This window comes from Carcharodon carcharias, chromosome 14 (assembly GCF_017639515.1).
Source record: "Carcharodon carcharias isolate sCarCar2 chromosome 14, sCarCar2.pri, whole genome shotgun sequence".
In the NCBI taxonomy this organism is placed as follows: Eukaryota; Metazoa; Chordata; class Chondrichthyes; order Lamniformes; family Lamnidae; genus Carcharodon; species Carcharodon carcharias.
The window spans coordinates 105,447,749-105,519,837 of NC_054480.1; the positions used below are offsets into that span (position 1 = coordinate 105,447,749).

The 72,089-nt window shown below is 43.8% G+C and overlaps 1 protein-coding gene across 1 annotated transcript; it reads right to left on the reverse strand.

Moving 5' to 3' along the window:
- Nucleotides 1–8,689: 8,689 nt before the first annotated feature.
- Nucleotides 8,690–47,126, reverse strand: LOC121287572 (arrestin domain-containing protein 5-like). The gene is made up of 3 exons (XM_041205501.1): nt 46,850–47,126; nt 26,896–27,122; nt 8,690–9,271 (listed from the first exon to the last, which is right to left on the reverse strand). The coding sequence occupies exons 1-3, from the start codon at nt 47,124–47,126 to the stop codon at nt 8,690–8,692; spliced, it is 1,086 nt and encodes a 361-aa protein (XP_041061435.1).
- Between the last annotated feature and the right edge of the window lie 24,963 nt (nt 47,127–72,089).

A 72,089-nucleotide genomic window follows, 5' to 3' on the forward strand; every position in this document is an offset into this window, starting at 1 on the left:
TCCGGGACACCCTGGTCCACTCCTCCATCACCCCCTACTCCTCAACCCCCTCCTATGGCACCACCCCATGCCCATGCAAAAAATGCAACACCTGCCCCTTCACTTCCTCTCTCCTCACCGTCCAAGGACCCAAACACTCCTTTCAAGTGAAGCAGCATTTCACTTGCATTTCCCCCAACTTAGTCTACTGCATCCATTGCTCCCAATGTGGTCTCCTCTACATTGGAGAGACCAAACGTAAACTGGGTGACCGCTTTGCAGAACACCTGCGGTCTGTCCGCAAGAATGACCCAAACCTCCCTGTCGCTTGCCATTTCAACACTCCACCCTGCTCTCTTGCCCACATGTCTGTCCTTGGCTTGCTGCATTGTTCCAGTCAAGCCCAATGCAAACTGGAGGAACAACAACTCATCTTCTGACTAGGGACTTTACAGCCTTCTGGACTGAATATTGAATTCAACAACTTTAGGTCGTAAGCTCCCTCCCCCATCCCCACCCCCTTTCTGTTTCCCCCTTCCCTTTTTTTTCCAATAAATTATAAAGATTTTCCTTTTCCCACCTATTTCCATTATATAAAAAAAAAACCACTAGAGCTATACCTTGAGTGCCCTACCATCCATTCTTAATTAGCACATTCGTTTAGATAATATCACCAACTTTAATTTTAACACCTATGTGTTCTATTGTACTATTGTCGTTGACATCTTTTGATGATCTGCTTCTATCACTGCTTGTTTGTCCCTACAACCACTCCCCCCCACCCCCCCTCCACCTCTTTGTCTCTCTATCTCTCCGCCCCCCACACACACACCTTAAACCAGCTTATATTTCAACTCTTTCTTGGACTCGAACGCAAGTTCTGTCGAAGGGTCATGAGGACTCGAAATGTCAACTCTTTTCTTCTCCGCCGATGCTGCCAGACCTGCTGAGTTTTTCCAGGTAATTCTGTTTTTGTTTAGGAGAAAAAGCATCTCTGGGTCTGCGTGGCTGTGGGGCATAGATGGGAAATGCGACCTGACAGATACATAGGCAAGAGTCAAGGCCACTGTCTGGACTCGCTTTCCGTGCACAGGGATTCGATTACGGTTTGTTTACTTAAACAGGGTTTCGCCTCCTGAATTGTCTCCCCAGAAAGAATTCAACTTCGTAGAAAGAATTTGCATTTCTATAGCGCCTTTCGCGTATTAGTGATATTTGTTAAACGGAGAATATTGCCTAGGAGACCCATGAGAACTTTCTTGCTCTTTGGATCGTCTTGACTATGATGCTTTCCTTGGTCCTTTAGCCTGGTGACATTCAAGAAAGTGGCTCAAGCTGAAATTGTGGAACCCATGGAGCTGCATTCCAACAGGAGTCTTCGCCTTCAGAAGAGGAACACGGGAAAAGGGAAAATGCTAACAAATCATCCGAGCTCTGGCATGTGGTGAAGTGAAGAGGCAGGGAAGGGAATTTTTCCACAATGTCTCACATTCCAGTCTCTTCTTGTGCAACTCTTACCACTAGCATAGTAGGAGGAAAATATAACAATAGAAAATGCTTGACCAGGTCATGTAGGCAAGGCCCTTTCTCCCAGGGAGGAGAATCTGAACTCAATTTTATACACTTCCTGACATCGACTGAGAGACCAGTAAGGCAGAAGCCAAAGGCGAATTCCTGATGCCCTCCTATTCAAGCACTGCACTGTTGGTTGATCAAAGGTGTTTTTATTTTAGGTGAATGCAGTTAGCTGGATGAGAACTCTGTCATCAGCATTCTGTAATATAAAGTGGCAAAACTATTTTAAAATGTATTCTCAGGACATAGGCATTTGCTGCCAAGGTAACATTAATTTCCAATCCTTCTGAGCCCTTGAGAATGTGGTGGGCTTCATCTTGCAGCACTGCAATCAGAATGGTGAAGGTGGTCCCACAGTGCTGTTAGGGAGTTTTAGTGATTTGAGCTAGGAACAATGAAGGAAAGGCGATATATTTCCAGTCAGAATGGTGTACGACTAAAAGGAGATTTGGAGATGTTGCCTGTTGCCTTTGTCCTTCTAGATAATGTAGTTCTGGGAGGTGCTGTTGAAAAAGTCTTGGTGATTTACCACAGTGCATCCTGCAGAGAATACACAGCTGTCACAGTGCATTGAGAGAGTACACATTTAATCTAGTAAATATAGTGTTGATGAAGCACACTGTTCTGTCCTGGATAGTATAAAGCTTCTTGAATATTAATGGACCTGCGCTCCAGACAAGTGAACAATATTCCATCACACTCCTGATTTGTGTCTGATAGAGAAGCTTTCAAGGGTCAGGAGGTGAGTCACCTTGTAGAACCACACACTCTAGAATACCCAGCCTCTGACCTGCTGCAGTAGCCATGGCATTTATGTGGCTAGTCCAGTTGAGCAGTTGTGCTTCTGGTCAATGATGATCCCACAGGAAGTTGATGGTTGGGGATTCCGTGATGAATGTCAAGAAGAGATTTGCTTTTGTTGGAGGTTGCATTGCCTTACATTTCTGTGGGGCAAATGTTACTTGCTACTCATCAGTCCAAGCTTGGATATCATCTATGGAGACCTGATAGCTTTGAAGTCCCACGTTTTTTGTGGGTTTCAAGGGCGACTGCCAGCATAACATGTACGCATAAAACTGGAGTTGGATTGCAATGGGATGTCTGAGTCTCCATCTTCTTAATTTGACTGGAACTGCAGCATCATGTAAGCAGGGGAGAGTGGCACACCAGGTCACAAGCTTCTGTTTGATCATTGAGCTGCTGGAGATATTGTTAAACCTCAACACGAAAGAGGAACAGGAGATAATTAACTTGACAAAGAGGAAGTCTGACCTGAAAAAAGAGACAAAAATAAAAAATGCCTCGCTTTCTGCATCCCAGCTGTCATATCTGATTGGAATCTGTGGAGAAAATCAAGTGGTTCTCCAAATAATAACCTCATAATTTTCACCACAGCTCTCTATCTCAGCTTCTTCCAACTATTTTCATTTGCCTTTTGTGAGTTCTTTCCTATTTTCTTCCTTTTTCCCCCAGGCTGTTATGAAGCCACAAAGTGCTTCTGGCTGAAAGGATAGTCAAGCAGGTCAGCAAGGCTGTCTTGCCTCGATTCTCTCTCAATTATTCCTCCTCCCCCTGTATGGAATAGCTCTGCTTATGCCTGCTACTTTCCACAGTGTGACTAGGGACTTACTGTGATGAGGACTGGACCAAATTCATTTCCATCATTGTGCAGGACTGAGATTGGGGCTCCTCGTGTATTTGGATGATCCTAGGATGACATTTCCATCTATCATTTACTGATGGAGGTAGGAACACCTTTAAAGGCGCAGTCTTGTGGTGTTTTAAAAGACAAGTTACCAGTTTAGTAAACACACCAAGAGTAAATCTGTCAGCTTTGCCTCATGGCAGCACTCTCACCTTTAAGTCAGAAGATTATGGGCTCAAGTCCCACCCCAGAGACTTGAGCACATAATCCAGACTCCCTTTTCATTACAGCACTAAGTGAGTTCAGCACTGTTGGAGCTGCCATCTTTCACATGAAATGTTAACCTAAAGCTCTGTTTGCCCCCTTGGGTGGATGTTAAAAAATCCTATGACACTATTTGGAGAAGGGCTGGTGGGGATGCAGTAGTGTCCTAACCAATATTCATCCCTCTACCTAAAACATATTATCTGGTCATCAGTGTCTGTAGCATTGGCTGTTGTGTTTCCTAAATTACACCAGTCATACTTCAAAAGTACTTCATTGTCTGAATATCCTGTTTAAGGTTTACAATCTCTGCTGCTAAATATCTTACTTACCTTCACATTGCTTCTCCTGGCTAAAAGACCACTTCTTTTTCACTTGTCCTCATTGTTTTGATCTTTAATGACCACAATTTACACTGGTGCCAGATCCACATGATAGTCCCATAGAGTGGAATTTTTCCAGCCCCAGCTTGGTGGACTGGAGAACACTGGGGGTCCAAAAAATAGCAGGGAACCACACAAGGATGGAAGTTTCCCCATGGTGGTCCAGCAGACGGATTGGTTTCCCACTGAACAAAGACAGGCAGCTAATAGAAATCATTGAGATCCTAATTAGGGGCAATCTTCCGTGTGTCTGAGCAGCATCCCCACTATGGAGGCTGCTTTCGTGCAGCAGTCTGGAGGACCACCAGAGCCAAAGGCTCCATTCCTCAAAGACGGGGCTAGTGGCAGGATATGCCACTCCCAAGGTCTCAGTGCTGCCTCCAATCGGAGATGCTGCTTGCGTGGCCCCTCTGAACTGTTTAATTATTTGTGTGCCTTCAAAGGAGCCTCCATTTTGAGGGGCCCTCTTGACCTCAGATCTCCCTCAGCTGCAGCCACCTCTCCCAGTAGGGCTGTCAAGGTTCCAGAGCCGCTGACCCCGCTTGGGGTGCTTAGCCACCACCCTTAATTGGACCAGCAGCTCAGTGGCAGCCAATTAGGTGTTTGCCTCCAGTGATATCCCTGTGTGTGTCTCGCTCCCAGCATGTGTCACATTAGCTTCTGAGTACTGGGTCCCAAAGCCTGAGGGAAAATTCAGCCCATTGTTCCATGAGCTATGTAGTTGGCCTACCATTTAAATATTTAAATAATCTGACGTCACATTATTATTTGGATATGATAACAATTTGTTGGCTTTAACAAACACTTATAAGCCTGTAAAACCTCTTTAATACACCATACAATCTATATTAATATTTTACCATTTTAAAATTATTTCTACAATTTTTTTCAATGCACCTTGTAATTACAGTAGATTGCACAATGTGTTATATTTCTTTTAAATGTGGTCTGCAAGATACCTTCACAAATTCGTACTAAATAAGTTGATCAGAGGTGAATTAGAAAGGATTGGCAGGTAAATTACTTGAAACTCTGCACATTGTCAATATTTACTGAAAGGGAAATTAACCCAAGATTCGCTGCAACTTCCTGTTCTCACTTGTTCATTCTCAGAACCTCAAAAGTGTGGAACCTCTTTCCTCCTTCAGTTTTCACTTCCTTCTCGAATTGACAGGACTTAAACTGCAAGAACAAAAACAAAAATTGCTGGAAAAATTCAGCAGGTCTGACAGCATCTGTGGAGTGAAAGACAGAGTTAACGTTTCGAATCCGTATGACTCTTCCTCAGAACTAAAGAGAAGTGGAAATGTAGTAAAAATATATACTGTTTAAGGGGATGGGACAGATGAAGCTAGATAGAATGCAAGTGATAGGTGGAGGCAAAGGAGAGATTGCAAAAGATGTCATAACAAAAGGTCGAAGGGGTGTTGTATGGTGGTGATACTGGCTAAAGGAGGTACTAATGGTGACATTAAGAGTAGAAAGCAGGATGAGCAGGTGACAGATGCCCTAGTAGGGGAGGGGTGGGGTGGGGGAGGGGATGGTATGGGAGAAAAGATCAAAATAGGCCATAAGGTGGGGATAAAACAATGAACACCTTCAGTCTGTCCACAAGCATGACCCAGACCTTCTGGTCACTTGCCATTTCAAAACAACACCTTGCTCTCATGCCCACATGCCTGTCCTTGGCCTGCTGCATTGTTCCAGTGAAGCTCAACGCAAACTGGAGGAACAGCACCTCATCTTCTGATTAGACACTTTACAGTCTTCCGGACTTAACATTGAGTTCAACAACTTCAGACCATGAACTCTCTTCTCCATCCTCACCCCTTTTTGATCCCCTTTTTTCAAATATTTATTTTTTAATTTTTATATGTACATTTTTCCCCACCTATATCTATTATTTTTTTTCAATTTATTTCCATTCATTGTTTTATCCCCACCTTTTAGTCTATTTTTGATCTTTTCTCCCACACCATCCCCTCCCCCTACCCCTCCCCTACTAGGGCCACCTGTCACTTGCTCATCCTGCTTTCTACTCTTAATGTCGCCATTAGCACTTCCTTTATCCAGTATCACCACCATCAACACCCCTTCGACCTTTTGTTTATGACACCTTTTGCAATCTCTCCTTTGCCTCCACCTATCATTGGCCTTCTATCCAGCTTCATCTGTCCCACCCCCCTTAAACATTATATATTTCGCCACATTTCTACTTCTCTTTAGTTCTGAGGAAGAGTCGTACGGACTTGAAACATTAACCCTATCTTTCTCTCCACAGATGCTGTCAGACCTGCTGAGCTTTTCCGGCAATTTTTGTTTTTGTTTCAGATTTCCAGCATCTCCAGTATTTTGCTTTTATCTTAAACTGAAAGCGTGGAGTCACAGAATGACTACTTCACAATCTAATTTTTTTCCCTGCTTTTCTCAATATTGGTGGTGTCTAGCACTACAAACTTTCATCTAGGTTTCTCAATGTAAGAATAGGCTCTTTAGAAACCTTTCCCTTCTGGATTTAGGAATAACTCCACTCACAGTATCTTGCTCTTTCTCTCTCTTTTGGCTTTTCCCATGTTACATGGAGTTGCCACAATGCTCATTGATCACCCTTCTCCATCTCCATTCTTATCAACCATCATTTGTGTTGGATTTGGTGGGTGATTTTACAGCCAAATGCCCTTGGCATTCATGGAAACTAGTACTTGCAACACACAACAGCAACTCATTGCAGGATTGATTACATGAAGGCACTGGTTACACGAAAGCTGCTAGATCCTTTAAAAATTCCTCTGGTTCACTATTGTCCTTCAGAGCATGGACCTGCTACTCCTACCCAGTCTGGCCTACACGTGAATCCAGTCCCACACTATGTAGTTGACTCTTGATACACTCAGGGCAATGAGGGATGAGCAATAAATAGTTCCTTGCCAGTGTTGCTTACATCCCAAGAACAAATTAAGTTATCTCCATCTTTGGCCTGCTTTGGTTCTTCTGCTCTTCATTTCCCTGACCAGGAGATTAATAAACAGATTATTCACCACAACAAGAAGAACGATCTGTGTAACTTCATCTCCCTGTGCTATTTCTGTAACTATATCTGTGAATAGAACATTGGGAAAGGACATGAAATAAAAAGACAAAATGTTGGAAATGCACAGCGAGTCGTTCAAAACCTGAAAGAGAAAGGTGGATTAACATTTCTGCTATGACCCATCATCACAGCTGGACAATTCCTCTTCATGTTTTAGTATTTATTTCCTTCTTAAAATCCCTGCCATCACCCCACCATACCCCCACCCCACCATACCCCACCCCACAATGGTATTACCTCAGGACAGGGCGCCATTCCCCAGGAAACGTTCACCCTCAATTATCTCGACAGAATATGAAAGGTGGGCCAGTGATTGACGGGCTATGATTTTCATTTACAACATATCTCCATGGTTTCAGTGGGTCATCTGTCAAAATCACAGCAGTCAGGAGGACCACCACAAAAATTCAGCCTCTGAGGGTCTGCGAGCTATCTGACCAGGCAACAGGTCACAGCCAAGCCTGACCCTGCCCGTACCTGATGATCTTACGGGGTAACCGAGCAGTAATCGAAATAAGATCTAGGGCTGATTTTTCTCCTCCCTATACCAAGGGCTTAAAGGGGTGGCATCAGGACCATAAAATCCATCCAATTACACAGGTCCTGACTGAACCCATTCATCCTGATTATCTTGTCAACTATTTGCATGTATTAACTATTGCAAGCATACCCCTTGCTATTCAGACATGTGGATTTGACACCAAATTAAGTCAGCAGCATTTAGCATCACTATCTAGTAAAATGTTGGGATACAAACTGAACTTTTGCATGAAATCCCTGCAAGGCCAACACCAATCCCAGCCAAAATAGCTCCCCAGTTATCACCACAAGTATCAGCCAACTCAGACACTGATCAGTGGCGATGAAGGGTCATGCTTAAAACATGGATCTTGCACCTAAGCATTTCCTGCATTTTGTTTCTGACTTTCAAAATTCTCGGTTTTTCCTTGTGTGGAACGTGGAAGTTTTTATCCTTGATAAAGCTTGCAACTTGTTGACTTCTTCACAGTGTTGTTGGCTGGTACTGTGGTTGCTGACTCCCTGCTTGTTTTCAAGAGGGAGTTGAACTTCCTCTTAGCTGGAGCAAAGATCTTATTATATAGAAGGTAAGTGGTTTTACAGCTAACACTTGGCCCAAGTTCTTTCACTGTTGCTCGGTCAAGGTCATGGAACTCCCTTCCTAACAGCACCGTGGGTGTACCTACACCAGATGGACTGCAACAGCTCAAGATGGTGGCTCATCACCACCTTCTCAAGGGCAATTAGGGATGGGCAACAAATGTTGGCCTAGCCAGCGACTCTCAAATCCCATAAAAGAATTAAAAGAAGTGGTCTCCTGGTCTTGTTTCAACTGCATGAGAGAATTAAAGAGGAATTATCCAGAGTTTCCTCTCCTCTGGGTTTTCTCTAACTTTTAGTCCTTTCCAGGGCAATTTACTGCTGAGAGGGGGGATGGGGTGAAGCAGGGTTGAGTAGCGGTTAGGAAGTATCTTCTCACAATGCTCCAGCCTGTGGGCCCGGCTTGATGGACCAACTGGTCTTTTCCTGCCGGTCATTTTCTTATGCCACCTACATCCATCATATAACACGACGTAGCTGAAAATTGAAATAAAACATTTATTTAAAGAAAGATAGACATATTTGTTAGTTTGGATTTAGTAGTGTTTATATCTATCTAACACACAGTATAATGTTTCTGGTCCTGGGTTCTCCTATGAATTAAATTCAAGTTGGATATTCAAACTGCGAGTTCTAAAGAGAAATGTGCACTGGAGTTGTTCCAATCTTAATGGGAGCTGAGGCTGTTACTGAGATGTGATGTGCTGGGATGGGAATTGTCACTTGTAGCTGGTATGTGATTGATATAATCTTACACCTTGACATGTCGCTGATAAACATTGGTTTAGGCAGCTGTAAGGATCCAAGGATTTTTGTGACCTGTCTTGGCGGAGCCTCAATCATTGCCTCCATCTTTTTCAGTTCACTCTTCTCAATGAACTCTCGGTAATGGTCACACAATGCTTCCTGAACGAATGCCTTATACTTGATCTCAGTGCCAATGGAGTAAGAGATTAGCCGGAGAAACCTCACCGTTCGGTTGTCTATTTCAGATGTGATGATGATGTCTTCTCCAGGGACGAATCCGCTCTTGTCCACTGTCACATTCATAGAAATCCCTGGGACCTTCCAGCACCAGTATGAGATCTCTTTCTCAGCTGTGAGCAGCAGAGGGAGCTGGAGATAAAGGGAACAAATGGTATCACTGTCTCTTGGAAAATAGAAAGGTAAAGTTTCAAATATTGAAATGGAAAATGTTGGAGGAACAGTCAGCATCTGTTAGAGGGGAGCAACAGTTTAGATAGAGTTAGCTAAAGAGGGGTGGATAACACTCGTGTGGAGCATCAAACGGACTACAGGAGCCGAATTACCTGTTTCTGTGGCATATGGCCTATGTAGCTGTAAGATTAAATGCCCCAGATGTCACTTCTGCATCGGACTTCCTTTTATCTTTATCAATGTTGAATAGTCAGTCTTAGTTCAGTGACAGCAGGTTGTGGAGTCAAGGCCCATTCTAGAGACTTGAGCGCAAAATATAGACTCTTGAGTACAGACTAACCCCTAACTCTGCCATTACAATTATAAACCAGTAAGAGTAAACCCCTTCAGTGGATTGGAGGCAAAACTGGGAACCTTAGAAACATAGAATGGTTACAGTACAGAAGGAGGTAATTCAGCCCATTGTATCTGTGCTGGCCCTCTGAAAGAGCAATTCACCTATTGCCACTCTCATACCTTTTCCCCATAGCCCTGCATATCTTTCCTTTTCAGATAAAGGTCCAATTCCCTTTTGAAAGCCATGATTGAACCTGCCTCCACCACACTTTCAGGCAGTGTATCCCAGATCCTAACCACTCGCTGTGTAAAAAGGTTTTTCCTCATGAAACTCTTGCTTCTTTTGCTAATCAACTTAAACCTGTGCCCTCTGGTTCCTGATCCTTCCACCAATGGGAACAGTTTCTCCTTATCTACTCTGAATAACTCTATCAAATTTCCTCTCAACTTTCTCTTCTCCAAGAAGCACATCCCCAGCTTCTCCAATCTATCCATGTAACTGAGGTTCCTCATCCCCGAAACCAGTTTTGTGAGTCCTTTTACATTCTCTCTAAAACCTTTACATTCTTTCTAAAGTGTAGTGACCAGAACTTGATGCAATACTCTAGTTGAGGCTAACAAGTGTTTTATACAGTTTTAACTGAAAAGGTCATACAGACTCAAAACATTAACTCTGTTTCTCTCTCCACAGATGCTGTCAGACCTGCAGCATTTTATGTTTTTATTTCAGATTTCCAGCATCCGCAGTATTTTGTTTTTATTTTAACATAACTGCCTTGCTTTTGAACTCTAGGGCCATATTTATTAAGCCCAGTATTCCGTATGCTTTATTAACCGCTCTTACAACCTGTCCTGCCACCTTCAATGATTTGTGCACTTATACACCTAGGTCCCTCTGCTCCTGGGCCCTCTTTTGGAATTGTACCCTTCATTTTGTATTGTCTCTCTACATTCTTCCTACCAAAATGAATCACTTCACACTTTGCATTAAATTTCATCTGTCAATTGCCTGCCCATTCCACCAACCTATGTCCCTTTGAAGTTCTACACTATCTTCCTCACAAATCATAATATTCAAGTTTTGTGTCATCCCCAAATTTCTAATTTGTGCTCGGTATACCAAGGTCTACATCATTAATGTCTATCAGGAAGAGGAGGGGTCCTAACACAGTCCCCTGGAGAACTCCCCTATAAATCTTCCTCCAGTCTGTAAGTTCATTATTGCTCTCTGTTTCCTGTCACTCAGCCAATTTCGTATCCATGTTATTACTGTCCCTTTTATTTCATGAGCTCTAACTTTGCTCAAAAGTCGGTTGTGCCGGACTTTGTCAAATGCCTTTTGGAAATCCATGTACACCACATCAACCACATTACCCTCATCAACCTTCTCTGTTACCTCAACTGAAAAACTCAAGCAAGTTAGTTCTGAGCAAATCCTGGAGTCAGATGTGTATTGTCAGCTATGCTAGTAATAGTTTATGTTGGGGAAGGAAACAGTTAACTCACAAGGCATTCTATTGCTAATTATCAGTCATCAACCTAAGTACCCACTTGGATGCATAAAAAGGATGCTTTATTGACTCCTTGAATCACATTTTAATTTGATGTTGTAAGTTTCCTTTGAGATTAGTTTTTCCTTATGCAGTACCGCTTTAAGAAGGATTTGGACAGGTTAGGAGAATGGGCAAAGAAGTGGCAGATGGAATACAATGTGGGTATGTGTGAGGTCATGCACTTTGGTAGGAAGAATAAAGGCATAGACTATTTTCTAAATGGGGAGACAATTCAGAAATCTGAAGTGCAAAGGGACTTGGGAGTCCTAGTCCAGGATTCTCTTCAGGTTAACTTGCAGGTTGAGTCAGTAGTTAGGAAGGCAAATGCAATGTTGGCATTTATTTCAAGAGGACTAGAATATAAAAGCAGGGATGTGCTGCTGAATCTTTATAAGGCTCTGGTCAGACCACATTTAGAATATTGTGAGCAATCTCAGGAAGGATGTGCTGGCCCTGGAGAGGGTCCAGAGGAGGTTCACGAGAATGATCCCAGGAATGAAAGGCTTAACATATGAGGAACGTTTGAGGACTCTGGGTCTATACTCGATGGAGTTTAGAAGGATGAGGGGGGATCTGATTGAAACTTACAGAATACTGAAAGGCCTGGATAGAGTGGACGTGGGGAAGATGTTTCCATTAGTAGGAGAGACTAGGATCCGAGGGCACAGCCTCAGAGTAAAGGGAAGACCTTTTAGAACAGAAATGAGAAACTTCTTTAGCCAGAGAGTGGTGAATCTATGGAATTCATTGGCACAGAAGGCTGTGGAGGCCAGGTCATTGAGTGTTTTTAAGACGGAGATAGATAGGTTCTTGATTGGTAAGGGGATCAAAGGTTACGGGGAGAAGGCGGGAGAATGGGGTTGAGAAACTTATCAGCCATGATTGAATGGCGGAGCAGACTCGATGGCCGATGGGCCTAATTTCTGCTCCTATGTCTTATGGTCTTATGGCTGCTTCTTACTTTGTCCCTTGTTTTCTTTAATTTAGTTTATTTGGTTACTCAAAAGAGTAAAAGGGAAAACAGGTGAGACAAGTTCTCTCTGTAGAGTTTTATGCATTCAGGAAAGAAGTAAAACTCTGCTGTTGGTAGAAGTCTTTTTCTTTGCTGTCTGGAGAGAGAGAGAACTTTATGCACTCTAAAAAGAAGTAAAACTGTTAGAAGAAGTCTTTCTTTCTTTTGCTTCAAGATTCAAGAACTGCAAGCACAATAACAACTGGGAGCTGGGTACATCCTAGCAACTCCTTGAATTGCTAGGTGAAGCAATTCTGAAGTAACAGCTGGAATCCTAATTGCAGCCGCTGCTGCCTTCAGCCTCCTTGTTTTCCTGAACCTGCTCCCCAGCCCGCTGCCTTCACTGGGGTCCCAGGAGCCTGAGAGGCCTACGGGCCTAGGAGGTGGGAGAGGGGAGCCAGAGACAGGGAGACATGGAGAGGGACTACAGCATTTTCAAGGGGAAAAAACAGGACATTATCCTTAACATCAAGAGGTGGGTGCTTGAATATTTGGTGGATTGTGAGCATGGAGAAGAGAAGAAGAAAACACCATGCAAAGACTCAGGGAGGTGGCCTGTGATAGGATCCTGCCTCCCTCCACTTCTCTCCCGCCCACCCGGCCCCTTTGGTGCCTAAGTCTGGGTAGCTAGTGCTGCCCAGTGAAGAAAGAAGCTAAAACATCTGAACTCTGTGTGGAGGAATGTACCTGGCAGCATTAGCTGCCAGGAGAAAACATTCCCCACCCCACCCAGGGGGAAAGACCTTCCCACCTCCCCCCCCAATAACATTTTATTTATAAGAAAACTTTGGGGTGGGTGTAGCTCTAGGTAAAATGGTGTCACCATCTTCACCAGTGGCAGGGCCATCCAGGTCGTATGCAGGGGTAGCTGCCTGCTCATCCCCTGCACCTGCAACTCCTGTGGCCCCATCACCATTTAAATTACTAACCAAGAGCCTTGGAGTAAAGAGCTACATCCACCCCACCATGACAATAGAGGAGTGCAAAAAAGCCATGGCTGGGGTTGTTGGCCCCTCAGCCATCGTTGCCGCTTCCTGGATGTATGGCAAAGCAGTCTTCTTTCTGAGGACCAAGTGGGCGGTGAACCTGGTCCTGGCCAGGGGGCTCACCATGGGTGGGACATTCCTGCCTGTAGACCCTCTTGCAGCTGCCGTGCAGAGCATCATTCTTCCTCATGTCCCACCCTTTGTACCCAGTGAGCTCCTTCTCCCCTGCTTACATCATCTTGGGGAGGTTAGCTCTGGGGTTGTGCTGATCCGGCTTGGCCATGGGGAGGACATCCTGTGACGCATATACTCCTTCCGACATAAGGCATTTATAAACGTGGCCCGGGAGGAGGTACTGGAGCGCGGGTTCCTCGTGGAACATGAAGAGACCAATTACAAGGTCTTTTGGTTGGCGGATGGGGTGCGATGCCATGCCTGTAAGGAGGTGGGGCACGTGTGGAAGCATTGTCCTGTCTTCAAGGGTGTCAAAGTCACTGAGGTGGCCATGGCTGGCACCACCCCCACCTGTCTCTCCTTGGAGAACAACCCTAGGCCCCCACTGGAGGATCTGTAATGGTGGTCATGCCTTCTAAGACCACTGGTGGGGTTGGGGGGGGAGGGAGAGACCACCCATCCAAAGGGAAAAAAAGAGCCAGGAGAGCCCTCAGCCCCTGGAGTAACCCAAAATTAGCCCTCAGCCTGAGTTTGGAAAGGTTCCACCCCCTCCCGAGCCCAACCCTGGGCCCGACATACCAGTGTGGGGCCCACTCATATGCCCAGGACTCATCGCAACAGCATGGGAACATTCGTGTGTCCCTAAATCCTTTGTCCTCCTAGAGAAAATGGCTATACTGAAACCTCAGACGTCAAAGCAACAGGTCGGGGTCCCTGGTAGTGCAGACAGTTCCCCAGCCTCTTCCCAGGAAGAGGCACCACCCCTTGGAGGGGGAGGATCTTGTGTCTGGTGGGGTAAAGAGTGATTTCTCTTCTCCCCCAGCCCCCCATTTCCTGGGTAGTCCTCTCCCTGCCCTCTAAAATGGTCAGAGAGTATTGATATGCCCGTTGGGTTGGGAGTCAAGGTAGATGTGGCCCCTGTTTTGTTCTTCCTCAGACCTCTTGCTGCCCTTAGATGTTTGTCCCACCTGATGACTGCAGCAGCACCGCGCCCACTGGGTCATGGGTGGGGGGGGCAGGAGGAGGGTCCACTCATCTCGCCTCCATTGACTCAGTTGAGTGCATTGTCCTCGGGCGGGGTGGGGGTGGGGGGCAGGCGTGGATTTCAACTGTACCCTCGAGGCCAGGGACTGACTCGGTGCCGTGCTGCGCTTGCTAGGTGTGAGGAAGTTGAAGGACCTTACCGGGTCCTTCGACTTCGTGGACGTCTGGTGACATCTCCAGTACCTTCACTTTTGTGAGGCCTGGAGTCAGAGAGTCCAGACTCGACCTCCCTGTGTTTCTAAGGCATGTGTGTCCTGCGTTCCGTCGGCCTCTGTGCAGCAGGTGCTGTGTTTGGACCACCATCTGGTGTGGGCGGAACTTGTACAGTTTTGTGCTTGGATGTGGTACATGTACTAACACTTTAAAAACCTGCTGCTGGAGGATGAGCAGTTCCTGGACTCGTTCTGTCGATTCTGGGTCGGCTGGAGAAGGAAGCGGGGAGGCTCCCCCCTCCTTGAGGCTATGGTGGGACGTGGGCGAGGCTCATGTCCGCGTCTTCTGTCAGGAGTACATGAGGGAGTCAACAAAGGGGCGGAAATTCAGGATCAAGGAGTTGGAGAAGGAGGTGCTCCACCTGGAGGTGCATCTCTGTTAGCCTGACGGGGACCCGGCCCTGTGGCTGGCATATGAGGAGAAGAAGGGCGTGCTGCGGGACCTGCAACTCGCTGGGTCCTGTGGCGTGTACATGAGGTCACAGATCCAGTTCCTCCAGGACCTGGACCACGGCTCCCCCTTCTACTCACTGGAAAAAAGGCACGGGGTCCATCAGCAGCTCCTTGCGCTGCTGGCCAACGATGGATCCCTTGTCTCAGATCCAGAAGGCATAAGGGCTCACGTCTGTGACTATTGCACCACTCTGTCCTCTCCGGATCCGTCCAGCGAGGATGCTCGTAGAGTCCTGTGGGAGGACTTGCCCCAGGTTGTCCAGAGGGCACCGGAAAGCTTGACCCTCCTATCGGTCTGGGGGAGCTGACCGACACCCTCGACAGCCTCTCTAGGGGCAAATCCTCAAGGCTGGATGGGCTGACTGTGGAGTTCTTCAAGGCATCCTGGGGAACAGCTATGTAGTGTTCCTGGGGGAGAGCATCGTGACCGGGGGTGATGCCCCTCTTGTGTTGCAGGGCGGTCATTGCCCTGCTGCCTAAGAGGGGTGATCTCTGCCTCTATTAAGAACTGGCGCCCAGTCTCCCCTCTGTGCGGGAGCCCCGTACAACCAAAGGAAGTGTTGCTTCATGGACTGCCAAGATACCTGTGTTTTTGTGGTCTTGTGGAGTCTGTGGATCAAATGTATGCTAGGCTGCACTCCCTCTACAGTTACCTGAAAAAAACTTTTACTTCTGTTTTGTTTGCACTTCAGCCCCACGCGCCTGATGCAGAGGGGGGCAGGGAGGGAGCAGGACCTCCTCATGAACCTGTTCCTGGGCCTGGCCAAGTTGGCCATCAACAGGTCCAGGCAGCGGGTGACCGAGGGTGTTGTCCAGCCTGACTGTCTGCCCCTCTTCTGTGGCTGCATGTCCCTGGAGAGGGAGAAGGCAATGTCCGCTAGCACCATCGAGGCCTTCCGTACCCGTTGGGTACTGCAGGGACTGGGATGCTTTATTGACCCCCTTAATCTCATTTTAATTTGATGATGCAAGTTTCCTTTGGGATGAGTTTTTCCTTTTGTAATACTACTTTAAGGGGCTGCTTCCTACTTTGTCCTTTGTTTTCCTTAACTTAGTTTTTGATTACTCAAAGGAGTAAAAGGGAAAATCTGAAGGAGTGCGTTTTGGTCTCGGTCTTTATTGCCTAATAGCTATTGGAGCTTAACAATGGTAGCAAAGGATGGTTGCTACTTGTAAGTGAAAAGATTGGAAACTAAGCTTTCTTCAGACAAAAGACTGTATTTGGAGTTAACTTTAAGAGCAGAGTCACTCAAAAATGGCTCAATCAAAATGTAATTTCAGGTTATGATTACCTTCCGATGTTTTCTGAGCGTCAACCATATGACCAATGGAAGAATGAAGTAACCATGTGGATACGGATTACGTTCTTGCCAAGGAAAAACCAAGGAATGGCCTTGGCACTTTTACTACCGTATGAAAGCAAAATAAGCTGCAAAGTATTTTCAGAGTTGGAGATGAGCATTTGGACACAAATGAAGGTTTGGAAACATTAATAAATGAAGGTTTGGAAACATTATTAAATTTTATGGATAAGATCTATCAATAGGATGATTTATTATAGGCTTAAGAAGCGTGGTCAGATTTTGACAAATTTAGAAAGTTGGCAGATAGTTCCATGGAAGATTACATAATGGAATTTAGTAGACTATATGCAAGATTGGGGAATTTCCAGACGGAAATTTTGCAATCGGTGCTGGCATTTAAATTACTAGACAGTGCCAGAGTATCAAATATGGACAAGCTTCTAGTTTTGACAGGAGTTAAATTTGCAGAAAGATGCACAGATGTCAGAAGCTCTTAAAAAAAAAATTCCGGCAGCGTTCATGGCGCAAATGGATCATTTGGCGGTAAGACAGAAAATGGAGGATACAATGTTAACGGGATGCTGAGAACGTCTAGAAACAAGACACCGGCATCTGTACAAAAGGAGAATTTTAATTAGAAACGATGAGGATAGAAACACCTTTGACAGTCAAGGCAGGAGAAAAGAATTGGGGAATTGCAACAAAAGAATGAACCCGAGAAATGTTCAATCGGTGTTTTAGCTGTGATTCAAAATACAGTTATGCAATGAATTGTCCTAAACAATACAATGTGTTCGGAATTAAACATGAGATAGAAGGCTCAAGAAGAGGGAGATATTGACCAAAGATGGGGAATTGTATTAGTTACAAAAGGTTTCGGCCCGATGATGAATGTCTTGGTTGCAGAGTCCTTTGATTGTGCGGTGTTAGAAAGTGGACGTACATTTACTGTGTGTGGAATAGACTGGTTAAAATGCTACCTGGACTCTTTAAATGACAAGGATGGGAATAAGGGTAAGACTTTGTCTGCACTGCAGTGCTGTTTTGGGCTGCAGTAGAATGCTTCAGTTGGAGTTTGGTGACTTGAGGGAGTTCAGAGAGGAGGGAGAAGGCACTCCCTTCCTTTTCTGCCTTTCCTCAAAGAAGAGCGGCAACCTTGGTAAGTAGGACCTGGTGGGTAAATTAGCAAAGTGTATTATTTTTAAACAAGTTGCTATGTTTGGATTTAACTGAGAACCACCAGGAATAAGGGAAATTTAGGGCCAATATAATATTTGATAATCCAAAGTAGAATAAAGTTAACGTAAATGAAGTGGAGTTAAGTCATGGCAGGGCAGCTGAGTCGAGTGGAACGCGGGTCCTATAATGTGTTTGAAGTCACGGACACTACTGGTGACTAGACGACCACGTGCAGGAAGTGCTGCCAGCTGCAGAAACTTGCTCCAAGTTTCAGAGCTTGAGAGGTGGCTGAAGTCACTGTGGCACATCCGCGAGGCTGAAAGCTATGTGGATAGCACGTTCAGAGAGGTAGTCACACCGCAGCTTAAGGGTCTGGAGACAGAGAATGTGACCACCAGGCAGTCCAAGAGAAGTAGACAGGTATTGCAGGAGTCCCCTGGGGTCCCGCTCACAAATCGGTTTTCCATTTTGGAAGCTGTTGAGGGCAATTCTTCCCCAGAGGAGTGCAGTCAGAGCCAAGATTATGGCACCACGAGCAACTCGGCTGTACAGGAAGGGAGGAAGAATGGAACAACAATAGTGATAGGGAATTCATTGGTTAGGTTAGGGGAGTAGACAGGTGTTTCTGTGGCTGTAGACATGACTCCAGGGTGGTATGTTGCCTCCCTGGTGCCAGGGTCAAGGATGTCACAGAGCGGCTGCAGGACATTCTTCTGGGGGAGGGTGATCAGCCAGTGGTCATGGTCCACATTGGTACCAATGACTTAGGTAGGAAGTGGTATGTGGTCCTACAATCAGAATTTAGGGAGCTAGGTAGAAAATTAGCAAGCAGGGCCTCCAAAGTAGTAATCTCCGGAGTACAGAAATAGGATAAGGCAGATAAATGTATGGCTGGAAAGATGGTGCAGGAGGGAGGGCTTTAGATTCCTAGGACTGGCTCTGGGGGAGATGGCATCTGTGGTTGCACCTGAACAGAGCTGGGACTGAGTTCCTTGCGGGGTGCTTTGCTACTGCTGTTGGGAGGGCTTTAAACTAACTTGGCAGGGGTATGGGAAACAAGAGAAAATTTTAGAGGAATATCAGTGCACACAAAATACTGGGAGGGACAGATAACACGAGTATAGAAAATAGTAAGTTAATAAGTAAAATAAGGTAAGGGAGAAAGTAACAAAATCTAAATCAAGGTTATTCTGCTTGTATGTGAATGCACGGAGTATAGTAAATATATTTGAGGAGTTACAGGTGCAGATTGCCATTTGGAAATATGATGTTGTAGTGATAACAGAGACCTGGCTCAAGGATGGGCAGAACTAGGTGTTAAATATTCCCGGGTGCAAAGTGTTCAGAAGGATAGGGAAGGAGGAGGGGTGGCGGTATTGGTTAAGGAGAGCATTGCAGTGCTGGAGAAAGAGGATGTCCCAGAGGGCTCAAGGACAGAATCAAGTTGGCTAGAGCTAAGGAACAAAAAAGGTGCAATTACATTGTTCGGTGTAGTCTATAGACCATCAACTAGTGAGGAGGACGTAGAAGAACAAATCTGCAGGGAAATTAGAGGTGTAAGCAATGTAGAGTAGTTATAATGGGTGACTTTAATTACACAAATGTGGACTGGGACAGTGGTAGTGTGAAGGGCAGAGAAGGGGCAAAAGTTCCTAGATTGTGCTCAGGAGAATTTTCTACAGCAGTATATGTAAATGAGATGGGCCAAGTAGATCAAGGTTCAGTGGGGGAACATTTAGGAGACAGTGATCATTGTATTGTAAGTTTTAGAATGATAGAAAAGGACAACAGGAAGTCCAGATTAAGAATAATTAACTGGACGAGAGCTGACTTCGATGGGCAAGAATGGAGCTGGGCCAACAGACTGGAATGAAAAATTGTCAGTAAAAACTGTAGCTGAACAATGGGCTACCTTCAAAAAAGAATTGGTTCGGGCACAGTTAAGGTATATTCCATCAAAATGGAAATGTAAGGCAAACAAATCCAGAGCTCCCTGGATGAAAAAGGCGATTAAGCAAAAGTGCGCTTGTGTTAGCTAGAAAATACAATTGAGAACCAGGAAGAATAGAGAAGTTTCAAAGGGGAGGTGAAAAAGCATATTAGAGAAGCAAAGCAGGATTGAGAAGATTGGCAGCCAATATAAAGGGGAATCCCAAGTCTTCTATAGGCATATAAATAGTAAAAGGGTGGTTAAAGGAGGAATAGGGCTGTTTAGGGACCTAAAAGGGAATTTACACATGGATGAAGGGGCCATGGCTGAGGTATTAAACAAATACTTTGCATCGGCCTTTACCAAGGAGGGAGGTGCTACCCAGGCCATGGTGACAGATGAGGAAACTCTTGTCACTAGAAGGGTTCAAAATTGATAAGGAGGAAATGTTGAATAGACTGTGGTACTTAAAGTTGACATGGCACTGGGACCGGATGAGATGCATCAAAGGATATTGAAGGAAGTGAGAGTAGAAATTGCAGGGGCACTATCCATAATTTTTGTCTTCCCTAGACTTGGTTGGTGCCAGAGGACTGTAGAATTGCAAACATTATGCCCTTGTTCAAAAAAAGTTGTAAGGATAAGCCCAGCAATTACAGACCAGTCGGTTTAACTCTAGTGGTGGGGAAGATTCTAGAAACAATTATTCAGGATAGAATTAGTAGTCGCGTGGAAAAATATAAGTTGCTAAGGAAGAGCCAGCTTGGTTTCCAAAGGGGAAATTGTGTTTAGCTAACTAGCTGGAGTTTTTTGACGAGGTAACAGAAAAGGTCGATTGAGGGTAATGCTGTTGATGTGGTGTACGTGGACTTTCAGAAGGCATTTCATACAGTGCCACACAACAGACTTGGGAAAAGTTATTGCTCATGGAATAAAAGGGACAGTAGCAATGTGGATACAAAATTGGCTGAAAATAGGAAGCAGAGAGTAATGGTCAATGGATATTTTTCAGGCTGGAGGAAGGTTTTTGTAGTGGATTTCCCCAAGGGTTGATATTGGGACCCCTTGCTTTTCCTGATGTACATTAATGATCTAGATCTTGGTGTGCAGGGGACAATTTCAAAGTTTGTGGATGATATGGAGCTTGAGAGTGTTATGAACTGTGAGGAGGATGGTGTGGAACTTCAAAAGGACATAGACAAGTTGGTGGAGTGGGCAGATGGATGGCAGATGAAGTTCAATGCAGAGAAGTGTGAGGTGATGCATTTTGGTAGGAAGAACATTGACAGATGATATAAATGATGAAATTTTGAAGGGGGTGCAGGATCAGAAAGACCTGCATCTATATGTGCATAGATCTTTGAAGGTGGCAGGACAGGTGGAGGGAGCAGTTAATAAAGCAAGAGCAGGGGTGTTATGCTGAATTTATATAAGACACTTGTTAGACTACAGCTGGAATATTGTGTATAGTTCTGGGCACCACACCATAGGAAGGATGTGAACACATTGGAGAGAGTGCAGAAGAGATTTACAAGAATGGTTCCAGGGATGAGAAACTTCAGCTATGAAGATAAGTTGGGACTATTCTCCTTGGAGAGAAGGCGGCCAAGGGGAGATTTGATAGAGATGTTCAAAATCATGAGGGGGCTGGACAGAGTAGATGGCGAGCCGCTATTCCTGCTTGGAAAAGGATCAAGAACGAGAGGCATGAATTTAAAGTGATTTGCAAAAGAAGACAATGTGACGTGAGAACTTTTTCTCTCAACGGGTGGTTCGGGTCTGCAACGCACTGCCTGGAAGTGTGGTGGAGGCGGGTTCAATCGAGGCATTCAAGAAGGCATTAGATGATTATTTGAATAGGAACAGTGTGTAGGGGTGTGGAGAAAAGACAGGGCAATGCCATCTAGGCCATAATGCTCATTTGGAGAGCCAGTGTAGACACGATGGGCCGAATAGCCTCATTCCGTGCTGTTAAAATTCTGTGATTCTGTGAATTTGAGAGTTCTACCAGTTTTGCATTTAGAGGTGATAATACCCTAACATCTTTAAAAAGGGTAGTGATTCCCTGTAAAGATAGCTGGAGTCAATCATTTCATCAGCACGGACGTAGTATCTAGCAAAATACCATCAGTGTTGAGCAGAACATTGATGAAGAATGTGCAAATAAAGCAGGACATGGAAAATTACAAGGACATTTTATTTGAGAAAACCTGTGGATTTACAATTTACACAATCTGTGCACTATTGTATTCCCTTAATGAAACCTAATTTTTCTACTAAGGAAATTAAAGAAGTGCTATTAGCACTATCGGGGGTAGGAATTTACAGGACAAAAACTATTGTGTTAAAATTGCATAGGCAGTTTGCCCATCCTACTTTGCAAAGATTAAAAATTTTGCTAAGGGATGGAGAGTACGCTAATCTTAGAGGAGATAAATGAGTGATGTGATATATGTAAGAAATACAGAAGGACACCATTGCAGCCTATTGTCAGTCACCCTTTGCGAGGGATTTCCATGAAGTTGTGGCAACGGATTTAAAGGTGTGGGATAAAAGAGCATTTATATTTTCCATTCTGCAGATTTGGCATCAAGGTTTAGCCAGTTGACAATCTTATACAGTAAAGAGAATAATTGTGGATCAGGTTGTGGAAAAGTGGATAGGGACCGAATTGGGATCACCAACGAACTTCGTCACAGATAATGGGGGGGGGATTTGCGAATGGTGAGTTTCTGGATATTTGTGAAAACATAAATATGATAGTTATGTATACAGCAGCAGGAAGTCCTTTTAGTAACGGAATGTGTGAAAGGAATTATGCGGTGATAGATGAGATATTTTGTGCGATTTTAGCAGGTAGACCAAGCTGTAAATTAACATTTGCTGTAGCATGGGCTGTTCATGTCAAGAATTCACTGCAGATGATTTGGGGCTAAAGTCCATATCAGTTGGTTTTTGGTAGAAACCCAAAATTTCCTTCAGTCCTGAATAATCATCCCCCAGCTTGGGAGGGAACTATGATTAGCTCTACCTTTTTCTGAGCGTTTAAATGCACTACACGCGAGCAGAAGAGCATTCCTTAAAGCCAAAATATCAGAAAGAATTAGGCGAGCTTTAAGACATTTATGTACAACCATCAGAAACTGTTTTCAATTAGAGAGACATGGTATACTACAACAGAGACGAACTTAACGAATGGAAAGGTCCGGGAAAGATTATAGGTAAAGGTGGTAAAATAGTTCCTTTACAGCATGGGAACCAGACTATTCGGGTACACTCATCAAGGTTAGTTGGCGGGGATTACAAATTTGTGGGTCCAGAAAGAATTATAGGAAGTGATGAGAAACCATGTACTTCTCATACCCATATGTTGCATAATTGAGAGGCTGAGGCTGACAGGGTATCTGAAGATGGACATAGTAATTCGGATGAACGAGATAACGTGATTTGTCCCAGAGGATAACTGCCAAAAGCTGGCACTAAAGTTGCATACTTGCCAGAAGGGGCCAGTCAATGGTAAGATGTGACGATTGCAGGTAGAGCAGGGAAGGCCACTGGAAAATATAAACACTGGTTAAATGTACGAGATAAAGGACAGGAGGTTAGGCCTATGGATTGGGAACATGAAGTACAAAAATGGAAAGCACGAAAACGTAGTATCAGTTCAGATCAGTTCTGGGAGTGAACATGCTTCTAGGAAGAGATAGCAAATTATTGAAAGAACATTTATAAATAGGAGAGGGAGATCAAATAGTGACAGTGTGTGATAGAGGGTACAGCTTAAGGTCAAGGAATATGGCGCAGACTGGTAATGCTACAAGGAGCAGAAGCCCATGTGATTGAGAAGACTTAGTAGCTTCAAACAAGTTAGATGATAAATTAATAAAGGAAGCCAAACAGCAAGAACTACATAATTGGTAAGAATTTTGGGTGTACACAGAGGTGCCACATAGAGGACAACCAGCTCTATCTCATAAATGGACATGCATAGAAAAGGTGCTTCCTGATGGGACTTGTAAAGCTGAAGCCAGGCTAGTGGCACAAGGGTTTGAAAAAAAATTGGGTGACCAGGATATAAGAGTAGCTTCACCTACGGCAGGAAAAGTTATTCTGAAGATCCTTATGGCTCTGTTAGCCGCAAATGCTTGGAAATGTAAGTTAATTGATACTAAAGCTGCCTTTTTGCAGGGACACCAAATTCAAAGGGAAATTTTTCTCTGGCCACCAAAAGAGGTGCCAAATGAAGAAAGGACACTGGAATCTAAATAAATGCATATATGGGTTTAAATGACGCCTCCAGAGTTTGGTATTTCTCAGGTGAGGTTAGTTTGTTAAAGTTCAGCTGTCTTCAGTTGGAGGCAGACCTGGCAATGTTTTATTCGCACCATGGAGGTGTAAGATCGAAATCCCCTCCTACTGGGAAATTTATGGAACATAATTTGAAACCCACGGACATGTTTTGACCTCATGATTGAAACGATAAATTTCAAAAAGATAAGCTACAGTCAACAGTACAGGGCTGGACAGCAAATGGTTAATTTGGACATTTGGTGAAAACACTGACTCATAAAAAGAGTTTGGACATTGATTAATGTGATCAAGAAGTCTGATTACCCAATACAATGGCACAAAGGACATATCATCAATACAATATACTCAAATTATTCAACCACCACATGGAACAGGGTCATACAAACCCTCATCAACTTTGGAGCCAGGTGCTGTTACTGTGCTACCTCAAACTACAGGATAATTGCTCATACAATGAGAAATGATATATTGATATAAATTGTCTGGATACATCTACCATGTAAAACCCTGCATTGTTTCAACCAGCAGAAGCTGATGACTTTTATCTGGCCTTTGCATGGAATCAACTAAATGGACATTGGAACAACAGGGGATTGTTTTCACAGGTCTGAGTTAAATTATAAAAGAGCAGATCTGAGGTTTTGGGCTGCAGTCGGAAGGAGGGACAAGTTTGCTCACCTTGGCTCAGGGCGACTGTCAACACCAGCTGTATTGGGCATTGTAAGTTTCAGCCAAATTGTAGTGATGTTGGTCTGAGGGTTTTGTGAAGGTCTGGGGCAAAAACTTGGGTGTTTTTTTACTGGTACCTTATAACTTGTTTCAGCCATATCTTGGTGATTATTGGTCCGAGCGATTTTTTTCTTAAGGTTTCAGGAAAGGACGTACTTTTTTGCCTGTGTTTTTGTAAGTTTTAACCGAGTTGTGGTGACTTTGTGGGAATAGGTTGTTTTAAATTTTAGATTTTGTACTGTGGGGTTGTGGGTGATTCAATAAAGCAATTGTGAATTGTTAGAAGAAACTTGTCTTGCTGGTCACTCCGTTCAAGCCATACACTTGTGAATCTGGTGTCACGAACTTGAGTGTGAGAAGGATCTCTAAGGGAAAAGGGGAGCCCCTACAGAGGGAAACTTGCAGGCATCTTTATGATGCATGTAGACTATTTTTTTGTGGGGAAGTAGTAGCGAATGTGAAACCGTTTCATTAATGGGCTCAGAACATAGTTCAAAATTGAAGTTGGGCTTCTGGTGCATTTAAATGCATTGGATTGGAAATCAGGTAGAATGGATTGCACGTCATTTTACATCAGCAATCCTACTTGGAAAATGGCAATACCATTACAATTAGTCATGGTAGGGCCTCCCGGAAAGATACAGCAGCTTCTGAAACGGAAGAAGAGGAACTCTGAAGTCTAATTAGGCAACACAATTGGTTAGGCAAACAAACAAGGCTGGAAGTCAGTTTTGGAATTGAACACTAAATTGGATAATCCCAAGGTTGAAGAAATCATTCAAGCAAACAAAATATTGATAAAATTGAAAATAGAGCAGGGTGTTTTCAAATTCCCATCTTTGGGTATCTTAGAAAAATTTAACTGTTTAGTGATGTGTCTTTTGCAAATCTGTGATGGATTTTCGAGGGAGGATTTATAATATTTCTCATGGGTGGGGGGGAAAGGTAAATGTTGCCATTTGGCATGGGAATCTAAAAGGATACGAAGAGTTGTAAAAAGTATGTTGTCAGTGGAGACTCTTGCCCTTGTTGAGGAGGTGGATATGGCATTCTTTATATCAAAGATGCTGGCAGAAATTTTAAATGGAAAAGGATATTCAGGAACGGTACCTAAAAAATGTCTTGTAGACAAGTCATTGCGGGGAAAGTGTTCATTCTACGAAGTGTGTTGATGAAAAGAGATGTGAATTAACAGTGCAAGCTTAAAACAGATGCTAGAGAATAAGGAGGTTGTGAAGATCAAACGGATTGAAAACTGCTACCAAATGTCCAACTTTTTCATGAAAAGAGGAGTGAGCGCAAAGGGTTATTGGGGATCCTCAAAGAGGGATGGCTTTTTTGAGAAAAGGAATATTCTTTTTGTGTGGACATTCCATGCATATGTTTTTTTTAAGAATGGGGAATAAGGTGGATGAAAAATATATATTGATGTTTGTGTTATGGAAAAGAAGATCCATGTTTATTTTTTGTGGTCATATATACTTGGTTACTTTTGGGAATCTGTTAGGGAAGGAAACAGCTAACTTGCAAGGAGCTAAATTGCTAATTATCACTTAACAACCTAAGTATCCTTTTGAATATATAAAAGGGAAAATGGGTCTGGACACGCCTTGGCATGCCATGTTGCCGTCCGGTGGCAGAGGTCCCCATTGGGGGGCTCTTTACACAGGAGTCCTCCCCCTTACCATCGGGGACCTCTGCAGGGTGTTGCATGCGGCAGTCCCATACAACCATAGGATGTGTTGCTTCATGGACTCCAAGACACCTGCATTCTTTGCGGTCTTGTGGTGTCTGTGGACCATGAGTACATCAGTAATACTAGGCTGCAGTCCCTCTTCAGTTATCTGAAAAACCTTTTACCTCTGTTTAGTTTGCACTTCAGCCCCATGCTCCTGATCTATGGGCACGCGGTGTGGAGGAGGGCAGAGGGGGAGGAGGGCCTCCTCATGAACCTGCTCCTGGGCCTGGCCAAGTTGGCCATCAACAGCGGGTGACTGAGGGGTGTCATATGGCCCAATTGTCTGCGCCTCTTCCATGGCTACATTTGCATCCAGGTGTCCCTGGAGAGGGAGCACGTGGTGTCTGCTGGCTCCACCGAAGTCTTCCATGCCCGTTGGGCACCGCGGGGGCTGGGATGCTTTATTGATCCCCTTAATCATATTTTAATTTGATGCTTATGTAAGTTTCCTTTGGGATGAGTCTTTCCTTTTGCAATACCCCTTTAAGGGGCTGCTTCTTACTTTGTCCCTCGATTCTTTAATTTAGTTTATTTGGTTACTCAAAAGAGTAAAAGGGAAAACCGGTGAGACAAGTTCTCTACAGAGAGAGAGAGAGTTTTATGCACCAGAAATAAAACTCTATCTGTATATGTCAGTCTTGGTTTCTGCCTTTATTGCCAAAAGCAATTTACACCATGTACTGTTCACCAATTCTAGAATCTCTCATATCTAGTAGGTACCTTGTTACTGGGGTCAAGATTAAGGTTGAACGTTTCCTGTACGTTCAAGGTCTTCTCCACTTGTGCTAGGGTTCCTCCCGTGGCCGTGCAGAATGCCCGCACATAATAATGGATTTTCCCATGACTGCCACTAAAGCTAGAAGGGAGGGCATTGTCCAGTTTGTGGCTGAACTGGAAGACGTGGGAGCCAGCATCCAGGGCCTGTTCCAATCCTTCAGCATCGTGGTCTATGGAGAGAAAGGTGGATGTTCTGTTTAGACAGTGCACTTTAGGTAAATGTTAGCAATGGAAAGAAAGACTTAATTTATATAGCACCTTTTATGATCTAAGAATATCCCAAAGTACTTTACAGCCAATGCAGTCACTTTGTAACAAAGCAAATGTGGCGGCCACTTTTTGGACAGAGAGCTCCCAAAAACAATATAATGAATGGCCAGATAATGTGTTGGTGTGATGTTGGCTGAGGGATAAATTGATAAGTATTAGCCAGGACAATAGAGAAGGCACCCTGCTTTCCATTAACACCCACCTGAGAGGGCCAACATGGGGCTGGAGTTTTGCTACCAAGGCAGGGAGCTTGAGTTGGGAAATTTCCCGATTTGGCAGACCCATCTCGGTTTAAAGGGCCCCACTGGAAGCCCACTCTATCCCACCCCCGAATCCTTGGACCCAATTTTCACTCTGAGGAGGTGAAGGTAGCAGGAGATGGGGGTAGCACAGAGTCAGGCCTGCCGACCGTAGGCAGCCATCAGAGGGCATGAGTGCATGGTTAGAAGGACCTCCTCAGCTCGCTGGGCCTTTGTCCCAGTTGTTTTAGAAACTGTTTGGCCCTCTTGTCCTCACCCCTCACACCCTCTCACCCACTCCCATGCCCTCTATTCCCCATACCACCTCCATGCCAATTCATATCCTCTCGTCCACCTATCCACATGCACCTGATACCCCTCCATGACATCTCCATAGCACTTATCCACTAGCCACCATTGGTGTTCCCCAGGAGCCATGTAGAGATGACTAGTATAGCTCTTACTCATACACACTTGACAGTGAAAATAACTCCCATCCATTAAACCCTTTCATAGTTTTTAAATCTCAAGTTAATCTGTTAAAGTGAATACTGAATAGAAGTTTTACAATGCTTCTGTTCAGTAGCCACATCAAAGACAGATATTCCTTTAATAGCTTCTTTAAAGTGTCAAACTCTGAAATCAGAACCACCCCCCCCCCCTCCCCCCCAACCCTTGCTGAGATAATTGTAGCTTTTGAAACTCAACCAAGCATTTATAATGCCATAGCAGCCCCTGGGAAATGTCAACAAAGAACTCAATGAAACTGTGGAGCCGACACCAGATAGCCTCTCAATCAAAGCAGTCCAGTGGACATTCTTTTAACTCTCACTGACAACTTGAGCCTGTTTTTTTTCAAGTTTAAAGTGCAGGGAACTAAAACACTTCAAGTCATGACACTAAAACACACCTTATCTACCCTTTGAGCATTTTACCCATCTCCAATATTCTCCCTCCACCTGGACCCCTCCCTCTGGATTCTTACCTTCTCTCGATCTTTTCATTGAGAACTGTTGGCGCGACATTAGTCGTCTCAATTTCTCTGCTCCTCTCACCCATTCTAACCTGTCTCTCTCTGAACTTACTGCACTCCATTCTCTCAGGTCCAACCCTGACATTGTCATCAAACCCGCTGACAAGGGTGGTGCTGTTGTTGTCTGGCGCACTGACCTCTACCTCGCGGAGGCTGAGCGTCAACTCGCAGACACTTCCTCCTACCTCTCCCTGGACCATGACCCCACCACTGAACATCAAGCCATTGTTTCCAGGACTGTCACTGACCTCATCTCCTCTGGGGATCTCCCTCCCACAGCTTCCAACCTGATAGTCGCCCAACCTCGGACGGCCCGCTTCTATCTCCTACCCAAAATCCGCAAACAGAACTGCCCCGGTAGACCGATCGTCTCAGCTTGCTCCTACCCCACAGAACTCATTTCTCGTTATCTTGACTCCCTTCTCTCTCCCCTTGTCCAGTCCCTTCCCACCTACATCCGTGATTCCTCTGACACCTTACGTCACATCAACAATTTCCAGTTCCCTGGCCCCAACCGCTTCCTCTTCACCATGGACGTCCAATCCCTCTACACATCCATCCCCCACCAGGATGGTCTGAGGGCCCTTAGCTTCTTCCTCGAACAGAGGCCCAAACAATCCCCATCCACCACTACTCTCCTCCGTCTGGCTGAACTTGTTCTCACGCTGAACAATTTCTCCTTCAACTCCTCTCACTTCCTCCAAATAAAAGGTGTGGCTATGGGAACCCGCATGGGCCCCAGCTATGCCTGTCTCTTTATGGGGTATGTGGAACATTCCTTGTTGCAGTCCTAATCCGGCCCCCTTCCACAACTCTTTCTCCGGTACATCGATGATTACGTCGGTGCTGCTTCATGCTCTCGTCGGGACTTGGAAAAATTTATTAATTTTGCTTCCAATCTCCACCCCTCCATCATTTTCACGTGGTCCATCTCTGACACTTCCCTTCCCTTCCTTGACCTCTCTGTCTCAATCTCTGGTGATAGACCAATATCCACTACAAACCCACCGACTCCCACAGCTATCTCGACTACAGCTCCTCACACCCCGCTTCCTGTAAGGACTCCATCCCATTCTCTCAGTTCCTTCGCCTCCGTTGCATCTGTTCCGATGATGCTACCTTCAAAAACAGTTCCTCTGACATGTCCTCCTTCTTCCTTAACCGAGGTTTTCCACCCACGGTCGTTGACAGGGCCCTCAACCGTGTCCGGCCCATCTCCCGCGCATCCGCCCTCACGCCTTCTCCTCCCTCCCAGAAACATGATAGGGTCCCCCTTGTCCTCACTTATCACCCCACCAGCCTCCGCATTCAAAGGATCATCCTCCGCCATTTCCGCCAACTCCAGCATGATGCCACCACCAAACACATCTTCCCTTCACCCCCCTTATCGGCATTCCGTAGGGATCGCTCCCTCCGGGACACCCTGGTCCACTCCTCCATCACCCCCTACTCCTCAACCCCCTCCTATGGCAACACCCCATGCCCACGCAAAAGATGCAACACCTGCCCCTTCACTTCCTCTCTCCTCACCGTCCAAGGACCCAAACACTCCTTTCAAATGAAGCAGCATTTCACTTGCATTTCCCCCAACTTAGTCTACTGCATTTGTTGCTCCCAATGTGGTCTCCTCTACATTGGAGAGACCAAACGTAAACTGGGCGACCACTTTGCAGAACACCTGCGGTCTGTCCGCAAGAATGACCCAAACCTCCCTGTCGCTTGCCATTTTAACACTCCACCCTGCTCTCTTGCCCACATGTCTGTCCTTGGCTTGCTGCATTGTTCCAGTCAAGCCCAACGCAAACTGGAGGAACAACACCTCATCTTCCGACTAGGCACTTTACAGCCTTCCGGACTGAATATTGAATTCAACAACTTTAGGTCGTGAGCTCCCTCCCCCATCCCCACCCCCTTTCTGTTTCCCCCTTCCTTTTTTTTCCAATAAATTATAAAGATTTTCCTTTTCCCACCTATTTCCATTATTTTAAAAAAAAACCCCACTAGAGCTATACCTTGAGTGCCCTACCATCCATTCTTAATTAGCACATTCGTTTAGATAATATCACCAACTTTAACTTTAACATCTATGTGTTCTATTGTACTATTGTCGTTGACATCTTTTGATGATCTGCTTCTATCACTGCTTGTTTGTCCCTACAACCACACCCCCCCCTCCACCTCTCTCTCTCTCTATCTCTCCGCCCCCCACACACACACCTTAAACCAGCTTATATTTCAACTCTTTCTTGGACTCAAACTCAAGTCCTGTCGAAGGGTCATGAGGACTCGAAACGTCAACTCTTTTCTTCTCTGCCGATGCTGCCAGACCTGCTGAGTTTTTCCAGGTAATTCTGTTTTTGTTTTGGATTTCCAGCATCCGCAGTTTTTTTGTTTTTATCTTCGAGCATTTATGTCTACTCCATAAATTTGTGATCCCCACACTGTGAATTAAGGCCCTTGGAACAGCTGAAATGGGAGTTCAACGTTAAGTTCAAATGGCCCTTCTGTGTTTGGGTTTCCCGCCTGTGTGAATCATGCACTACCCCCTTCCCCCACCGGCAAAATTTGGATGTGTCAGAAATGGGGTCAGGACTTCCGTTAGCCCAGCCAGTTTAAAAGATCACAGAGTCTGTCTGACTCTACAAAAAGTGATGCCATAAGCCGGGTTTAACATGTCATCCAAAAGACAACATCTCCAACAGTGCAGCACTCCCTGAGTACTGAACTAGATTTAATGCTCAATGGTCTGAACCCGATGAGACACAGCTGAAAATGTACTTGGGTCTGGGACAGTATGTTTCATCAATACCTCATGAGTGAGCTGTAAACTACAAAGACTTTGTGACCAGCACAGAATCAGGGGTTGATATTATTTCAATTGAAAAATCTAGGTACAGGGTCAAAGCCCATAGCGCAGGACACCACCAAGACTGAAAACTGCAGAATTATAAAAGTTATTATATATTTTATATGATATATATTTCTGTTAAAATTTAGTCAGTCTGATAAATAAAAGCAGGGCGCATCAGTTCTGTGAAATGCATAGCCTGTTCCATGTGGGAACTCCAATGTACTACTAATCAGTTTCAGAGCTTAAGTAGCAGCAGGTTTCACTGCAGCATATCTGCGAGGCTGTGGATAGCGTGTTTCTAGATACAATCACCCTGTAGTTTAAGAGAGTGCAGGAAGAGTGAAAAGGATCATGTTACGGACAGGAAAGAGATAGGCAAACTGCACTGATTTCTTTTCACCACCTGTCCGTAAGCAGAAGGTATTTGGAATTATTTTTAAAGTATGCGGTGGCATATTTTCCCAATCCCTTGGTTTGTGAGATCCAATTTACTCATAATCTGCATCAAACTTATTTTATGTTTAACTCAGAAGTTTGGTTTGCTTCACATTCAAAAACCAGGGAGAGGAGTATCTACAACTTCTCACTCCTCTACGTACAAACATGCACACCCCCGGGACAGTGGGGGATAGAAAAAAGGGGCAGAATTTTTAGCTCAGCGTGTGGGCGCATGCGCCCACACCCTGAACCGCTTGAGCATAAAATAGTGATGGTATTGGGGGTCCCGACGTCATCCCGCACTCATGATATATTTGAATTGGCAGACGTGCGTGAAAGTCGGAAGCATGCCTGCCGACAATTAAGCCCATTAAAGTTCCAATGGACTCAGATTTTTCATGGTCCGTCCAACCTTATGGTTGGTGGACAAGCGAATCTGTCAGGCAGACTTTGCCTTTTTGATGAAGTCTCATCCAAGGGTGGGATGCTGTTTTGGTTATTAATTTAAGAAAAACATGTTTGGACAGAGTTTTTATCTATATTTTCAGGCGACTGGTTCGGATGGGTGGACATTTTTTTTTTGCATTTTAAAATCTTTATTCATTGCTTTTAAATTCTTCACCCCCCTGAGGTAGCTCTTTGCCTTCATGGAGCTTTCATTCCGTGCTCCCCTGCGCCCGTGCTAATGCCAGCGCCCACCGTCTTCCCGCCCCCACCCCAGCAACGCTGAGCATTTCAGTGCTCCTTTTACACTAGCTGGCCGTTATTTGGCCTGCCAACATGAACTCGTGGTGGGCGGTCCATTCCCTGGTTTATCCCAGACCCGCTTTTCGTGCCCGCCCACCCAAAGAGTTTTACTGTACAAGAGCCACAGAAATGAATATTAGCTCACGTGATTTCCAGAGTTCAGGAAGTCAAAGTCTGAATGTGTTTCTTTTGTGTAGGTGTTCGAATTCAGCTGGATGAAGTCAGGAGCTGTAGGGTTCACTTTGCACTTGGTGTGGATACTGCAGATGATGTAGGTACACAGACTGGGTCGGTCTGCAGGCAATGGTAGGAAATTTTCCAGCAGAGACAGGCTTGAAGGAACTGAGAGGTGGTAATTACCTACTCAGCCAGGCTGCTGGAGTCCTTTCCTGTTGATGTTAAAACAGCAGTCTGAGGATTTCTCGGTTCTCACAAGCACGTAGAGATTTCAAAATGGTCACTCATGTCATGTGACCTTCTTTCTTCACAATGACTTCAAAAGGGACGTTTATCCAGTGTCTAGAACTGGCTTTGATTTCAGGACTGTAAATGTCCTAGTCACTAGATGTTGAAAGTGTTACCATCCGTATTGAGGGTCTGGTGTCAGGAAGCCATTGTCTAGGCAGACCCACTGACCCTACTAGTAAGGTAAGCTTATCAGATGCAAATGACATCCCTGTGGTTTCCTTTTGAAATGGGCCTGGACAGTCTTGGGTGTGAGATGAGTCTGTTAGCAGTTCTGTAAGCCTAACGTTTCAATGTGCGAGTCTCCTGGTTTTTTGTGATTACAGGGGAACTGTACAGTCAGGGGTGAGATACTACCAGCTGAGAGAGAATTCTTTTGCTCTTCTAACTCCTGGGAGGAACTCCCAGGCAAAGGGCCAATCCTGTGGGCTGTGACTTGTAGCAGCCATCTTTTTTGGTTCAGCAGATATTTGTTTCAAAAAATAGCAATAAGAATAAAGTTCTGGGGCAGGATTTTCCTGTCGGTGAGCGGGGGGCAGGGCCCGCTCACTGACGCGTAAAATGATGCGCATTGACATCAGGCGAAACTCCCAACTTCACCGCGCCCATTTAAATTTTCTGGTAGGCGGGGGCGCAGCAAATCAGCTGTGCACCTGCCGACCTGTCTATGGCCAGTTGAGGCCATTGGCAAAGTCATTTAGCTAATTAATGGACCAGGAGCCCCGGTGAGAATTAGAAAAAGCATGAAACCTCATCCACGGGCGGGATGATTTAGGGATTCCCCCCGCCCGCACAGGGAGCACATAGCACTTCGTGGGGCAGTTTGCAAGTATTGTTGGGGTGGATTTAAACTAACTTGGTAGGGTTATGGGAATCCAGGATTTGGCATTGGAAAGGAGAAACAAGATGCATGAAGGGTTGGGTGCAGCAAATTGCACTTAATTGGCCCGCCCACATAAAATGGTGGCGCACCCCCAATCGGGGGTGCCAATTGGAGGCACACCTCCGCGCATCTGCACTTCAGCTTCGCCCCCAGTGGGGGGAAAATCCTGCCCCTGGATTTCTTTTCATGATCCAGGGACCCAACACTTGGGACAGGCCCTAACTACTGGTGAGAGTGATCTTTCTAGGGGGAGAGCAGCCACAGCCATGTCCACAGCACCATGGATGGATCAGCTGTACAAAGGAAAGGAAGAAGATTGAGCAAGCAATATTGGTAGGGGATTTTATAGTTAGGGAAACAAACGGGTGCTTCTGTGGCCACAGATGTGAACCCAGGGTGGTATATTGCCTCACTGGTGCTAGGGTCAAGGATTCAACTAAACAAATGCAAAGCACTCTGAGGGGGAGAACAGCCAGAGGTTATGGTCCATATTAGTATCAAAAACAAAAAACAGATCTTGCAGGCAGATTTTAGGGAGCTAGGAAAGAGACTAGCAACAGGACCTCAATGGTAGCAATGTCTGAATTAATCCTGGTGCAACATGCTGGAGAGAATAGAAATAGGAAGATAGAGCAGATGAATGCATGGCTGGAGAGATGGTGCGGGAGGGAGGGCTTTAGATTCCTGGTACATTGGGATTCTTTCTGGGGGAGATGGACCTATACAAGTTGGAGTGATTTCACCTGAACAGTGCTGGGACTAATATCCTCGTGGGGCAGTTTGCAAGTATTGTTGGGGTGGATTTAAACTAACTTGGTAGGGTTATGGGAATCCAGGATTTGGCATTAGAAAGGAGAACCAAGATGCATGAAGGATTGGGTGCAGCAAATTGCACTTGGCTAAGAAGTAGTAAAGTATTAGATGGGGTCACAGTAAGAGGGAATGTAATAAGGTCTAAATTAAATGTACTATATTATGTAAATACAAACAACATGGTAAGTAAGATTGACAAAAAAAGTTGCTACGCTATGGAGAAAGGGCTGGGGAGTGGGAGTAGCAGAGTTGCCCTTGCAGAAAGCTCGCAAGAACACAATGGGCTGAATAGCCTTGTGTGCTATAACCCCTCTATGATTCTATAAAAGTACAGAGGGAGGCCATTGGACCTTTGTGTCAAATCTTTGGTAGAGCAATCCAAAACATATTAGATTTAAATAAACAACCACCTCAGATTAACAAGCTGAAAACAGAATGGTGTCAGTCTTTTGAATGACTCAATCACCCCCTCCTCCCATTCCCAAACAAGGTCTTCATGCTCTTTGTCACGAGGGTGTGCTTTTCTTTTTAAAAGATACAATTTCTAATTTTTCTTTTTCTGGCTGGATTTCTAAAAATTAGCGGAAATCCTTTTAAGACAATGGAAACTGCCAAGTGGTCACAATATAAGGCTTGCATTCCACCAAGTGGAATGAAACAGAACAGACACTCAAACCCCTGGGAAGGGTGGAAGACCTCATCTCCTGTTGGGTTTACACCATCCTGAAACTTTTCAGAAGTTTCTGAGATGAGACATCAAAATGCAATTACCTGTTCTAAAAACAATGCCTGCAGCAGACATAGATTAATAGAATTTCCCTGGAATATACAGCCAGCAGGATACTTTAAGGGATTGTGTTACCAAAAAGATCAGAATGCTGTACTGAAAACAGGCTGCAAAAGCTGTTTGCTCGCTCGATCCTGAGAACAGAATTCTACCTCAAACCAAGATCCTTTGGGAATAAATCTGCTCCATACAAACAGACCCAGGGAGACAACTGAACAAAATGGCCACAACGTGGAATTAGCACATTGACACCAACCAAAGGACAGACAGCTAACTGTATACTCCTTTGTTTTATCTTCTTCACGAACTGTAAACAATCTTTAAGCCTATCCTCTTATTCTACCATCTGTACAAGTGTGTGCATAGGCCAAGGGAATGTATGTGACATATGAATGGTGATTGCAATTTACTTAGTTTTTTTTAAATTTGGGAAACAGTTTCAATAAACTTACCTTGTTCTTTGTTTAATCTAAGGAAACCGGTCTGACTAATTCTTTACAAACCGAAAGCATAAATAGTGGGACTCCAGCATTGGCAAAGCACAGCCCCTCTAAATTCACTAAAAACTCTGTTGCGGGTCAGAGCAGGAGTGGTAGAATAGGTAGAATCACCTTAAATGAGCATTTACAAGATGCACTGTAGTAATTTACCATGGGTACTTTGACCTTCCCAACCTGACCTTTATTGTCAAGAAGGACAAGGGCAGCAGATGCATGGGAACATCATCACTTTCAAGTTCCCCTCCAACCCACACACCATCCTGATTTAGAACTATATCTCCGTTCCTGCACTGTTACTGGATCAAAATCCTGGAACTCCATCCGTAACAGCACTGTGGGTGTTCCTACAACACATGGATTGCAATGGTTCAAGAAGGCGGCTCACCACCACTTTCTTGAGGGCAATTAGGGATGGGCAATAAATGCTGGCCTATCCAGTGACGCCCACACCCCATTGAAAGAATTTAAAAAATTGTAAGCTCACTCATATGACCCAAAATAGTAACATTTTCATATTGTGCAGTCCCATGCCAGCAATTGATATTTTTTGTAACAATCAGCACTAAACGAACTTCCCTGCAGAGAATAATTTATTTTCGCCAATTCAGGTATTTTTTGGAGTCAACACTTGTGAACAATATGAGAATCAATAAGCTAGTCTAATACAAGAGGAAAGCACCAGAGGGCAGTAGTGAGACAGAAGCATAACTTTTGAAAAAAACAAAAAAACTGCGGATGCTGGAAATCCAAAACAAAAACAGAATTACCTGGAAAAACTCAGCAGGTCTGGCAGCATCGGCGGAGAAGAAAAGAGTTGACGTTTCGAGTCCTCATGACCCTTCGACAGAACTTGAGTTCAAGTCCAAGAAAGAGTTGAAATATTTCAACTCTTTCTTGGACTCGAACTCAAGTTCTGTCGAATGGTCATGAGGACTAGAAACGTCAACTCTTTTCTTCTCCGCCGATGCTGCCAGACCTGCTGAATTTTTCCAGGTAATTCTGTTTTTGTTTCATAACTTTTGAATCCTGACACAGCCTGTAGAAAAATACAGACGGGAAACTTTCTGTCCATTTTTCCAGCCTCTGCGTGAAAAGCAGAATACACCACTGATACCCCTCATTTTCTTGCCAAATGCCTGTATATCACACTTTTAAAATGACTATTGGAATCAGCCTGGATCATCTTCCTATGCGACCCATTCCAAAGAGATACCCTCTGTGTGAAGTAGTCATGTTTGATTTGGCTATTTACCTGCCCTTTTCTGAGCTGCATCACATGGTCCCTCTTTGTCATTCTGTGCTCTGAATGTTGAGCTGACAGATCAGAGCATGCGTTAAAGGAAGGAGTGAGTAGCTATGGTTAAACAAAAACTGGGCATGGGGGAGTGATGCTGTAGTAACTGAAGGTAGCCTCTCCTGCTGTCTATCAGGGGTCACGTGATGTTCTTGGAAGATCTGACTAATGAGCCCTAAGCATAGGTAATCCGGGGGGTAGGGCTTCCTGAAGGGGGTCCTGATCGAGTATGTAGCATCTGAAAAGCTCTCTGTAATAAGGTTTATTGTTGAAACCTGTCCGCTCTGTCAAGTCATCACAGACGCTCCCTCTATTTGAAATAAGAATCTCGTTATCAAGTGCGAGGTGCTCTTGGTGTTTCCGTACTTGGCACAGGTCTGGCCCATTCCTCATTCCTGCACCATGATGATCACCCAAGCCATCTCCTGCTTTATCTGGAGATGATAAATGGACAGTGTTGGCAGGGACATGATGCACAAACCTCCAGCTAAAGGGAGAGAAAACGTACCCAATATCGTCCTCCTCCTGATGACCTTTATGTGTGGCTGCATCAAGCTTTGCATAGAACCTCAGTACGCAAACACCAAGTATCACCGTGTGCTGAGGTGCTACCTCTTCCCTGGATGAATTTGGCCATGTTGCCGCAGAATGCTCTAAGCAGTTGGACCGTGCTGAAACACCTTCATGGAAAAGTTTATGCAGAAAAACACCTTTCAAGTCAAGTTCATCAGGCAGTGGTCTGTCCCTAATGTCCTAGAGGCCCTGTGGGAAAAGGAGGTGGCAGATCTTTTCAAAGAGTTCCCTGAGCAGACTATCAAAGTCATTTGGCAGAATGCCTCATCACCAGAACATTCAAACAAGCACCAAGTCTGGTGGCGACCATTGTCCACTTCCTTGTGGAATGTGTCTTTGCAAAGAAGGTCTGGAGAGAGATGCAGTGGTTTTTGCTGAGGTTCAATCCAAGCAGCTCCATGAAGCAGGACTCTGTGCCCTACAGGTTGTTCCCAGAGACACACACTGAGACAAACATCAACTGCTGCTAGAGGATCATCACCTCAGTGAAAGATGCTCTTTGGTCTGCCTGAAATTTGCTGGTCTTCCAGTGCAAAGGATTATCCTTGGCCGAGTGTTGCAGACTGGCACATTCCCAGGTCCAGGACTGCATGCTGAGGGATGCACTAAAGCTTGGGGCAGCTGCCACAAAGGTGCAATGGGAAAAGGTCATTGCCTAAGGCCTTTCAGCCATAGTGCAGCAAGGGGATGGAAACTGTGTAGATCCCCTTGGGCTATATGCCAGAAATTGAATGCACATTGCAAATATCAAGTCTATTGAAATTATATTGAGGCACCTCAGAGAGGAACATGCTGTATGAAGACAAGTTGGATTTTATTGCACTTTCTGTAATTTTCAATTTGAAGTGTTTTTGCTGTCAGGCTGTATACCTGATGTGGAATGCAAGTTGTAAATATCAAGAGTATTATAATTGTATTGAGGCACCTCAGAGTGGAACATGCTGTATGAAGACAAGTTGGATTTTATTGCACTTTCTGTAATTTTAAAGTTGAAGTATTTTGTAATGTACTTTCACAAATTTTATGAATAAAGTATATTTGAGGAAAAATAATTGATCTGACAGAGTCCCAAACAAACTTGGTGCTACACTCCATATCCACTTCCATTGGCCACCTATGCACCAGTTATCTCAGCTGAGAAAGCCAATCACGAGCAGCTTTCTGTGTTTGACATAAGCATCGCTTGCTTTGAGCCGGCCAGCCAGATGGTCAAACGTGAGCCCTGCCATGGCCAGTACATCTCCTGCTGTCTCCTTTACGTGGTGATGTGATGCCAAAAGATGTCAATGTAGCTACTGCTACTACTACAACCAAGTGTGGAATCCAATTTGTGCACTGGTGTCCAACTGGTTTCAAGGTTGGTACTCACTGTGGTACCTGGCAGTAACTTGTACGCTGAGCAACATCACAGCCATTGCTGAAGCTTGGGCTCACCTGGATCGCAAGTTTGACCTGATGTATGTGTGATAGACATTTTATTCCAGTTCAACTTGGCAACATCTTAAGGATCTTGAATACATTAATAAGATCCTGCCCTGTTCTTCTCTAGTCTGACTTCAAGCACACATTGATGTCATAATGTAGTTGTCTTCGAATCCTTCAACCCTGCTGATAGGGGAAATCATCCTGAGCCATCCATCACCCAAAACACGGGGACTGAAAGATTTCAAACAATTTAATGTGTAAAATTCACTTTCTCCTTTTAAGGGAAAACAGAAGTGTTATGCTACCTGTTCATGAAATCATGGGAATACACCAAACTTTGAAATGTGTCATTCCTGATAATGTGACTTCGTTAGCAGAACATTGAAGAGAAAAATGGGTGTTCTCCCATTATTTTGTCTGAAGAAGAATTTCTTGTGGTTCTGGTTAGCACTCTTGCCTTGAAGAAGTAGGTTATGAGTTTTGGACCCCTTGTGCACAAAATCTGACACACCAATGCGGTACTGAGAGAGTGATGCACTGTCACAGGTGCTGTTTTCAACATTAAATTGAATCCCATCTGCCCTTTCATATGGATATAAAAGATCCCATGACACAATTTTAAAGAGCATGGGACTTCTCCTACTGTCCTGGCTAACATTTAGCTCCAACCAACACCTAAGACAGATTATCTGGTCATTATTTCATTATATTTTTGCAAGATTTGTATGTGAAAATTGGCTGCCGTGTTTCCTACATTACAGCAGTAACTACTCTATGGGATGAAGGGCCTTTTTTTGTGCTGTAGACCTCTATAACTACACTTAAAGGTACTTCACTGGCGATAAAGTGCTTTCAGACATTCTGAGGTGGTGAAAGGTGCTATATAAATGTACATCCTTTTCACCAAAACCCACCCGCATCCTACCCTATGCTTATATTGTTCAATTCTTTAATTTGCATAATAACTTTGGCGAGGACTGCAGGTTGAATGTTCATTGGCCTCTGCCAATGTTAGGCTATCATCAGCCACAGGAAGCCTTCATGCCTGCAATCTGGATGAAGGTCCCTGGAACCTATCCAACTTCCCTGGCAGTGGGAAGGCACAGGACCTCCACTGATAACCTTCACCTGACAACAGGCAGCCATCATGTGCAGTCATGGGCACAAACCCACATCATGTTGTACTGTACCACATACAACAAACATAGCTTTATTGAGTACACCTACTCAGTGGTGATGGGTGAAAGCAGTGCAGGTGACTCCATTTGTTCCTGCAATGAAGAATGAAAAAAGAAAACAGTTTGTGCTGGAGGATTGCAGTGTAATAAATGTATGTAGATTTTTCTGGTTGCTTTCTGGTACGCTGGACTTGGAAGATAACTCTGTCCAGGTATATTGGAACTATTTTTTTCTGATATTCCGTGTTGGTCCAAGCTGCAATGTACCCTGCTCTTTATACCCTGAGAGACTCTGTGTTCTCTATTCTGCACATAATCAGATGTGGTGCTGTTGACAATTATCTAAAGCAAAAGAATCTACTTTTTTTGTTGTGGACACAGCAGCATTAAAGTTATAGCTTATGATTCTCTGAATTACAATGCCATGCTCCATGCATTTCTGTTCTGAGCTGTTCCTTTCCATGTTGTTCTAAGCTGCAATGTACCATGCTCTTTATACCTTGAGAGACTCTGTGATGTCTATTCCCTACATTTTGTCAGCTGTGGTTCAGTTAGTAGTAGTCTCCCCTCTGAGTCAGAAGCTTGTGGGTTTAAGTCCCACTCCAGAGACTTGAGCAGAAAATCTATACTGATACTCCAGTGCAGTTCTGAGGGTGTGCTGCACTGTTGGTGGTACTGTCTTTCAGATGGGATGTTAAACCGAGGGCCTACCTGCTTTCTCAGGTGGTTCTGAAAAATTCCATGGCACAATTTGAAGAAAGGTAGTGCAGTCAACATTTATTCTGCAACCAACATGACCAAAACAAATGAACTGTTCATTATACACTGTTGAGGAAGCTTGCTGTGTGTAAATTGGCTGCTGTGTTTCACTATGTTACAACGATTGACTACAAGTCAAAAAATACTCCATTAGCTGTGAAGAGCTTTGGGACATCCTGAGATTGTGAAAAGCAATTTTTTTCTTTCTGTCTTGCTGTGTACTCTACTTTGGTTAGTTTTTTTTTCTTCTGTGCAGATTTGTTTGGTAAATACCCTCCACTCTTCTAAATCTGGTCTATCACAGGTCTACCCCTATACCCTCCCATCCCTGCCCTTCAGCTCAAACATTTTCTCCACACTGAAACTCTCTCCTGGAATCATCTATCTCTCCCCAATTTCAAAATCTTCTTTAAAGCCTATCTCTTCATTAGTGCCTTTGACCAGCTCCTGCTTCTTCTCTGGTCTGTGAAACACCTTGGGATACTTTCCTACATTAAAAGTAGTTGTTGCTGCCTCTATCATTTGCTTCAAAATTTTCTGAAAAACCTGTTCTTTTCGTTTCCCCTATCCTCATCATCCTTTAAGTGTTCTTGTTTCTGGCTTTAACTTGCTCTCCCCCTTGTGAATGCTCCTATAGGAAGATGCTATAGAACTGAGACTTGTTTTGGCTGCTTGCATATCACTACAATACTCTGCAACAAAAGTAAAAAAACCTGGAAAAACTCAGCAGGTCTGACAGCATCTGTGGAGAGGAATACAGTTAACGTTTCGAGTCCATATGACTCTTCAACAGAACTAAGGAAAACTAGAAAAGAGGTGAAATATAAGCTGGTTTAAGGGGGGGCGGGTGGTGGTGGGACAAGTAGAGCTGGATAGAGGGCCAGTGATAGGTGGAAATAGCCAAAAGATGTCACAGACAAAAGGACAAAGAGGTGTTGAAGGTTGTGATATTATCTAATGAATGTGCTAATAGGTGACATTAAGGGTAGAAAGCAGGACGAGCAAGGTACAGATAGCCCGGGTGGGGGTGGAGTGGGGGGAAGGGATCGAAATAGGCTAAAAGGTAGGGATAAAACAATGGATAGAACTACATTTAAAAATAATGGAAATAGGTGGGAAAAGAAAAATCTATATAAAATATTGGAAAACAGGGGTTCGGAAAGGGGATGGGGATGGAGGAGAGAGTTCATGATCTAAAATTGTTGAACTCAATATTCAGTCCAGAAAGCTGTAAAGTGCCTAGTCGGAAGATGAGATGCTGTTCCTCCAGTTTGTGTTGAGCTTCACTGGAACATTGCAGCAGGCCAAGGATAGACATGTGGGCATGACAGCAAGGTGGAGTGTTGAAATGGCAAGCGACAGGGAGGTCTGGGTCATGCTTGTGGACAGACCGAAGGTGTTCCGCAAAGCGGTCACCCAGTCTGTGTTTGGTCTCTCCACTATAGAGGAAACTGCATTGGGAGCAGCGAATGCGGTAGGCTAAATTGACGGAAGTGCAATACTCTGCCCTGTTCTCCTGTGCTGTTTGCTGTACTTTTGTGCTTGTGTGAACTCTGGTTTTCCTGCCTTTTCCATTTTGGTCTGTGCTGTTGTGTACATGGAATAGTCCTGCTGCACTTCCAGTGCTGTTACCACTTTGATTTCATTCAGATTTTATTAACATCTTTCAAATGCAAGTCAAAGATTGATTGTTGCTGAGTCATACAAAAGTTGAATTTTAAAATGCCATATGTTTCCTCTGTTACAGTTCAGAGACAGATTGCACCTGTGGTAGAGAAACCTTTAACCAGGAGAGCAAAAGTCAGGCAGTTTGTGATCCCTATCTCAGTGCCAAGATCAGATTACTGCTTCTTTAGAAAGTAAGACAATGTTGTAGAAATTGGACCTTGTTGCATCTGTTTTATGAGTGTAAAACAGGACCTAACTTTAGGAATCAACATCCTGTGGCCCAAGGGCGCCTGAAAGTGTCTGGTCCAATGTTTAGGATTCCTGACCCTCTGGGAATGACTGGAAGATTCTAGAACTTGGGAGTTCCGATCTAAAGTGCTGCCTCCAGCTGGCTAATCAAAGATTTAGGTTTCCACCACACCGTGCTCACATGAATAACACACAATGTGAGGATTCTGTAAATAATTACTAACTGCTAGCCTGATGTTGCAAGCCAGAATCCAGTTGAATTGAATTTACTTTAAAATAGAATAATTTTCAAACCTTTTCCAGGGAGCTTGTCACCACCCGTTACTCAGTGTTGGCACCCACAAATAGTGCAAATAGCAGGAATGGGCTATGAGAATCACAGGGTGGGGAAGGGGGTCAGAAATCTGGGATGGAGGGCTTGAGAGTGGGATGGGAAGGGGAAGACTGGAAATAGGGGCTCAGAGGGAGAGCTGGAGACATGGGGCAGAATTTTTTCGTCGGCGAGCTGGGGGCGGGGCCCGCTCGCCAACGCGAAAATGATGCAGGATGATGTAGGAGGGAACCCCCAACATCATCCCGCCCCATTTAAATATTCAGGAAGGTGGGGGGACAGCGCGATCAGCTGTCTGCCCACCGACCTGTCAATGGCCAATTGAAGCCATTGACAGGGTAGTTAAGTCAATTAAAGGCCCTGCCCATTCAACCTTAAAGTTGGTGGGCAGGCCAGGAGCCCCAGCAGGCTTCTGAAAAAACATGAAACCTCATCCACCGGCGGGATGAGGTTTCATGTCGGTTTTAAAAAACTTTAATAAAGTTTCTGTGATATTTATTAATATGTCCCATCACGTTTGACATTGTCACATGAGGGGGACATGTTAATGATTTTTTTATTTTTCTATTTTTAAACTTTCAAAAACTTTCAGCGCTCTCCCTGAGGCAGCACTTAGTCTCAGGAAGATGTGCGCTCTTTCATGCACATGCGTGAAACAGCGCACTCTGGCAGTTGGGGAATCCCACTCCCCAGGAAGTGCATAGTGCTTCCCGTCAGGCGGCCTGCTGAAGGCCTGTCCACTTAAAATGGCGGCGGGCCCTGTTTCGGTGGCGACTATCGGCTGCCCACCCGTCCATCAAGGGCAAAATTCTGCCCATGATTCTGCCATTTACACTTTCTCTAGACACATCTTTTGTTTCTTTACTTATCCCTTTAGCATTCCCTTTTATTTTGCACCATCAACCCTTAATCTTTCCTGCCTTCCACCCTATCACAGACTATTCCAATTGTACTCTTTCCCATCCTCCCCCTTTCAATGACTGTACTTGCTTAAAATCTATTACATCTCTAATTTTTCCCAGTTCTGTGAAAGGTTTCCACAGACACTCCCAAACTGCTGCATATTTCCAGGATTCTCTTTTTTTATTAGTGAGTGAAACCTGGGGACTTCACTTTGGCTAAATCTTGATAGAAAGAATGTTTCCACTTACAGTCGAAGGTGGAACTACGGAATAGAAACCAAAGATTTTCACTGGAAGAAACAATGGAGAAAGGAAGCTTTAATTAGTGCTATCCTCACAAGAACTTGGGTCCCCTGCTGAGTCATGCAGCCACTCAACAGCACATTCAGCATTGGGCTGCATGCTACTAACGTTTAAAGTAGCAGGCAGCATGGTGTTTGTGTGCTGCCTGCATCAAAAGGAATGGAAGCAGGTTAATTCTGCATTACAATCTCTTTGCTGGAGTTATCAAATCTTTGTTTCAAAAGAAATGGGATAAATATTTGACCATAAGGCAGATGTCACACGATCAAACTAACAGGAATACCTCCAGACAGAACTGACAACCCTGCCGGTTGGGTCAGGCCATTTATCATGGATCCAGGGCGGCTGACTAAAACAAGCATGGGGCTTTTTTCATAGGAACTGGAAACAGTGTAACTGGGCGGCACCATTACCAATATCGTTCTGTATCATTTCAAATCATTTAGCTGTGACTCTTATTCCTTTTTGTCCTACTCATTAAAACCACAATCAGTCACTGTTAGGATTAATGCAATACGCTATGGCTTCAAAGAGAAAAGTCAGTGATCGATTGAATTTCACTTTGAATTTTTTTCAATATTTTTTGGTGTCAGCTATGGATCAGTAGTAGCGCTCTCACCTCTGAGTCAGAGGGTTCTGAGTTCAAATCACACTCCAGAGACTTGGGGTGAATTTTTCCTATGGCAGGCGGGCTGTTCGGGAGTGGGTGGGGGTGGGCGCGGAGCCGATCACCGCCCACGATCGGCTGTGCGCTGCCATTTTATGCGGGTGGGCCAATTAAGGCCTGCCCTGCGTAACATGTGGCCGGTAATGCTCAGTGATACCTGTGTGGGCGGGAGGAGGAGGGAGAGTCGGGGCCTGCTCTCTTTCACACGCATGCGTGTGAAAGAGTGCAGCAATCTCCCTGAGGCACGGAGCTGCCTTGAGGAGATTGAATGGTTGTGAAAACTTTTCAATAAATAAAGTGAAACTTAATTTAAACATGTCACATGACAGCATCACATGAACTGGGACACATTTGTGAAGTAAGTAAAATATATTTATTTATTCTATAAAATCTTCAGGAAACCTCATCCCACCCGTGGATGAGGTTTCCTGAAAAATGTGAAGGCCGCTTGGGCTCTTCGCCTGCCCGCCTGGACGGGCAGCGTTGTTAACAAGTTAAATTACTTTTTTAATGGCCTTAATAGGCCGTTGACAGTTCGGTGGGTGCGTAGCCGCCTCTGGCATGTGTCCACCTAACGAAATATTGAAATGACATGCGATGATGTTGGGACGCACACCCAATGTCATTGCACGTCATTTTACGCGTCGGTGTGTTGGGCCCGCCCCGACATGCTGACAGCAATATTTTGCCCTTGAGAAATCTAGGCTAACATTGCACTGCCAGAGGTGCTGTCTTTCAGATGAAATATGACATCTTGTTTGCTCTCCCAGGTGGATGTTAAAGATACCATGGCACTTTCTTGAAGAAGTGTAGTGGAGTTCTCCCCAGTGCCTTGACCAATATTTAATCCTAAATCAATGTCACAAAAGCAAATTATCTGGTCTTTATCACATTGCTGTTTATGGGAGCTTGCCGTGTGCAAATTGGCTGCTGTGTTTCCTATTTTAGAACAATGACCAAACATCAAAAGTACTTCATTGGCTGTAAAGAATTTTGGGACATCCTGTGGTCATGAAAGATATAAAGAAAACATGGCTTGTATTCATATATAACACCAAAACAACCAGCTAAAAATAACAAAATATTTTTTCATGTTTTGTTTTGGCTACAATATAATAAAAGTTTAGTGTATACAATAATGCACAATTCCTTTAAGTATAATACTTACTTCCTGTAAACATATCACACTCTATCACCTTTATTCATAGTCAAATTTATTACAATCAACCCAAATTAATTATAATGTGGGGTAATTTATTTTGCCACACTGTCATGTTCTCCGCTTTACAGTAAATAATATCACAGGAAATTTACCAAAAGTATCAGTGCAATCAACCATCACTTTACATATGTTATGCTCCAGATGTCACAGTTTAAAACATCAAACTTATATAAAGAAAATAAAAGAAAGGCACTGTGTTTCTTTTCTACCCCCTTACATAAATAATTCCTTTATCAGGCTGCTCCCAGCTAGTCCGTACTGTGGTCTTAAATATTTACCGTATTGATCCCAACTTCGTACCTGCTCCCCAAAGTGTGAAGATGTGATGAAAATAATCTTCTCTATTACTACAGTGGATTTTCCTGGTGTAATCAAGATTTTCTTCAGATTCCCCAATCCACTCCACAAATCCTTTTCCTGATATCTTTAACTTCACTGAATAAAGGAACAAAGGCTCATTCAATTCCAAGACAACCTTGCCATCAATAGTCTCACCAGCCAAATAAACTTGATCTTTAAATATCAGTTCCAATTTTGTAACCTTTGGTATGGGAACAAATATGGAAACTGTTCCCATGACAGGGTTGGGCCTTTGACCGAGTGCCCCAGATACTGATTGTTCACTCTGGATGCCTTGAGAAGCAATTCAGGAGCTCCTCCGTTCAAAGGTCAAGGATGATTATGATGTCACGAATGGAATGACAAATGGCCGCACAGCATTAATAGTTGAATGCTCTTTTGTTGATGTCACAGCTATGGCATCAAAAAGCACTAATGGAAATCATTTGCAGTGCACTTTATCTGTATTATTTTAATGAGAGACTGATAGTTTTAGTCAAGAATTTGTTGCTATCTTTTTCATAGTTCTTTACTGATCATATTATTAGATGAAGAGGATAGTTTTGTGCTATAGACTGTTAGGATGAGATGGGGAGGACCTGAGTGGCACCAGTTTAAACTCTCAGTTGAATGAAAGAACGAAAGAAAGATTTGTATTCAGGTAGCACCTTTAAGATCTCAGGGCATTTTTCAGCTAAACGTTTTTTTAAAATTTTGAATATTTTGTAATGTAGGAAATGGAGCACCTAAATTGTGCACAGCAAAGTCCCACAAACAGAAATGTGATAATGACCAGATGATCAGGATTTTTTAGTGATGCTAGTTGAGTGACAAAAGGTGGCCAGGATACTTATGAAATGTCCAGACACTGTACTGGAGTGCCAGCCTGGATTACGAGTTCAAGTCTCTCAAAGTAGATTAAAAAAGGCACTTTATACAGTGCCACACAAGAAACTTGTGCACAAAGTTATAATGGAATAAAAAGGACAGTAGCAACATGGATACAGAATTAGCTAAGTGACAGGAAACAGAGAATAGTGTTTAATGGATGTTTCTTGGGCTGGAGGAAGGTTTGTAATGGAGTTCCCCAGGGGTCAATGTTGGGACCTTTGCTCTCCCTGTTATATACGAATGACATAGACCTTGGTGTACAGGGTACAATTTCAAAATTTGCGGAGGATACGAAACCTAGAAGCATTGTGAACTGTGAAGGGTATAGTGTGGAACTACAAAAGGACATTGATAAGTTGGTGGATAGGGCAGATAAGTGGCAGGTGAAGTTTAATGCGGAGAAATGTGAAGTGATTCATTAGAAAGAACATGGAGAGACAATATAAAATAAAGGGTATAACTCTATAAGGGATGCAGGAACAGAGGAACTTGGGTGAACAAGTGCATAAGTCATTAAAGGTGGCAGGACAGATTGAGAGCATGGTTAATAAAGCATACAGTATCCTAGGCTTTATTAACAGGGGCATTGAGTACTATAGCAAGGAGGTTTTGTTGAACTTGTATAAGATACTAATTTGGCCTGAGTTGGAGAATTGTGTACATTTGTGGGAACTGTACCTTAGGAAAGATGTGAAGGCAGAAAAGATTCATGGAAATGGTACTAGGGATGAGGATCTTCAGTTATGGAGATAGGTTGGACTGTTTTCCTTGGAGAAGAGAATGTTGAGAGGGGATTTGTTAGAGGTATTCAAAAGCATGAGGGGTTTGGACAAGGTAGATAGACAGAAAATGTTCCTAATTGTGAAAGGACCAAGAACGAAACAGCACAGATTTAAAGTATTTTGCAAATGAAGCAATAACAACATGAGGAAACACTTATTCAGACAGCAAGTGGTTAAGATCTGGAATGCATTGCCTGTGAGTGCAGCAGAGTCAGGTTCAAGCGAGGCATTCAAAAGAATGTGCAGGGTTATAGGGAGAAGGCAGGGAAATGGCACTCAGTTAACTGCTCATTCATAGAGCCGGTGCAAGCATGATGGGCCAAATTGCCTCCTTCTGCATTGTAACAAATCTGTGATTTCTGTGAAGAACACATAGAAGAAGCAAAAAGGCAGTGCAGTATAATGCTGCGTAAACTAATCCTCTAAATCAGGGTTTCTCAATTGGAGGTCCATGGGAAGATATTAAGGGAACTGTCTCTAAAATGATTTTGTATTATTTCTAAAAGGATTTTATATTGACTTTCTATTGCTTTACGCTCGTTGTTCTCTGCAAGGTATTAGTGTCAATGATGTGGTTTCCTAGAATCTATTATTTTTCAGTGAATGGATGTGGGGTTTAAAGGATTAACAATCCCCGCCAAGGATCAAGGTCTCAGCCAGAGTTTTGTATGTGTATTTAAAAGAGACAAAGAGGTCCATTTGTGCAAAGACAGCCTGCTTCCCATGTGTGTGAGGATGCAAGGTTGGGGAGCAGCGAATGTCGCTGTTGTAACTGAGTGCAGCTCCAACGACACTCAAGAAGCTCAACACCATTCAAGACAAAGCAGCCTGCTTGATTGGCACCCCATCCTTAAACATTTACTCCCTCCACCACTGGTGCACAATGGCAGCAGCACGTACCATCTATAAGATGTAGTCCAGCAACTTGCCAAGGTTCTTTTGTCATCATCTTCTAAACCCGCAACCTCTAACATCTAGAAGAACAAGGGCAGCAGGCATGTAGAAACACCAACACCTGCAAGTTTTCCCCCAAGCCACACACTATCCTGACTTGGAAATATATCACTGTTCCTTTGCTGTCGCTGGATCAAAATCCTGGAATTTCCTTTGTGGGTGTACCCACACCATATGGACTGTAGCGGCTATGAATGACTAAAGTGAAAAAATCAACAGAGTAGGGTAGATGGAAAAATCAGTTCAATGCAGAGAAATATAAACAAATACTTTTTGTGAAAAAGAATAGTAAAAGTAAATATACCCAATCATTCGGATGTGCAATGGATCCAAGGGTGCTGATACATTGATCTTTAAAGTCAAGAATGTGAATAGAAAAGACTGTATAAAAAGCAAGGAGGTGGGGTTTCTGAATTGGCATAAGACATTGGTTAGACAACAGTTGGAGTATTGTGTACAGATGGGCACCCTACCATAGGCACATTATAGCAACATTTCCAGAAATGAAGTTAATAATTATAAAAAAGGGGCCATAGACTTAAAATTATCCCTACGCAAAAAGGGAAGGTTGTTACAATATGGAATGCTTGACCATCAAAATAGAGACAATAACATCATTTTAAAAGGGAACTGGTTAGATATTTGAAAAAATCTAATATGATATGGAAAATAGGCAAGTACTTTACACTGGGCATGCTCCAAAACATACTGCATCATCTATCAGGGCTAGTTGATTTAAGCTTTAACCTTAGTCATAGAATCATGGAATAATACAGAACAGAAGGCCATTCAGGCCATCATGCCTTTGCCAGTCTATGGTACAACAATGCAACTAGTCCCACTCCCCTCATTCTTTCCCCATTGCTCTCCAACTTTTTTCTTCAAGTATTTATCAAATTCCCTGTGGAAACCTACAAGATGGAATCTATTTCCACCACACTTTTAGGTAGTGCATTCCAGATCACAATTCACAGTGTAAAAAATCTGTGTCGTCTCTAGTTTCTTAGCCAATCATTTTAAATCTGTACCCTCTGGTTACCCACATTTCTGCCACTGGAAACAATTTATTCTTATTTACTGTATCAAAACTATTCATGATTTTGAACACGTCCATTAAATCTTCACTTAACCTTCTCTGCTGGAAGGAGACCATCTTCTCCAATCTTTCCATGTAACTGAAGTCTCTCGTCCCTGCCGCCATTCTGGTAAATCTCTTCTGCATCCTCGCTAAGGCCTTGACATTCTTCCTAAAGTGCAGTGACCACAATTGAACACAATGCTTAGCTGACAGTCATAGAGTCATAATGATACAGAAGAGATCATTCAGGCCATCGAACCAATGCCAAACAAGTTTTTTTTATAGATAAAGCTTTAGAGTAACTTCCTTGCTTTTGTACTCTTTGCCTTTATTGGAAAAGCCAAATGCTTTAGAACAGGCATCTCAACTGTCCTGCCACCTTGAAGGATTTACCACCTCCAAGCGCCTAAAATTGTACCATTTGAGTTATATTTCCTCTCCTCATTCTTCCGACCAAAATGTATCACTTTATAATTTCCTATATTAATTTTCATCTACCATGTCTACCAATTTCACCAGTTGGTCTATGTATTCCTGACATCTGTTATTCTTATTTCTGAGTTTCATGTCATCTGCAGACTTTGAAATTAAGCCTTGTATACCCATGTCCTGGTCATTAATATGAATCAGAAAGACAACTGATCCCAACACCCAATACTCTGCTTTTTGTCCCTTAGCCAATTTCATAATCACACTGTCAATGTTCCTTTAATTTTGCCAACAGGTCTATTATATGGTATTTACAGCACTTTGTCAACAAGTTGAGGAGCACCTTGAACATAATGAAATATCCCAAGGTGCTTCACAGAAGCATAATAAAACAAAGTATGACACTGAGCCATAATAAGATCAGATGATTGAAAGCTTGGTCAAAGTGGTATATTTTAAGGAGTGTCATAAAGGAGGAAAGCGAGGTGGAGAGATGGAGAGGTGTAGGGAGGGATTTCCAGAGCTTGGGGCCTAGGCAACTGAAGGCATGGCCATCAATGGTGGAGCAATTATAATTGGGAATGCACAGAGGCCAGGATTACAAGAAGACATACAATATATCTCAAAGGGTTGTGGGGTTGGAGGAAATTTCAGAAATAGGGAGGGGCAAGGCCATTAAGGGATTTGAAAACAAGGAAGAGAATTTTAAAATCAATACATTGCTTGACGGGCAGCTGGTGTAGGTCAGCGAGCACAAGGGTGAAAGGGGAACAGGACTTGATGCGAGTTATTACATGGGCAGCAGAGTTTTAGATGACCTCAAGCTTATGGAGGGTTGATTGTGGGAGACCAGGCAGGAGCACATTTGAATAGTTGAGTCTAGAGGTAGCGAAGGGTTTCAGCAGCTGGTGAGCTGAGATGGGGCAAAGTCAAGTGATGTTATGGTGTTAGAAATAGGCGGTCTTGGTGGTAGCATGAATAAGGTGGGATGTTCATCTCAAAACCAAATGTGACATCAAGGTTGTGAACAGACTGACTTAACAACAGACTGTTGACAAGGAGGGGGGATGGAGTCAGTAACTAGGGAATGGTGTTTGGAGCAGGAACTGAAAACAATGGCTTCAGTCTTCACCATATTTAATTTTAGGAAATTTCTGCTCATCCAGTACTAGATGTCAGATAAGCAGTCTGATCATTTAGAAATGGTTGAGGAGTTCAGAGAGATGGTGGTGAGGTCAACTTGGGTGTCACTGGTGTACATGTGAAAACTAACACTATGCTTTTGGATCATATCATCAAGGGACAGCAAGTAGGTGAGAAATAGGAGGATTGCAAAGGATAGATCCTTGTTGGGGAGGGGAGAGCGCAGTGAACAGCAGTGGTAATGGTGTGAGAAGAGCAACCATTGTAAGTGATTCTCTGGCTTTGATTAGATAAGTAGGAATGCAACCAGTGAGAGCAATCCCACCCAGCTGGATGACAGTGGAGAGGCGTTGGAGGAGGATGGTGTTGTCAAGTGTGTCAAAGGCTGCAGATAGGTCAAGAAGGACAAGGAGGAAAAGTTTACCTTTGCCACAGTCACATAGGATGTCATTTGTGACTTTGATAAAAGCTGTTTCGGTACTGTGACAGGGCACGGCCTGTCTTTTGCACTACAGTTGCACTATTCTTGTCAATTCCCTCCATTACTTCATCAGAGAACTCAACTAAGTTTATCAAACACAATATGTCCTTAGCAATTCTATGCTGACTTTCATTTATTAGCCCATTCTTTTCAATGCCAATTATTTCTGTCCTGTGCGATTTTGTTGTTTTCCCTCTAACCAATGTTAAACTGACTGGCATGTAGTTGACACATTTATACCTCTCTCCTTTTTAATAAAGAAAGATGTAATATTTGCAATCCTCAAATCCTCTGACACCATCCTCTTATCTAAGAAGGATTGGAAGATTGTAGCCAGAGTCTCCTCAATTTCTGCCCTTATTTCTCTTTGCTGCTCCACTTTGTGGACTGAAGACCCTCTGTATCCACTTTCATCCAATCCAAAATCGCTCCTACCTCCTCTTTTACTGCTACATTAGCAGCATGCTATTCTCTAGTGAAGACAGAACCAAAGTCTAGGGTTGGAGTGGTGGAGTGGTGATCTTGGAAATAACAAAGGTACAATTCTAAACCGAGGTGCAGTAGCAGAGGGAGCTGAGTGTATATATGCATAAGTGTTTGGAGGTGGCAGGACAGGCTGAGGGAGCATTTAATAAAGCATACAGTATCGTGAGCTTTATTAATAGGGGCATAGAGTACAGGAGTAAGGAGGTTATGTTGAACTTGAATAAGACACTAATTCACCCTCAGCTAGAGAATTGCATCCAGTTCTGGGTGCCACACTTTGGGAAAGATAAGAAGGCCTTAGAGAGAGTGCAGAAAAGATTCATGGGAATGGTTCCAGGGATTGTTATGTAAATTCAGTTATATAAATAGATTGGCGAAGTTGGGACTGTTCTCCTTGGGGAAGAGAAATCTGAGAAGAGATTTGATAAAGGTATGCAAGATCATGAGGGTTGATAGGGAAAAGCTGTCCCACTCGTGGAAGGATCAAGAACAAGAGGGCACAGATTTAAAATAATTGGCAAAAGAAGCAAAAGCAACATGAAAAACTTTTTCACACAGCGAGTGGTTAAGGTCTGGAATGCTGAGAGTGTGGTGGACGCAGGTTCAACTAAAGCATTCAAAAGGGAATTAGACGGTTATCTGAAAAGGAAGAATGAGCAGAGTTAGGGGGAGAAGGTGGGGGAATGGCACTAGGTAAATTGCTAATTCGGAGAGCCGGTGCAGACACAATGGGCTGAATAGCCTCCTTCTGTGCTGTAATAATTCTGTGATTGCCCATACGGTCAAGTGACTGGGAAGGACAGGATAAGGGAAAGATAAGCAGACCAGGACTAGCAATTACTAACTGACCTGTAGAGGGACATGGTTTAAAAACTGGAGGGTGACAGCACAGAAAATTTATTCTGTCTCTTTCCATTATCAGGAGGCGCAGCAAAAACTGTCACGCTGATACGATTTGATTCTACCTTAGAGATTGAGCAGAGTTATTTTGCTGAGACATTCATCAGCTCAATGGAGCTATAATCCACCTGACTTTTGTGTTTGTCTTTGTGGAAGCTGAGTAAAATTGCTAAGCCATTATTAACTCTGTTAGGTTTCATTAGAGCTAAGGGCTTGCTGGTATGTTCCATTGCTTTGAAACGCTAAAACGACATTTGTACCTTTCGACAGGACTAAGACAGCTGTCATCCCAATGTTACTGTCTCTGCTTTGGGATTCAGTAAAGCTACCAATTTGCTGATGAGTACATCTGTGTTGGGACACAACAGAGCTCTCATCCTGTTGCTATACTCCTCTGTGATCGGCTCAGCAACGCTATCATTATTCTTTCACAGTGTGTTTGTGCTGGGACTTGGCAGAGCAGTTATCCTGCTGTTGTGAATATGTGTTGGAGCTCAGCATAGTCTCTATCCTTCTGCTGTACAGGTCTGTTGTATGCTGCTTTCTCAGAACAGCTATTCATTTTGTCTTGTTTAGTAGGTTTTTTTGGCACTGATCAAGCCCAGAAGAGATATAACTAATGTGCAATCGAAAATATTCACCGATTAGGAATGTGTGGGAATAAGTGACCGCAGACAGAAAATAGGTTTGGGTTTCCTGTTTCCAAATTGTTTAGGGGAAATATTCACTTATCAGGTATTCACTTGTGTAGAATCAGCTCAAAGTGACCTCCCCGAAGGCAAAAAAAAAAACACACAGTACTGATTCTATATATAACTAGGCACAGACTGCTTACGGATCCCATATGTTACTCAATCATTGACTAAACGCCATTGTGAGATGTGAAGTGTGCAAATCCCGTTAGCCCGAAGTTCATTGTGCTCCCTTGGATCACATTCCACATCCCTTCTCATACAAAGATAAGTACAGCAGTGAAGAGAGCCCCTTTAATCTGCACAGTGAAATACAAGTCTCTTCATTAGTTCCACACAGGCCTCGCTCATTTCACAAAGTTCTGATTATATTTCATACTTCTGCAGCTGACAGACAAGCTTCTTTCTGAGGTGCTCGGGACTCTGAACTACTATTTGTCCCAATATCATATAGTTTCGAGGAGCTTTTATTTTGCTGGGAAAATAGAACAGTACATTTTCATAACGGAAGCCACACACAGACAAATCTAAACAATAAGGGCCCATTCAGGTTCTGTAAAGCGTGGCCTACACATTTTACTTTCTATAGTTTCTGTTGTAAGCTTGTTGCTGCGCTGGCAAAGGAAGTGAAACAGAAGAGATTCGCTGAAAACTCTAAAACAGTTGGACAGGTGTTTATTTTTAATACCGCAACATCTTAACCTAATAAAATTAGGAGAAATCACTGTCAGTTTTAAAAAGAAAGCATAACAATTTTAACAACTGAGATTGAGTGAGGATGGGTAAGGGAGACCAGATGTTTTTTGCTTATGTTTTCCCCATCACGCCCATCATTTTTTCTAAGAGACCCCTGCCGTGACATCATACCTTTTGCATCCTAATCGAATGACTAGTCGTTTTGTGAACCCAGTCAGGGAGTCCAACCATCCACTGGACACTGGGAGATCCCAGAAAAAAAAAGAAAGACTTGCATTTATAGACCGTCTTTCATAACCACTGGACGTCCCAAAATGTCTTACAGCCAATGAAGTACTTTTGAAGTGTAGTCACTTGCAATGTAAGATGTACAGCAGCCATTTTACACACAGCAAGCTCCCACAAGTAGTGAGGTGATAATGATCACATAGCCTGTTTTTGTGATGTTAATTGAGGGATAAATATTAGTCAGGACACTGGGGATAACTTGCTCTTGTTCAAAATAGTGTAATGAAATTCTTTATGTCAGCTGAGAAGGCAGATGGGTCTCGGTTTAATGTCTCATCCAACAGTGCAGGACTTAATCAATACTGCGCTGGAGTGTCAGCCTTGATTTTTGTGCTGAGGCCTAAGGGATGGAGACAGAGGTGAGTTTGGAGGGCTGGCATGGTGGCAACACTTTTGCTACTGGCTAGTGTGCCAGTCTGCTGCCATGTTCCCACCTTGGGTCAAGTTTCAGGGATGCAGCTTCTGGGGGGCTGGGGGGTGGGGCGGTGTGATAGCTACCCACCTGCCATTGGTGGTTAGCCAATTAAAGTCTCAATCGAGGGCACATTACATACCATCTGAAAAAGGGCCTCCTGATATGGCTGCAGCCTATGTTGGGATAGTTGGAAGGCTAGCTGTCTCCTTGGGGGGGGGGGGTGGGGGGGATGGGGGGGAAGTGCAGTGGCACATCCTGTAGAGCAGCGCAGCATGGATCCATTGGGCTATGAGGGCCACAGGCCAGCCTGTGGAGGAGGCTCCCTCCTGCAATGATGATCTGGCAACTGTGGCCACAGTTTGTTTTGTTGAATTTCCAATTCTGCGGAGGGCACCTCCATGTTGTCCATGAGGTCCTTTGCCTGCCTCAACAGTTCCCACCTCTCCCAGTGGGGCTGCTGGCTCTCTGGATACACCAGCTTCTGGAGAGCCCATCTGCCATCCTTAATAGGACAGCGAATGCAGAGGCAACCAATTAGGAGGCCACCTCTGGGAATTGTGTGCTGGGTGGGGGGCATGCTTCCAACAAGTGTGGGTTCAGGACCCCCATTTGGTCCCATTATTGGGGCCCCAAAGCCTGCAGTAAGACCAGCCCCTAGAGTGGGACCTGAACCCACAACGTTCTGACTCAGAGGTGGCAGTGCAATCAACTAAGCTATGGCTGACACAGCTGAACCCAATCCTAACTCTATGTTCACATGTACACACTATCCAATAGGAAATTTTCCATCTTGCCCAGGAATGTCTAACATTACCTCATTTATTCTGATGAAAGTTCATGAACATGAAACCTTGACTCTGTTTCTCTCTCCATGATGTAGTCAGACCTGCTGAGTATTCCCATAATTTTCTGTTTTAAATTACTCCATTCAATCCCAGAGCTACTCAGTCAAATCTCACAAACTGATTCACTTGAACATTCAGTGCCAGTACCATTTGTGCTTTGCCTTCCTTGCAAATTGTTCAGTAAATGTAATGCTCGGGTCTCCGTATGCTGAACAATAAAATCAGGCCTGATTAATTAAACAAATAGGAATGAGCTACCTATTCCAACTACCACCAAGGCTTTTTTGAAACCATAAAATGATAGGATGATACAGCTCAAGAGGTGGCCCATTCTGTAAAAGAGCTATCTAATTAGTCCCACTCCCCTAGCTTTATCTCATTGTGTTGCAAATTATCAATTCCATTTTGAAAGTTATTTTTATAATCAGCTTCCGCTACACTTTCAAGCAGTGTATTCCAGGTCACAGCAACTCACAGTGTAAATATTGCCTCTTGTTTTTTTTTGCTAATATGATACTTTAAATCTGTGTCCTCTGGTTGTCTACCCTTCTGCCACTGGAAACAGTTTCTCCTTATTTGGTCTAATAAAAACCTTTATGATTTTGAACACCTCTGTTCTTACAGGTCTCGACAGGCAACATAGGAACACAGAAGCAAGAGTAGGCCATTCACCCCTACTCCACCATTCAAACAGCTCATGGCTGAACACCTACCTCTACACCATTTTCCCCCACTATTCCCATAACCCTTGATGCCATTAATATCCAGAAATCTACCAATTTCTCTCTTGAATATACTCAATGTTTGAGCTTCCACAGCCCTCTGGGGCAGAGAATTCCAAAGATTCAGCACCCTCTGAGTGAAGAAATTCCTCCTCATATCAGCCCTAAATGGCTTGCCCCTTATTCTGAGGCTGTGTCTCCTGGTTCTAAACTTGCCAGCTGGGGGAAAATCCTATCCACATTTGCCTTTAAGAATTTTGTAAGTTTCAATGAGATCATCTCTCATCCTTCAAACTTCTAGAGAATACAGGTCCAGTCTCCTCAATGTCTCCTCATTAACCAATCCCGCCATCCCGTGGATTAGCCTGGTGAACTTTTGTTGCACTCCCTCTATGGCCAGTATATCCTTCCTTGGATAAGGAGACCAAAACTGTACACAGTACTCCAGGTGAGGTCTCACCAAGGCTCTATATAATTGCAGCAAGACATGTTTACACCTGAAGATGGTTAGATGCAGGAAAGATGTTTGCCTTGGCTGGATGGTCTGGAATGAACCTTTGGAATTCTCTACCCCAGAGAGTTGTGGAGGCTCTGTGATTGAGTACGTTCAAGACAGAGATCAATAGATTTCTAGATATTAAAGACATCAAGGGATGTTCAGGAAAATGGTGTCAAGGTAGAAGATAAGCCATGATCTACTTGAATGGCGGAGCAGACTCAAGTGGCTAAATGGCCTATTTCTGCTCCTATTTCCTATGTTCCTATTAAGTCTCCTCTTAAACTTCTCTATTCTAATGAGAACAACTTAATCTTTGACTCTACACATAATTAAAGTCCCTCATCAGTGGTACAATTCTCATAAATCACTCTCTCTAAGTCTTGACATCCTTTCTATTTTTTGAAAATATGATTTTCAACTTTCAACTGACTGGAAATTTTGCAATTTGAACTGAGACAGAGCAAACTGCTTAAAATTCAAGGCCACATTCCAAGGTGAAGGTGAGAAACCAACAAAACACTTTCAGAGGAGTGTGAAGAGAAAGACATTTCCTCTAATCCAGATACTCATCAAAGCTCATAACTGTCTAAGGAAGAGACATTAAAAATGCAATGTACTAGATATTGAAACAATGGCTGCTGCAAACAGACATACCCAAAACATCTTGGAAATACACCATGGGTGAAGTATTTCAAAGCAAGGTTGCCATCACGAGAGAGATTGCAAGTGACACAGCTGGTGTCAAGAAAGTCTTCAGCAGAGGAAACAAGCTGAGGGCTGCTCCCTCTCCTCTCTTTTGGAATAAGTGTTGCCTGGTTCGAGAAGCCAACTCTACCAGAAACCTACCAGCAAACCAAGATCTCATAATAATTGCAACAGCTTCTACATCTGGCTGCATCCAAGAAACCAGCTAACCCAAATCATCCGCAGCATTTAAAATCTATGTCTCAAGGACAATCAAAGGATACTGAACCATACATTATTTCACCATTTTTAAAAACTGGATTCTAAATCCCTTATTTCTGATATCTATGTGTGTGTGTGTGTGTGTGTGTGTGTGTGGGCCCGAATGGTTGTATGAGGGCCGAACACTTGATGTCGTGTTTTTATTATTTTTCTCAGGTTTAGTGGTTCATGAATTTGCTCTTTCTTTGGTTCAAGATCGACTCATTATTGCTCATAGCTTAAATAGTTAAATACATTCTGATTTGGAAAAATATATCCTCATGAAAATGAAACTTAAACATTTGTTGTGACCAACTGAGGAGGTTGAACAGAGGTCACCCCTTCTTACCTGGAATTAGAGTGGGGAAAGTAAATTGTTCCTTCAAAAGCAATTTAAAAACTGCAAAAGGTTTTCTTGGGTCTGTAATACTAAAGTGCTAAAATGTCCACACCAGATGTCAATGCTTTCATAGAACAGGATGAGATAATTGATGAGAAGTTAAAGACACTGTCCTTGGAAGAATTAAAAGGTGCAGCTATGCATTTAGAGGTGGAGTTCTGCCCGAAAGCCAGAAAAACAGAAATTTTGAAACAGGTGGCAAAACATCTAGGGATGGAAATTGAGGACACTGGAACAGATAAATTAGCAGCAGAAAAATTAAGATTGGAGCAGCGGAAATTGGAACAGGAATTTGAGGAAAGGGAAAAACAGAGAGAGAGGCAAGAATTGTAAAGAGAGAGAGGCAGGAAAGGAAGGGCGATAAAGAATTCCAGGAAAGACAAAAGGAAAGGGAGCTTCAATTAAAACAGCTCGAGCTGAGAGGGAAGGATCCCACTGTGCCCATTGAAGACAATGGTGAGGGATCCACCCCTAGCTCAGACCTATGGGCTGAGGTATTCAAGTTTGGCCATTTAATCCCCAACCTTGATGAAGAAGAGGTGGGCATCTTTATCTGTTTCAAAAGGTTAGCGCAGCAGTTAAAGTGGCCACCCCAACACTGGTCCCTGTTGTTCCAGAGTAAACTGACAGGAAAAGCTCATGAGGTTTACTCCCTCTTCCCTGTGAAAAGTGCATCAAGCTATGAGGCAACAAAAGGGCTATATTAAGTGTGTCCCAGTTAATGCTGGAGGCATACTGTCAGAAATTCCATAACCTCAGGAAATAGCCTGACAAGACGTACCTGGGATTTGAACAGCTTAAGCAGCTCGCTTTTGCCCAGTGGGTATGGGCGCTTAAAATTGAGGCCACCTACGAAAATCTTCGTAAAATAATTATCCTTGAGGAGTTCAAAAACGTCATATTCTTCCCAATAAAAACGCATATATAGGAACAGAGAGTAACAGGCACCAGGCAGGCAGCAACCCTGGCTGATGATTATAAGCTGGTCCACAAACTCTCACCCCAAAAGAAACCCTTCTCTTGTCACTTCCAATCAATTGAGGAGGATAGAAGGTGGGAGAGTGATAGAAAACTGAGCACCCATGAGAGAGAAGCGACAATTCGAAATACAGGGGGGCCCTCCTCAGACTAGAAGGAATAGTGCTGAGAAGAGGAGTGAGGCCAAGAAGCCTGTATGTTTTAACTACCACAAGGCAGGACATCTCCATGTTGATTGCTGGAAGTTACAGGAGAAACCCGTGGGATTCGTTGGGGCACACAAACCCCACGCAGAAAATGAGAATCAGACAGTCAGCATATTAGCCCAGGCTATGGCTCAGATTGCTGTAGCAAGTCCCTGTAAATGCACTACCGTGCATGCAGGTAAAAAAAAACCCTGAGAGTCAGAAGGATTTTGAATCAGAAGGAAGAATGGACACATTTCCCCAGAGCAAGGTGAGTAAGCCTATAGTGATACTGAGGGATTCTGAGGCAGTCAAACTCTACTGTTGGGAAAAGGCATGACCTTTCCACCAGAGAGTACAGTAAGTGCCAAGGTGTTGGTAAAGGGGATTAAAGGAGGGTACATGCTCATCCCCTTATACCGGTTGCACTTGGAGTGCAACCTTACGTCAGGACTAGTGACTGTGGGAGTTGTCCCCAGCTTGCCTGTGGGTTGACCTGCTCCTTGGTAATGATCTGGCGGGATCAAAAGTGATAGCATTGTCTGTAGGCCAAGAGAAGCTGATCGAGGTCAGGGAGACAGGACAGCTGCAGGAGAAAGTGTCTGGCATTTTCCCTGACTGCGTGGTAACCGGGTCTATGGCCAAGAAATCTCATCAGAGGAGGCTAAAGTTGCACTGCAGACAAATTACCCCACGGTCTGGTTATCTGAGGCCTTTCTTGGGAGTCTAAAGGACCCTAAGGAGGTAATAAGTAGGTCTTTCTTGAATGTGACTCAGCAAGTCAACCTGTTGTTAAAAAAGTTAGCTCAGGCTGCCCAAAGTGAAGCAGAGACAGACACAATCCCTGAATGCTACCAGATTAAAAATGAGGTGGTGATGAGGAAGTGGAGACCCCCTTGCAGGGGGGCATGATGAGTGGATAGTGATCCACCGAGTGGTGCCACTGAGGTACTGTGGGGAAATATTACAGCTAGCACACAAAATCCTGATGGCTAGGCACATGTTGGTATACAAAAAATCTAAGCCTGCATCAGCCAGCATTTTTACTGGCCACACCTCCACACGGATGTAGTAAGGTTTTGCAGAACCTGGCCACACCTGCCAGGCTGTGGGAAAACCCCAAACTGCAATAAAATCTGCACCTATGATTCCCATGCCGGCTTTTGGGGAACCATTCAGCAAGGTGTTTGTGGACTGTGTGAGGCCCCTGCCCAAAACAAAATGGGGCCAACAGTATATCTTCACCATGATGGTCGTGGCTACCCACTTCCCAAAAGCTGTTCCCCTGAGAACCATATCTGACAGAATATTGCTGGGGGAATTAACACAATTCACCTGGTATGGACTGCCTGCCAAGATCCAATCAGATCAGGGTTCAAATTTCATGTCCTGAACATTCCAGGAAGTCACGGGCAACCTGGGAGTAACCCTGCTGAAGTCTTCACTGTATCACCTGCAGTCACAGGGGACACTAGAACGGTACCATCAGACCCTGAAAACAATGATTGGGACATACTGCAAAGAGTACCCCCATGACTGGGATAAAGGACTAGGTTTTCTTCTGTTTGCTACCAGAGACTCACCCAATGAGTTCACTGGTTTTACTCCATTTTAATTGGTTTACGGACACCAAGTGAGAGCTCCTTGGAAATTAAGCAAGGAAAGATTTTTAGAACAGGAGGAAGTCTCTATCCTAGATTACATAACTGTGTTCCGTGAGCGACTCATGAGAGCCTGTGATGTGGTTCGAAAGCACTTAAAAATCTCCCAAACAGCTATGATAAAACAGGCAAACAAACATGCCAGGGCCCAAACCTTTCAGCCAGGAAACTATGTGTTAGTGCTCCTACCAATACCAAGTGAACCCTTAAAAGCCCGGTTCAGTGGCCTGTACATAGTAGCAAAGAAGCTTGGGGAGGTAACCTATCTATTTCACACTACAGACCACAGGAAAAAGCAAAGGCTGTGTCATGTCAACATGATAAAATAATATCACAGCTGAGAAGGGGACAAGCAGGTAACCTTCTGTCCAATAACAACCGACCTGGAGGATGAATTAGAGGGAAATGTGGGTGAGGCCCACATTGAACCCATTACTGTCCGGCTGGTAAACACAGAAATTCTAGCGATATTGGACACCATACTCTGGTTATACCAGGGTCGAGTCTTACCATTTGGACTCAGAAATGCCCCAGCCGCATTTCAAAGGTTCATGAACCAGGTAGTAGCAGGATTATCCAATTGTGTAGTGAACCTAGACAACCTCCTAGCATACAGTTACACGTGGTAACTCACTTAGAACTGAAAGCCTTCTTCCAGAAATTACAGTCAGCTGACCTGGTGGTGATCAATCTCACAAAGAGCGGGTTTGCCAAGGCTCAGATGACCTACCTAGCACATGTGGTGGGTCAGGGATGAGTAGTGCCCAGAGCTGCAGAGGTACAAGCAGTAGTCCAGTTTCCCATTCCCACAATAAAATGGAAAATCATGAGATTTTTAGGGATGTGTTAACTGTTCATCCCAAACTTCAGCACTGTAGCTGCCCCGCTGGCAGACCCACTACAGAAAAAACCAAGAAATGTCAGACAGCTTTTGAGAAGCTGATAGCCATTTTAATAAAGCAAGCATTTAAAACAGCTATCAATGCTAATGACCTATAACTGTCAAATCTCAAAAGTTAGGACTGTTTCCTTGGAGAAAAGAAGGCGAAGAGATGATTTGATAGAGGTATTTAAAACCATGAAGGGTCTGGACAGAATTGATAGGGAAAAACTTCCTACTCATGAAAGGATTGAGAATGAGATTTAAACTAATTTGTAAAATAAACAAAAGTGATATGAGGAAAAACTTTTTCACGCAGAGGCTGGTTAGGGTTTGAAATCCACTGCCTGAGAGTGTGGTGGAGGCAGGTTGGAATGAAGCATTCAAAAGGGAATTAGACTGTTAATCTGAAAATGAAGAATGTGCAGGGTTACGGGAGAACGGCACTGGGTGAGTTGCTCAATCATAGAGACAGTGCAGCCAAATGGCCTCCCTCTGCGCATAACAATTCTGTGGTTTAAAAGGCACCTTTCCCTTTAGTGTTCAATGTCTTTCCTGTGTGGTCAAACAAGCAAAATGTTGACCATTTTAATGCAAGTAAACAAGGTGGTCCACTGGAGCTTCTTAATCATCTATAGAGTCTGTTAACAGCAATTCAAAACAAACTCTGTTTACCCTTATGCACACATCAACATTTCCAGTATCCAATTAAGTGTAATTTAATTAATTCCAGCCTCAAAACTGAGTTCAACAACTTCAGATCTTAATCTCCGCTCCCATTTTCTCAGATAGCAGATGCTGTTAATGGTTCTATGTTGCTATTTACACCTCTGCTGGGTCCATTTTTTTGATTCTTCATTGTCCCATTAGTTTCTTTATTGTTCCTTTTGCCTTGCACCATCATCTCTTTTGCAATTTAATCACTCCTGCCCACCACCTTCACAGACCTTCCCTTTTGTTCCTTCCCTAAATCACTGCGCAAGCCCCCCCCGCCACAACCCATCCACCCAGCACCCTAGCCTTTTGTACTTGCTAATAAACTGTTAAACCACTAACTTTTTCCAGTCTGACAAAAGGTTATCAAAATGAAACCTTAACTTTGTTTCTCTCTTGAAAGTTGCTGCCTGACCTGCTTAGTGCTTCCAGCATTTTCTATTTTTATTTTAGATTTCTGGAATCTGCAGTATTTTGCTGTTACTTAATTGTATTTGAGCACAGGAATTTGCCACTTCCCCTGAACAAACTGTCTGCTGTACTCCATTCTGAAGTTTAGTGAGAAAAGACAGCTTTAATAAATAACCATGATTACCTTTGTACAAAAGTACTGCGGATGTTGGAAATCGGAAATAAAAACTGAAAATGTTGGAAATACTCAGCAGGTCAGGCAGCAACAGTGGAGAAAAACAGAGTTAACAGTCAGAATTTTCTGGGCCCTTTGAGGTTGGGCTGTGAAGTGGAAAGGCTGACAAAATGGCACAGGTATAAATTTGGCAGATTGGCCACCCTCTGGGGGGCCAACTGAACCATTTAACTGTCCAATTAAGGGCCACTTTTCCCCTGTTATGGTGGCCTGCTGCCATGTGGGGAAACTACCCATTGAAACCTGGCGGCCTTCCAGTGGCATTAAATGGAGTGAATGGGGGGGGGGGGGCGGGGGGTTACCTCCATTTTGGGCAGTCCATGGCCCAGAGAGAGGCCCCCTGAGTGCAATGGTCAACCCTGCGGCAAAGATGCACTGTGACCCCTCCCCCTCCACCTCTCACCAATTGCCAGGGCCTGTCTGTTTGGCTCCGGCCTTGCTCAACTCTACTTACCCCTCTACGAGGTCCCCTGACCATTGACATCCGTGGTGTTGCTGCCTCAGCAATGGCCACTCCTAGCAGTGGCATTGCTGTGGCTGCTGAACTGCTAGTTCTTTGATTGGGCCAGCAGTTCTTGGGGTTGGGCCGCTGTCCTTAATTGGATGGTAATCACTTAATTGGTTGCCACTGACAATATTCCTCGCTGGGTCCTGTCAGTTGTCACAATGGGGTTGTCTCCCATTTTCAGCCCTGACAGTGGGACTTTTGCCATCCCAATAAAATTCAGCCCAATGTCACAGGTTGATTACCCTTGACATTCTGATGAAAGGCTATCTACCTGGAACGTTAACTCTATTTCTCTCTCCACAGGTTCTGCCTGACCTGCTGAATATTTTGAGCATTTTCTGTTTTAATAACTGTGATCTTAGTTTTAGACAGAATGGACTTGCGCCAGTGACTCACCACCTGGTCAGTTCCTTTATTCATTCCACTGTAGGAAGGAAGTGTCAAACACTTTTGCGTATCAAGAGAGAAACATTGAAGCATGAATAACGCTGTTGTGAAATTGCTAGTGACTGAATCTGAGGAGCAGATTGCACATCCAAAATATCATCTAGGGGAATGTATGAGGAATTGGGAAGCCAAAATAGTGAAGAAAAATACAGTGAGAAAATAAAACTCTGACCATTGGTACAACATTTCAAGAAAAATAACATTCACATTTACAGAATTATTTCAAAGTTTAAAATTGTATTTTTTTTACATGTTTATGTACTCAGGATGAGGAAAGGTCAACAATACACGTTCAGCATTCTGCACCGTACATTCTCAGCTCCATATCTTGGCAGATAAATTTAATGCAGAAAAAGGTGAGGTGATCCATTTTGATGGGAAGAAAGAGGAAAGGCAATAGAAAATAAAGAGTACAATTCTGAATGGACTGCAAGGGCAGGGGACTTGGGGGTGTGTGTGTACAAATCATTGAAGGACGTGACATTGAGAACTGGACTACCAAACTGCTAAATAGGGGATCCTGGCCTTTATAAATCTAGGCACAGAGTACAAAATCAATGAAGTTAAGATGAACCTGTATAAAACACTGGTGTGGCTTCAACTGGAGTACTGCATTCAGTTCGGGGCACCACCCTTTAGGAAGGAATTGAAGGCTTGAGAGACGGTTCAGGACAGGTGGAATGGTTCCAGAGATAAGGGGCTTCAGTTACGAGGATAGATGGGAGAAGTCGGGGTTGTTTTCCTTCAAGAAAAGGAAGTTGCGAGGAGATTGGAAAAGATGTTCAAAATCATGAGGGGTCTAAACAGAATAGTTAAAAAAAATTCTTCCCTTTGGTGGAAGGGTCAAGAACCAGACGACGCTGATTTAAGATATTGGCAAAGGATGCAACTGCAACATAAGGAGAAATTTTTTTATGCAGCAGGTGGTTAGGATCTTTAATCCATTGCCTGAGAAGGTGGAGGAGGCAGATTCAATTATGGCATTCAAAAAGGAATTGGATAAGCACCAGAAGATTAAAAAACAGGGTTACGAGGAAAGGCCAAAGTATTGGGATTGGTGGAACTGCTTTTGTAGGCAGCTGGTATGGACTTGACAGGTCAAATGCCTCTTTCTGTACTGTAATCATTCCAAGACTTTATGATAAATTTCACTCATCATCCCATTGCTCAATTCCTGGGGAAACAGGAAAAAGTAGATACATGTACCCAATTTAAAAGTCCTCTGTTGAAAGTGCCTCTTTAATCCCACATAGGGACAAGAAGGGAAGCACCGGATTGTCCCACATCCATGCACTATTTTCCAGAATAATTTACATTTACCTTCCATATGGTGTGGTTGCCTCAATTTTCCAGATATCCATCTACTGCCTTCTGAAAGGGCTTTAATTAATCATTATCCATGACCTCCTCCAGAATCAACCACGACTTGTATTTCTGTAGGAAAATGTCCCAAGGTGCTTCCCTGAAGCCTAATCAAAGAAAAACAAGGTTTGGGTGTGTGTGTGTGTGTGTGTGTGTGTGTGTGTGTGTGTGTGGGGGTACGAAATCCAGCACTGAAACTTAGGACTCTCTGCATCTGACCATATCCCATGGGTAAGTGACCTAAATTACAACCACTCATTGCTTATGGTCCTCAGGCAATTTTTTTTTGTCTATATAATAATTTAGAAATGACAGTCAAATTGAAGGAGCCACCAGATGGAACAGCATATAAGTGTAATGCCAAAGCTATATAAATTAGAAGTGCCCACATTTGACCCTAACCTTTGCTGTTACCTCACCATAGCTCGGACAACAGTTGGGTGCTATCATTGACCTGCACACTGCCGGACTAGAAAGGGATTGCTATCCGTTAACTGTAGCTGGAATATTAGTGGATAATGGATGAGAATGAGATCAGATTCAGTTGTGATGCCTCTATAATTAAATAGCCTGCTAACATTCAAAGAGAAATTTTAGCTCTCAGAATACATATGGTCTTCCCATCAGAAACATTGTGGGAGGACTCGGAGATGTTATTTACCAGGTCTCATTTCTGGCAGACATAAAGAAGCTGTGAGAAGGGGAAGGTCGGTGGCCTGGCAATAAATTAAGGGTGGATCAAAGTCTCGCAGGCTGAGAGATGAGATTTCCTGGGCAGTAGATGTCCAGATTTTCCCTGTGGTTACTGGTGGGCAATCTTGCTTCTCCTGGCTCCATGAAGATAAGCAGGGCATAAGCTTCTTTCCTGACAGGTCTTAAAACATCATTAAAGTGCACTCGAGGTTCTAAGTATGCAATTTGTGTCTGATAAATCAGATGGGTGTCTCATCCACTGGTGAAAACAGTTGAGTTAAAACGGCTGTGGGACAGGGCTGGTAAAAAGAGCTGCTTGATTTTGACTCCAATTCCATCTGGTTTCTGACAGGTGGAAGGTGTATTTTCAAGCCTTACATATGAAGAATGGCCCTTGAGTGAGGCAATGACACAGGATCAGGTTCAGCTGATGTCTCTGCAGTTGATTAGCCTAGCATTCATTGACAAGGCTTACCCACGAAGGACAACTGCTTAAGTGAAGCACAGATAGGATCCTGATAACCATGAAAATATACCCCAGCATTACTCAGCACATCCAGCAAGGGTTGGAGGCAGAAAAAAAAGGGAAAATACTTTGGAGCATATTGTTCCATTTTCAAAGTCACATAAGAGTTGGCTTCACATCTCACTGTTTTAATGCAGGGTAAAAATGTCTTGGGAAGAAACACTTGATGAGAAGTAAGGTTATAGTGTTAAAAATCTAAAAGTACTTTTGACAGGCTGTTGCATACTAAACTGATTGATCAACTGTACTTAAGTATAGTATATTTAAGTTCAGATAGAATAATGGTGGATGAGGATTGCATTGACCAGGTTTCTGCTTTTCTTGAAACATTGGATACAAATGAGAATACATGCATTTTGGGGGAAAACTTAGTAACTATTGTGTGTGTTATTTAATGTACCTCACTCAGCTAAGAACAGAAGTGGCTTGTTAGGCTTTACAAAGGCAAAAGTTACAGGATTTAGCTGTCACTTCTAGCAGTGCAGCTGGCCCAAATAAATGACCAGGGAATGTTTTAACCATAGCAATAAGAAACAGATGAAAAAGATTAGAGATTTTAAAAAGAGAAGCATTTGTCAAACAATGAAAAAAATTGCTTAATTGTGGGAGTTTAGTTTCTCTTTTAAGATACTTAAATCAGGACTTCCATAAAACGGGAGTAAATGGTAAATGATTTAATATGAAGCTGAAATCCTAACTAGTTTTAAGGTTGTAATTGTTCTCTGGAATTTATTGCAAACATATTAACATGTTTGTTATAATATTCCTCTGTGTTATGGTTAACTAATTCAAAGCAAACCTTTTAGGGGGAGGCGATGGCGTAGTGGTACTGTTACTGGACTCATAATCCAGAGGCCCAGGCTAATGCTCTGGGGACATGGACTCAAATTCCATGGGCAGATGGTGGAATTTAAATTCAATTAATTAAAATCTGGAACTGAAAGCTAATATTAGTGATGGTGAGCATAAAATTATCGTCGATTGCCGTAAAAACCCACAACAAAGTCTAAAAAGGATGAAACAAAAACAAAAATAGCTGGAAAAACTCAGCAGGTCTGGCAGGCATCTGCAGATAGGAACAGAGTTAACGTTTCGAATCTGTATGACTTCATCAGAACTAAGGAAAAATAGAAATGAGGTGAAAAATAACTGGTTGAGGGGGGTGGGACAGGTTGAGCTGGATAGAGGGCCAGTGATAGGTGGAAGCAAAGAAGAGATTGCCAAAGATGTCACTGACAATAGGATAAAGGGGTTTTGACGGTGGTGATATTAGCTAATGAATGTGCTAATGGTGACATTAAGGATAGAAAGCAGGACGAGCAAGGTACAGATAGCCCTAGTGGGGAGTAGGGTGGGGGGAAGGGATCGAAATAGGCTAAAAGGTGGAGATAAAACAATAGATGGAAATAAATTTAAAAATAATAGAAATAGGTCGGAAAAGAAAAATGTATAATATATATATCTATATTTTAAAAATTATACATTATTGGAAAAAGGGGGATTGGAAAGGGGATGTGGATGGAGGAGAGAGTTCATGATCTGAAGCTGTCGAACTCGATGTTAAATCCGGGAGGCTGTAAAGTGCCTAATCGGAAGATGAGATGCTGTTCTTCCAGTTTGCGTTGAGCTTCACTGGAATGTTGCAGCAGGCCACAGACAGACATGTGGGCATGAGAGCAGAGTGGTGTGTTGAAATGGCAAGCAACAGGGAGGACTGGGTCACGCTTGCGAACAGACCGAAGGTGTTAAACAAATCGGTCACCCAGTCTGTGTTTGGTCTCTCCAATGTAGAGGAAACCGCATTGGGAGCAGTGAATGCAGTAGACTAAATTGAGGGAAGTGCAAATGAAGTGCTGCTTCACTTGAAAGGAATGTTTTGGCCCTTGGATGCTGAGGAGGGGGGAAGTAAAGGGGCAGGTGTTGCACCTTCTGCGGTTGCATGGGAAGGTGCTGTGGGAGGGGGTTGAGGTGTAGGGGGTGACGGAGGAGTGGACCTGGGTGTCCTGGAGGGAATGATCCCTACGGAATGCTGATGGGGGGGCGGTGAAGGGAAGATGTGTTTGGGGGTGGCATCATGCTGGAGTTGGCGGAAATGGCGGAGGATGATCCTTTGAATGCGGAGTCATGTGGGGTGATAAGTGAGGACAAGTGAGGACTATCATGGTTCTGGGAGGCAGAGGAAGGTCTTGAGGGTGGATGCACGGGAGATAGGCTGGACACGGTTGAGGGCCCTGTCAACCACCGTTGGTGGAAAACCTCGGTTAAGGAAGAAGGAAGGCATGTCAGAGGAACTGTTGAGACCTGCTGAGTTTTTCCAGCTATTCTTGTTTTTTTCTCAGATTTCCAGCATCTGCATTATTTTGCTTTTAACTAAAAAGAATGAAACCTGACATGGAAACAACAATGGCAAATTTAGCCCTGCTAACCCTGCAAAGTCCTCCCTGTGTGCCAAAATTGGGGGATCTGTCCCACAGCTTAGTCACGCAACAGCCTGACATGGTCACACTCACCAAATCATACCTTACAGAAAATGCCCCAGACATGATGTGCCGGCACGGTCAGACGATCAGGATAGAGTTGCCCTGGGAGTCCTCAACATGAGCTCTAGACAACATGAAGCCTCATGGCATCAGGCCAAACATGGACAAGGAAACCTCCTGCTAATAACCACCCACCAGCCCCCTGCCCTCCTTCCCCTCAGCTGATGAATCAGTACTCTTCCACACTGAATACCAGTTGGAAGAAACACTGGAGGTGGCACGGCAGTGAATGTACTCTGGGTGGGGTTCTTCAATGACCATCACCAGGAGTGGCTTGGTAGCACCACTACTGACCGAGCTGGCTGAATCATAAAGCTGCTAGACTTAGTCTGCTGCAGGTGGTGGGGGAACCAACAAGAGGGAAAAACCTATTTGACCTCATCCTCGCTAATCTACCTGTCACCAGTGCATTTGTCCATGACAGTATGGTAAGAATGACCACTGCACAGCCCTGTGGAGATGAAGTCCCGTCTTAACGATAAAGATACCCTCCATCATGTTGTGTGGCACCACCACCATGCTAAATGAGATAGATTTCGAACAAATCTAGCAACTCAAAATTGGGCATCCATGAGGCGCTATAGGCTAAGTGCAGAGTTGTATTCAACCACAATCTGTACCTCATGGCCTGGCATAGCCCTGACTCTACCATTACTTTCAAGCCAAAGGATCAACTCTGGTTCAATGAAGAGTGCAGGAGGGCTTGCCAGGAGCAACACCAGGCATACTTAAAAATCAGATGTCAACCTGTTGAAGCTACAACACAGGACTACTTGCATGCCAAACAGTGTGAGTAGCATGCAACTGACTGAGCTAAGCCATCCACAATCAACAGATCTGCAGTCCTCCCACATCCAGCTGTGAATGGTGGTGGACAGTTAAACAACTAACAGGAGGAGGCAGCTGCACAAGTATTCCCATCCTCAATGATGGGGAGCCCAGCACTTCAGTGCAAAGGACAAGGCTGAAACATTTGCAACCTTCTTCAGCCAAACATGCCATGCGGATGATCCATTTTGGCCTCCTCCAGAAGTCTCCAACATCACAGATGCCAGTCTTCAGCCAATTCGATTCACAATTCCATGCGATATCAAGAAATGGTTGACGGCACCAGATACTGCAAAGACTATGGGTCCTGACAACACATTCTGGCAATATTAGTTAAGGCTTGTGCTCCAGAACTTGCCATGCCCCTAGCCAAGCTGTTCCAGTACAGCTACACCATAGGGATCTACCTGGCAATGTGGAAAATTACCAAGGTATGTCCTGTACACACAAAAAAATACAGGACAAATGCAACCCGATCAATTACCAACCCATCAGTCCACTCTCCATTACCAGTAAAGTGATGGAAGGGGTCATCAATAGTGCTATCAAGTGGCATGTACTCAGCAGTATCTTGCTCACTGACACTC

Excerpts from the sequence above, each read along its gene's own strand:
- LOC121287572 (XM_041205501.1), bottom strand. The coding sequence starts at position 47,126 with ATGGGAACAGTTTCCATATTTGTTCCCATACCAAAGGTTACAAAATTG. Across the intron at positions 27,123-46,849 it reads CTTCACACTTTGGGGAGCAG|ACCACGATGCTGAAGGATTG; the intron begins GTACGAAGTTGG and ends TTCTCTCCATAG. Across the intron at positions 9,272-26,895 it reads ATCTTGACCCCAGTAACAAG|ATGCTGACTGTTCCTCCAAC; the intron begins GTACCTACTAGA and ends CCCCTCTAACAG.